At 43.1% G+C, this 72,089-nt stretch overlaps 2 protein-coding genes across 3 annotated transcripts in view; both read left to right on the top strand.

The window, feature by feature from the left end:
• The first annotated feature begins 28,283 nt into the window (after nt 1-28,283).
• On the top strand, nt 28,284-47,099 carry mier2 (mesoderm induction early response 1, family member 2). Its single transcript, XM_080016234.1, has 12 exons — nt 28,284-28,441; nt 29,077-29,202; nt 31,285-31,402; nt 33,085-33,161; nt 33,279-33,348; nt 34,065-34,216; nt 34,925-35,006; nt 38,388-38,482; nt 39,377-39,507; nt 40,971-41,098; nt 42,253-42,350; nt 44,968-47,099. The coding sequence occupies exons 1-11, from the start codon at nt 28,415-28,417 to the stop codon at nt 42,306-42,308; spliced, it is 1,062 nt and encodes a 353-aa protein (XP_079872360.1). The 5' UTR covers nt 28,284-28,414; the 3' UTR covers nt 42,309-42,350; nt 44,968-47,099.
• Nucleotides 47,100-67,846: 20,747 nt separating this feature from the next.
• The window catches only part of plpp2b (phospholipid phosphatase 2b), a 21,720-nt gene continuing 17,477 nt past the window's right edge, over nt 67,847-72,089 (top strand). Inside the window, exon 1 of one of the 2 annotated variants that reach the window (XM_080012809.1) lies at nt 67,847-68,233. In XM_080012809.1, coding sequence (XP_079868935.1) covers nt 68,173-68,233 — 61 coding nt within the window. In that variant the 5' untranslated portion in view covers nt 67,847-68,172. The remainder of the gene's footprint in view (nt 68,234-72,089) is intronic. The other variant, XM_080012810.1, reaches the window with a different exon arrangement.

Raw genomic sequence — 72,089 nt, 5'->3', positions numbered from 1 at the left:
GGTTGTGCTACAACGCTTGTTTTACAAATGAAGAACAAGAGTTCTTACTATGCCATATGCTGTCTCCAGATAGCTTAGTTCTTCATTTGAAAAACCAGGGTTGGAGCACAACCCATACATTTTACTTAAATTCGAACTTGAGAACTTGCCATGCCATATTGTACAGACAGAGATATTGTATATACCATCCTCACTGACCGCAAGGTCAGAAGCAATGTGTCCTACGCAAGCCCCCAAAGGCGCAGACATAGAACTCAGGGTTCAGGTAGTGTATTCCAGTGACCAACTGGCAGATGTAACCTCAAACCCCAATTCCAGTATATAAGAAACCGTTCAAACACCCCCCGCGACAGAGCTGTGGGGGGGGATTACGCATACAGCTGAGCTTGTATCACCCGACCGTAAACCTTCTCAACCACATAGCGTAACGCTGTATGCAGTATGTAGTATCTCACCTGACTGCTGTCAAAACAGCATGCGCCAGTGTTGACGCTGTCATGTTGAGACTGTAAAATCAAGGGTGTAACTTTGGTTTGAGAAGTGGGGGGGCCACAATAAAACACGCTCCGGCTCTAGCCATTTTGCCGCTTTAGGCAAACTGTCAACGCATGATTTTTATGAAATGAAAACACAATTTTGGTGGCCCAATCGCGGGCACCCCATTGCTGGCATGCGCATTGTCGGTATTGTTCGAGAGGGAGACAGGTGGACAAATTGCGCCCTGATCACTCCCTCCCCGCAGCCCCAAACTGTGCGCATCATCATATATTATGATTGTGGGGGACAACTCTCTGTTGTCCCCCCAGGAGGGGGGGTTAGGATCCACCCCGTGATTTCTGTCCTGTGTAGAATCTGATCAATTTGTATGGGGTAGCCCAGGACGCAGCACCACACACCTGGACCAAACTTCTTGTAACAGCGCCCACAAGGTAGCCACACCCCTAGTAGAATGCGCTTTAAGACCCTCTGGGGATTCCTGCCCCACCAAGGAGTAGGCCAATGAAATCACTTCCACTGTTTCAGAGTCAGCGACTGCACCCGTGGATTTAACCGGCGGGTGCGCTGCATGAACCTGGAGGCCAAAACGTGACTGCCCGGTGGCTTGCCATCCACTCCACATGGGATGGAAGATTTCCCCATAAACCAAGTCTGTGTCAGAACCCAATTCCACCCTGTCCTCCCTCACCTTGTCCAGCACCTGCTGCAACAGTGGAAGGGGAGGGAATGCATAGAAATGAGCTCTAGTCCAGCGTTGAGCCAGGGCATCGTGGACCAATCATTCGGAATGGAGTACCATAGAGGACGATGACTCCCTTGACCTTGCTATTATCAGAAGATCTTCCAGATATGACAGAACCTTTATTCCCTGGCTGGGCAGAGGGAAAATAGCTGCCTCCACACAAATATTTTGGGGCCAGAGAGAGACCAAACAGAAGAATGCAAATCTCGTACCCTCTGTCCTAAAAGGCGAACCTCAGATATTTCCTGTGCCTTTCCACAATTGGTATGAGAAAATAAGCATATTTCAAATCCACCGACGGGAATGTCTCCTTGTTGGATCGATTTGAACAGACGGTGTGACGGTGTGTTGACATTCGAAGAGGGAGCTTTCTCAATATTTTGTTTCAAATTCTTACATACAGAACTGTCTCAGAGAAGAGCCGTCTTTTTTTGGATTCAATATAATAAGGAATATAATGAGGAAATATCTGCTGAAAAAAAATGCAGTTTCTCTCTCTGTCCACTACCAGACAAATGGTGCCGTTCTCAAGCAAGGACTGAATTTCCCGTAGCAGAATGATGGATGTTGAGTCCAAGATTTCCATCTGAGTGACTCGAGGGAGCGCTGGTGGACGAAGGGCAAAGGGGAGGGAGGGGAAATAAAGACTATGTGTGTAATTTGTCTCCATTAACCACACAGCTTTCACTGGCTCAGGAATTGGTACAGTACAATGTCTCTGCGTGCTAAAACTAGGTCGAGCCGACGGTCCAGCAGCACGAATCCCCTCTCCGTAGGCTGCTGGGGATGGTGGAAAGGGTTCCTGTTCCAGCCCCTCATCCCGTCAGTGGGGGGAGGTTGGGACGTCTCCTGCGCTGAAGCCGGTCAGCTCTGGGCCCACGACGATCACGGAGGCTGTCTGGATCCAGACTGCTCCGTTGATGAGCCAGGGTTTTTCTGGGGCTTGTGGCATGGGGACCGGATCCGTTGGGCATGAAGCTCGCCAATGCCACCGAAGCTCCTGCTGCCATTCAAACTTGTGGGTCATGAAGTCCACAATGGGCCCGAATAAGACCCCTTCACGCTGTGTCACCACTAAAAACCCCATCACACACATTCCGTCTTGCGCCGCACCCTTGGCCATCATGAGCCAGAAGTCGTGGCCTTGCACTGTTCCACGTAGGTTTCAGGGGTGGCATTCCCCTCGGGCTCCTCCGCCTGGGCTGGTAGGCCTGCAGCAGGCAGATGTTACTGTATTAAGCAGAGCTGCAGCCTGCCCCACGGCCTTATAGGACTTCTCTGCCAAATTTGCCGTCAGCCTACACACCTTGTTTGGTAACTGAGGCTTTTCTGCGGTAAGGGAGGGGCACAGGTGGGCAGCTATCAATTCCTCAGGGGGGGCATAGCCAGGTATCCCAACTGTGGCTCGGTGCCCAGGGTCGACCACTGGCTGAACGCCTGGATGAGGGAGCTCGTCTTCTGAGGAGCACCCCAAGACAACCTCACCTCCTTCCTAAAATCCTCCAGCACAGGACGGGGATGCAGGTGGGGAGGCTGATCCCCGTCCTCCATAGAATATGCCCAGGACAGCATGAAGGGAGCAGTGGGCTTGGGGTCTGCTCAAGAGATCTCCAGCTTTGCCACCGCTCTCTCTAAGAGGCGCAGCAGCTCCTGGTCCCTGGAACGGGTTTGTGAGTTGCACCCTTGTACCTCCTCACCTGGCTCTTCTCCTTCCCCCTCCTCCTGCTCCTCGTGGTGTGTGCAACTCCTCATGATCCCCCTGGCACGGATGCTAAGGGAGATCCAAGATCCAGATCCCAAGTCACTCATAGGCCGTTCGGCAGTACGGGGCGACTAGGGAGGGAACCAAAGATCTTGGCCCGGTGGCTGACTTCCAGCAGCAGAATCAAGCACTCGACATCATAGAACGGGTCCGACAGCATCACATCCACGTGTGCATTTCCGAGACGGTGGACATACAGTGGGCGAGTATCCCTGCGGGTCGGGTGAGCGTTGCAGTCCGCACATGTCTTCAAGTCCGAAGCCGACATAATTCTTTCCTTTCTTTTCTATTTCTTTCCGTCCGTAAGAGGGGCCATGCTTCCAACAGCAGAGAGCTGAATAAGCAAAGAGGAAGTATGACAGGAGTTGACCCAGTAATACTGGGAAGCGGGCAGGGTGCCTGGGTGGCCAATCACAGCCTGTCAAGGCCAAGTTGAGACTTGGTTGGTTTAAAGGGGCTTTCAGCTTTATTCAGTGGTGCTGTCTGGAGACAGATTAAGGCAAAGTAAGAACTTGAGTTCCAAATTAAGTAAAACATACATTTGACTGACTGCTGTCTATGTGCATGTAACTTCTGCAACTGGAGAGTATTGACCCTGTTTAAATATGTGTTTGAAATTGGAAAGTGACATGTCTTTTTACATTTTGTTTGGATCAAATCCCCCACAAGTGATAATTTCAGTCTTTGATCCGCTGTTTAGGGCGCAGGATCAACCGGCTGGTACCATCCTCTGAGTTTTGGGGAGTCGTTTACTTGTAAGTGTCTTGTTGATCTTTGACCGCTTCAGCCACACAAGGGATGAAACCTTTGACCTTTTGGAGAACCACCTTCCCATCTTGTCACTCGAATGGCATGAGCAGAATTGGGAGCAAAATACTTTCTTTTCAGTTTTCCTGCTTTCTGGTCAGTATGGTTAGGTTTAAGATGTTGGAATATTTTTTTTCTGTTCATCCAACAAGCCACTGCGGGAGAACTGAAGGAGCTGAGTGCAAGTCGAGACGGTTGGTTGGAGAAAATATGGAAAAAAAAACTGTATGACAGTGATTGACAGAGTGAACATATGATGGAGAGATGCCATGTGGAAGGACAGGAAGATGGAGAGAGACAATAGAGAGGAGAAGAGTGAAGGGAAGTGATTTGGACGGGCCAAGGATTGAAGAGGCTGCAGGAGCTTGCTGGATGCTCTCTCTCTTTCCATTTCTCTCTCTCTATCCTCTGTCTATCACTCTCTCTCTCCCTCTCTTTGTATCCTCCTCACTGTGTATCCTCTGCCTCTCTTTATCCTCAATCGCTATATGGGTCTCCCTCTCATTCTTGATCCTCTACCTCTCCATCTGTCCCTCCCTATATCTGTATGCTCCATCTCACTTTGTCTTTATTTTCTATCTCCAACCTCTGCCCACCCAACTCTCCATCTTTCTCTCCCTTTCTCTTCCTCTCTCTATATATCCTTTGTCTCTTGTTCTCTCCTCTGCTGCCTCTTTCTCCTTCTTTCTATCTATCTCACTCTCTCTTTCTAGCCTCTGCCCTGCTCTCTCTCTCTCTCTCTACCCTTTTCTCACTCTATCTCTGTTCTCTATCTCTCTATCTTCTGTCTCTCCCTCTTTCTCCCACTCTCTCTCTATCCTCTCTCACTCTCTCTCTCTTTCCGCCTCTCTTTCTATAGGCGTTTTCACACCGAACGGTTCTGGAGACTCTAGGGCAGGGGTCGGGAACCTTTTTTGCTGGGAGAGCCATAAGCGCCAAATATTTCTAAATGTATTTCCTTGTGAGCCATATAATATTTAATAAAATTGAATGCAACTTAATGCATGCATTGTTTGAGTTAGGCATACATCTTTAATGTATAACACATCTCTGAGTACTTAAAAAAGCGATATATATAATAAATTTCTCTTTATTCTTCTTAATATTGTTGTTATACTGTAGCTCACCAATAATAAATGAAATACTTTTTACCATTAATGAGACTTCTGGTGCTGCATGGTTTTGCTAATGGCCTTGTAGTCTGGTTCATACCTAGTGAGGTTAAGCTTCATGCTGCGTTGAGGCTTCCATCAGTTAAACGTGAGCGTAGGTTGCTCTTAATGTTTCTCAGACGCGAGAAAGACTGCTCACATGCGTATGTAGAGACAAACATGGTCAATACAACATTACTCGCACGCTGGATTGTGTGGTATGTGACAGCAAGCTCGTTCCAAGTTTTAGGAATCAGCTGGTCTTCAGGTTCAAGTTCAAGAGATTATTTGTCACATACATATTGAAGTTTTTTCCATTTCTGTCCACTTGTGTTCAGCTGATTGGTCCGACTCGAGGCAGGGAGTTTTCTTAATGTTTGTCTGTCTTACAGAGGGGATCGGTGCATGGGCTCGTAAGCAGCCTAGCAGCGGAACACCATTCCTCCTGCATCCAAGAGGATCATTATTATCCACAATTATTATTATAATCCTCAGTGATATATACAATTGTGGCCTGCGTGCCGCGTATTGAAATGAACAATAAAACTCTCGCCATGTCGGCGCACCACGGCCAGAAAGACTCCATCTACCTCCCTAAACCCTTACCTGTGGGCAGAGACTCCCACAAGTGGCATCAGAGCAGAGACCCGGGAGGGGCAGGGCGCCGAGTAAAAAGCGCCCCGGAGTCTTTCTGTAGTCCGCAGCCGGTGCTTGACTACACCCCTTTGTCCCCACATTTGTATTCGTAATTTTATTTTCAAAATTGTAATTTCTCGTACCTGTTTTGCTTTAAAATGACACAGAATAATTATTTATTACTTGTTAATTGTGATGAAAAATTTTAGCTCAAAAGCCATATGCCATCATCGAAAGAGCCATAATTGGCTCACGAGCCATAGGTTCCCGACCCCTGCTCTAGGGTGAACTAGGAACTGAGGAGGTCCCCCAAGAACTAAAGTTGCTAGTTGTATTTGCACCAATAATAAAAACTCTGACATGACGTCAGCCAATGGGATTTCAGCGTGAGTTCCATGTTGTGTGTTGTATTTACTCCGTAACTTTCACTTATTTCAGATTATTAGTCCTCTAAAATCTGAAAAGAATTGAGAAACAAACAATCCAGTTACTTAACCTTCACTCATAATATAAGTGAAGGTTAAGTAACTGGATTGTTTATGAGTGAAGGTTAAGTCTTTGTCTGGTTAACTCAGACAAAAGTCGGAACAAACTTTTCATTTAGACGTAGATCTAAATTAAAAGTTTGTTCCGACTTTAGTATGCAAGGGCTCGCACCGGGACACCACATGGGGATATTTTGTTTGATTAATGTCGGATTAATTGGTTGGTTATTGATTATTGGTTATATTTTATTACCGCTGAGTGTATGTGGGCTGGTCCACACCTGTAGTTATGCGACTCAACTTGGCGGACTGTCCTCAGTGTGGCCGGGGCGAGGGACCGTGGACTTATGTCTGGAACAATCACTGTGCACTTACGTCTGGACTTATCACTGTGCACTTACGTCACTGAAGTTTCCTCTTGTGCAGGTTAGTCCCTGCCCTGGAGTAGGAGCTAAAAAAGTTCCTCAAGACAGTGTTCTAAGAACTTCGAAAGATCCTAGTTCCTGCAGTGCGGTCACAAAATAAGGGATGGCTCCTCCAAAAGTTCTTAGAACTATGAATAGGTTCCTTATGTACTCTCTCTGCCACCACCCCCCCCCCCCCCCAACACACACACACACACACACACACACACTCCTCTCTCAACTGTACATTTCTCTGTTGTTCTTTCTCCTCTATTTTCCCTGGTTTCCCTGGTTCATCGGCAGTACCATGGACTCGGTCCCCCCTAGATGTCAGACCGGTCCTTGCAGATTAATGAACGTCCCCCAGAGCTGTTGACTTTACCCTGAGCAACAGGAGATGTAGAGACACTCTGACAGCTCATTTATAACCGTATGAAAACCCTCCAAAGGCCTAAAGTCCATGTTTCATCAAGGACACTGGGTTCTTGAACATTTGTTTCAGAGGGAAATGGGAAATGTCAAAGTGAGAATCGAGCAAGAGCCTTGCAACAGAGCCTTGCAAAACTATGCAACTGATAGATGATTATTGTGTGTAATAAAGGCCTGTTGACATAGTTCCCAACGTTATGTTCGTTCAGTGGGAATATAAGTTCAGTGGGCATTAAGGAGGTATTGCTGTGGTGGGGAGCTCCTCTTAATTTTAAAACAAGTTCAAAAGAACATCATTTATTGTATCATGATATCAGCTTTAGCAGAATATTTCATCTCTGTGTGTCCAGAACCAAGACATTGATTGACTTCATGCTAACTGTGTTAACTCAATCCATGGCTGCAGAGGGGAACAACTAGCCCAGCCTCTGCAAAATTAGGGAAATAGACCTTCCAACGTCTCAAAAGCTGAGTCATTTAAGCAATACATGTTGTTGTGAGAGTACCCCTGCCACAAGCCATCCAAGGCGCTTTTCCCGGGCTCCCTGACACAGAGACACAGGACAGGATGTGAAATACAAACAGGTTTATTGGAAAGGATGCAATACGCCAGAAGCACACGTAATCGTGCCCTGACAAACATTCCCCTCCCATGTGTGTGTGGGGATGGGTGATTTAACCCGTACTCAGCGGTTGCTCTGATGAGAACAGGTGCACAGCCACCCCTGATCCTGGGCCCAATTAACTAGAACCAAACAGGTGTGGCTGCTTAAATCACACCACCCCCACACCACACTTGTGTTTATATGATGAGTCATGAATGGATAGTCAGTTGAATTTCCATAATTTCAATCTGCAGCCATGCATTGAGCTAACACAGTTAGCATGCAGCCCGCCAAAATCTAATTTCTGGACACACAATTGTTAAATTGGTGTCCTGACCTTGAAGTTGGTATCTTTGTCTCAATCTGGGTAAGATAGACAAAAAACATTTCCCCAAAAACTGGACTATCCCTTGACAAAGAGCTTTATGTCCAGACATAGGTAAATCTAAGTTCTTGATTGATATTACAATAACGGAAACCATTTCTCAGACTGTTTGTAGACTTCCTGCAATCTGCATCTCCATCGTATCTTCCCCCCATGTGTGGAGCCTGGTGGGCTGCTCTCCAGCAGGTTCTGAGGGCAACTCTGATTGCTGATAGTTTATCTGGGTCTCTGCTTCTTGGGGGTTATCAGAGGACTCAGAGGTCTGTAAGGGCTCCAGGTGGCGGCTTGTCAGAGGAACAGTCCTGCTGACCCCTTCAGATATCAACTTTATCTTGGCCCGAGCTCAAAATAGCAACATGGAAGGATGGCTAGTGTGGGGAATGAATGAATGAATTAATGGATCAGCAGATAGACTGCTGGAGTAAATGCGAAGGATAGTTGTATGAATAAATGGATGAAATTAGGTTGTATTTTCATCGTAAGCCAGTCATTTTGTTAGCTGTAATGTAAGACGAGAATCATTTTCTTTTATTCAAAGCAGGTATTGGATGATAAGCTAGATAAGCCCACCAGAAAAGACTTAGAGATTTAGACACAATTTCATCCTGCTTGCAACCAGGACATGTCAGCGAGGAGGAAGAGAAAGAATTTACACTCAGTAAGCACTTCAGTGTGTGTCCTTTGATCAAGATAAAAAGTTTGCTGAATGTATGCAGATGTTCTTTTATGTTCTCTTCAGTTGTTTTATTCAGTTATTTTTAATACATTTAATACTGCATAAAATGCATGCATTTTGAACAATATAAAAACGATATTGGTATAATACAAAATTGGTATTTGGAACTGACAGAGGTAAAAATAAATTATGTGGCCATTAGAAAAAAAGGAAAATGCTTTATGGGAGCTGTCTAAAAGGAGGGCAGCTTCAAAAACCAACCAATTTAAATATATCCAGTGAAAGATAAAAATCCCTATTAAATACTACATTCAAAACAACCACACCAACTACTTCATTAAAGGCTTGAAAACATGACGTATCATTCTATCATCATCGATCTTGCATTACTATCTAATTTAAAATCCAACAGAATTCCATTAGAACTCGACCATGATTTATTTGCATTTTTATCGGTGCCTTAAACAGCCCGGCCATGTTAAAAACAACTGGGACCTCAGTCAAGTAAACAATCATGGCAGTTAAATCTGTCCCATTCTCTCAGCACTGCTCCGCTGAGGTCCGGAAAAGACGTGTGTGTGTGTGTGTGTGTGTGTGTGTGCGTGTGTGTGTGTGTGTGTGTGCGTGTGCGTGTGCGTGTGCGTGGGCATGTGTGTGTGCGTGTGTGGGCGCGGGCGTGTGTGGGCGTGTGCGTGTGTGGGCGTGCATGCATGCATGCGTGCACGTCTCCTCTGACGCACCAGCCCCACGCTCCTCATACCTCATCTTGAAACATCTAGGGAGTTGAAAAATCCCAATCCTAATACAGCAACAAAGATAAAAATGCATCCTTTTCCATCCATTTATCGTGTCTGTAATCTGGTGCTCTCTAATAGGAGGTCAGAGGTCTCATCTCCCTCGAGAGGCGGAGGAATGCTCAAGTGTTTCAGCGTGTAGTTCCAGACATGTCCCCCTGACCCCAATCAACCGGCCCCCTTCCCCAAAAGTACCAGCTGAGAATTGAGGAGCGAGGAGAGAGAACCAGTCTCTCCAGCTAGACCACAGGGAAGGATCTGGAGCCTGAGCACATGGGGAGACCAGCTTTCACCAGGGTCCTGCCGCCAACATCATCTGTTAGGATTGGTTCTATTGCTATGCTCACTTAATATTGCAAAAACATTCAAATACATTGAATAAATCGAAATACATAATAATGTGATCCACAAATGCGTTGGTCATTGCATCATGATGAGGATATACAAACTTTCTGGGACTCCCATGTTGATAGAATATAAGAAAGTAGTCATAATATACATGTGCTATGTCCATCTAAAGTCATTCAACAAAGAATCACAGAAGCACCAGACCAGAAGCCATTTATTATTTCAGTATTACCACAGAGTGAGAGAGAGAGAGTGTGCGTGTGTGTGTGTGTGTGTGTGTGCGCGTGCGCGCTCGCGCGTGCATGTGTGCGTGCATGAGTGTGCTCACGTGCGTGAAATCCACCCAGTGGTATTTTCTGTGCGCGTGACCCTGCAAAGTGATTTGTGTCCATCTGTGAATGAATGGTGGTGTGAATGGGCTCCAGTCAGAGAGCCGGAGTGACGGGGTGGACGGATGCTCGGCATAAAGAAAGCCTCGATAGAGATCTGCAGAGGTAGCAGCGGCTGCCATGGCAACCGCTGACCCGGCAACAACAATAAGACAGGCCGGCCGCTGGACACGGTCCTCCTAAAGCTCCCCGGCTCCAGAGACGAGCCGGATGAACCAAAGGCTAAAAACACACTTCACATCCCATTAGACAAGGGCCGTCTGAGGGCTGAAAACAAGGCTCGTGCCTAAACAGGACTGTTGAACTTGTTCACTGGACGGGTTGTCGTGGGCGTAAGCTGCTGCTACGACAATCGTATCGTATCGTATTTATGAGGTTTTGCAAGGTGGTGAAGGTGGTGAAATCGAGATGTTAAGTTTGTAAAACCCACACGATGGAGTGTATAGAAATAAAGGATTGGAGTTGTTTATGTAAAATGGCTTAAAATTATTTTAAATTATTATTAAATTATTATTAAACAAATATTTTGTACAGCAAAAAAAAAGTGTCAGAAATAGATAACCCAATAATAACTAAATAAATACAAGTGCTTAGTTAATATAACTGTGATTTAAGTACAAACGTGTAACATAAGCCTTTAAGTTCTATAAGTAAATGGATAGTCTTTATATGAAAAGTTATTTTAAATGGATTGTATTTTTTTGTTTTACATTTGAGGAGTTAAAATGTAATAAAATGTCTTTAAATCTTTATATTTGTGAAAAAATACATCAGAACTATGGAGAAAAAGCAATATATTGGTTAAATTGATCAAATATAGGCATATGTACATAGATTATAGATACATCACACCTCTGTTGGTTGGGTCTATAATAATTTCAGATAACATGTTTTAGTAGTTTTGACAGTGCAGAGTTTGTTAGATTTGTCATTAAATTTGTCTTCTCTGAGGGAGCAGAGAAGTAAAAGTAACGTAGCAGGTACTATAGATGTATAATAACAACAAAACCGTTTCAAGAAGTGAATTTCACTGGATGCATCACCAGCTCCAACTCCGTACACTGGTATTTAAAAAGAATTAAATACAAATCCCCTCTGGCCCTCTCATCATTATCTCCTTATTAAACATCATTCCCCCTAGGATTTCTGGTTTTATTATCATCTTATATCCAGGGATATTGTAAGGGCCTATTGGACATCTAGATACATGTTATATGTTGGTGTTGCCTATTCTGCTGCTGCACTCAGTGTCAGTCCTTCTAGGTAAGACTCTCGAAATGTTAAAATGTCCAAATCAAACTGTCAGTCTATTGACAATGCTCTGCCATCTGAATGGAGAAGGCTTCAAACTCACCTGGAGTAAATACTGAGTAGTGACTAATGCTGAGGTGGCGGAACAGGTCGAGTATCTGCGGGACATGTCCCCGTAGCGTGTCTGGAAACACACAAAAACACACATACGTGTAAAAACACACACCATACCCCTGGTGCCAGCAGCGCTGACGACTGTTATCATCCATCCTCACACATCCACCCTAACAACCCTTGCTTCGTTTTGGGGGGGCAGACCACCTCCACAGGGGGGAAGACATCAGGACGCTGGCAATTGCCTGGAACCTCGTGCGCTCGGGGCCTCGTGAATTTGTGTGGATTTTAAAACTTTTCCATTGTCACTCTGCAGCGATCAACACTGTGCATCACTCACATCACATAAGTATCCCAATAATTAGAATTAGAAAAGAAGGCCCTTAGAGATCGTAGTGGAGAGTAGTGTTGGGACCTCAGGCCGGGTTTAAATTTCATTCTGACTAGAACAAAATAAAAGCGGTATACTGGTTTTGCTTTTTCTGTATTGAATGGTCTATTAAATTGAAGGTTGGGTGAGAATACGGATATAGGGTCCAATTTAACTGGATGTAAATGTCAGCGTTTGCACGCCTAGCTGAAAATTTGAATAAGCTGGTGTGGTAAATATTTCCATGGTAACAGTAAGCTCCACCAATCAGAGACGTCGCTGTTACACTTAGGATTGTGGGTAGTCTAATACTTCTCAATGACATCGCGAATAAAACAAGTTTTTCTTAAAACAAGGATGATATCATACAGCCTTGTGGTTTCTACAAGTGAAATGAATGAAATGAATTATTATATGCATTGCTTGACAAACGACATGCATGTGTTACTAAGGGTTAATTTGGGATATATATATATATATATATATATATATATATATATATATACCTGCGTCGTCAGAATTTACACGTCATTCGCAAAGCCCTGAATTATATCTTCGGCCATTAAAAGTGGTGCCCCCTATTGACACTATACCCCTCTCTTTTTTTTTTGAATATTCATGAAATATTGTTATTGATATTGTATAAATTTACCCATAATTGTTGTGATAAAATATATTCCTCCATATCTAGTCCTAAAACAGACATATCGAACACAATATCCAAAATGGGTTTTAGAGTCTTAAGTCTAAAAAAGTCACAGGTTCAAGTGCTGATTTTTTCATCGAGGTCCTGTTCCTTCAATGTAATGATAGGAGGAGATGGTCATAAGGCTCAGTGGTTGAAGTTGTTGGATGAGAACGTCAGTGTTGGAGGACTTGAGGGTTCGATGCCAAGTGATCTTTTGTAAGCCGGCAACACAAGTGTAATACTATTGTAATTGTGCACCCAGGACAGACCATGTCTGCGGACATCGGGTTGGTGACCGGTTTCCACTCCCTCTATGTCCCAGCAGCTGGATCGCAACATCAACAAATCCCACTGCGGTGGGTCTGTGAGGCACTTGGCGCCTCCGGGAAAGATGGTGCTAGGGGGTGTTCCAAGAGAAAGCCGTGCGTGGCCGAAGTTTTGAGACACCTGTTTGGACTGATTTTGTGACAATGTAACACGATGATTGAGACACTGCACTGTTGTTGTCAGCCATTTTTCTTAAAGCAAAGACATATCAACAGTAGAACCCTGCAGGATTTGTTGTCGTTGCGATCCGGCTGCCGGGGCGGAGAGGGAGTCAAACCGGTGACCCTCCAAAAATCCGCAGACCTGCGGATTGCTGCAACATCCAAATCATCGTGCCACCAGGTCGCCTTCTCATTCAGCTCTGGTCTCACTTTTGCGTATGTGCGCTTGAGTTGGCAGTGCCTCAACCTATCACACCACAGAGCCCTGCTTGGTTCCAGCTTCTCTGAGATAATGAAGTTTCTGCTCCTCCAAAAATGCTCTGTGCACACAAGAGTAATTTTATGCCAGGGCATGGACACTTAATTACTTAACTGAAAGGTCTACGTACTTCTTGCACCACTGATAGACGGACAGACAGACAACATATAATGTGGAATGAAAAAAAAAGTGTTCTAATGTTTTTAATAAAAATAAATCCATTTGTATTTACATGTGGGAGCACTAACAGGATCAATAAACTTGCTTATAGTCACGGTTCAGGTTATTGCCTCTGTTTGGTCTCAGTTCAGCCTGTGACTTGCTGCAGTTAGAGTTGGAGACTAAACAGGCAAATGACTCTTTTGCTGGAGTGACTCCAGACTCCTGGGTCATTTAATATAGTATTTAATACAGTATATTCATAATATTGGTCCCATCCCATCCCAACTGAACGAAGAACATTTGAAGCGTTCAGTTGGTATTTTCTTTTTCACCCAAGCTCGCATTTAGCCAGGTGGAGAAGGGCCTCACATTGGTCCTGGCCGGGGCCTCCAAATCACTAAGAGCGAAAGGATAGCTATGTGTGTCGGCCTCGCTGTGTTTATTAATGGAGGGAACAGAGCGTAAAAGAGAAAGGGAAGGATGGAGGATGAGGTGGAGGACAAGGATTACTTCAGAGGAATGTGGCGTGAAAATAAATGGACCGGGCTGCGGACAGTGGAGCTAACAATGAAGTGTCAGAGCCAGGTCTCCACGGAGGTTTCTGTGCACCTTGTGTAAACACAGAGGACTTAACATTCACTCTGAGATCATCCGTTCCACCGACTGGACCACCTGAGACCAGAAGCCCAGAACTCAACTCCTGACACACTGAACACATGCACACTCCCTAGACCCACACTATTTCTTTTTTTTACCCAGGCCTTATAAAATTGTTGGTTCCCATCATTAATAATTGCTCATAGCAACAACCTCGCTGAATGCTTTACTACTGAGAAACCACTCTGCTGCAGCTTGTCACTGTGCTTTAATGCAGTGCAATGGGGCAAACCGTCCATCGAACCTATAACATTGGTGATAGTAGATTGCCTGTAGGAAGCGCCACAACTTCCTGTTTCTAGTCTAGTGATGATGGGAACCAACATGTTAAGAAGGCCCTGGGTAGGAAAATGCTCTGATCCTTCAACCAAAACAATCCAACCTTTACGTCAGGGAAGTCAACATCCATTACCTTAGCAACCAAAACCCTGCTATTAGGGTTAGGACGAGAGAGAGAGAATGAGAGAGAGAGAGAGAGAGAGAGAGAGAGAGAGAGAGAGAGAGAGAGAGAGAGAGAGAGAACAAGGCAATGCTAGTTTCTAACACACACAGATACAGTCTGAGCCTTTATCAAAACATAACCATAGTTCTAAATAGGAGGCGGCTTGGAGAATTTTACAAAAAGGATGTCCTGACAAATCAGATGGGCATCTTATCTCTGGTGATAATGACCTTCTTTTTGGCTCCTCTGCTCATAACTCAAGCTGCCATAGCCTGACACTGGGTTCTTCTTCACACCAGTGTTACATAATCACATAGGGAGGAATAACAGTGAGATAGCCTTCAATGCAGGCTTTAATCATCAAGGAATGCTGGAGTGTTGGAGTGGATATCTGTCTTTCCGAAGGACTTGTTGTACTTAATGCTTTCTTTGCATGTGCTGACCCTGGTGGATTGTTTTAAATGGATGGAGACCAAAAGATTAAGACATGATCGCTCAGCGGTCTCATTTTCCAGCGGGCACCCTCCAATCGGGCCCTCGCTTACTGGGTTCCTGCAGCCATGGAAATTTTAAGTTTAAATATAGCTTCATTCCAGGAAAAGGGCTGCACTTTTAAAAGCCACAAAAGCACCTTCTATTGTGAGGCATTATTGTTATGGCGGGCACAGGGGAAAAAAAGGGTTTTCTTTGATGCTGAAATTATAATACTCGATTCATGAAATATAGCAAAATTAAAAAAAAAGGGTTTTAGATGATCTATTTACTATGACAAGTGTCCATTATATTACGCTTATTTCATTAAATGTATTTTCCCTCACCGTACACGAGTGAATGTTGAGGACACATGACCAGTCATGAGTCATGAAACAACTTGTAGTGAAGCGCACCAACAACATCTACGTTTCTGGTTTTAACGGTTCTTGTCATTTGATTTACCTCAGACATAAGCCTCTTTGAAAGCCTTGAGAGCTTTGAAAACCAGTAACCGGTATGCAGTGACGTGATATTTGAAATGGCGAATAAGTCTCCAGCAGGTCATGTGACTGTACGGGGGGAGAGAGAGAGAGAGAGAGAGAGAAAGATAGAGAGAGAGAGCCGAGAGAGCAGAACCGGCCGATCAGCCGCAGATTCAAACAGGAGAGGAATTGTGCGCCCTATGGCACATGTGGACACACAGCCGTCGGTCCTCAGTGTGAAAGGCCCATGTGTCTGGGCGTCACGGATTTAATGACACTACTTACCGCCCAAATTCACACTCAGGTTCTGCTGCACGTTTAAAAAAAAAACAACATGGCTGGAGAGGCCCAGCAACAGAGAATTGGTTGTGCCGGTCAGATTAGAGGCGGACGCATTTGGGGGTTTGTGTTTGACCGGCTTTGATCCACACACTGGACAAAAAATAGAATTATGTTTATGTTTTCACAAAACAGACACAATTTGGCATGTTTTCACATCGGAAACTTGAAAGTGACACCTTCAAAACATGAAATGATTCCGACACAGCCTGCTGCAAGCTACTTATGGAGAGGTCTGGGGCCAAAAAAATAACTGAAATTGACTAAAACTAGTGGTTTGACCAAAATAATCACATGGCAGAGGACCGGGAATGGAGGGGCGGAGAGAGAGAGAGAGAAAAACAGGACAGGGCAGAGCCGACACATCTTTCCACTTCTGGGTTTTTACTTGAACTTGTTCCGTCCCACAGGAAATACCTTTTGGCGTTTCCACAACAGGGTTCGTCTTCTTTGGTAAAAGTTTGAGCTTTCAAACACCAGAACCGGCTGATACTGCCATGACGCAACCGTTACCATAGCACCCACTGTTTCCATTGCTTTTCGCTGCTCAAACATATTTATTGAGACCCTTTCATTTACATCATTTTTGTAATCTGTGTCAAACAATGCATGCCAGTGCTTCTGTAGGTGCAGAGCCGTAGCTTGGACAACCCGAATGAGCCCTCATGTTTAAGTGGGTTCCTGAAAATGTGTCCCAACTGTCCCTCCATGTGACCAGAACGGTGCCCAAGTGATAGGAAATCACGCAATATGTGGTCGTAAAACATGTTTTTCTTATGACTCAGATCCTCTTGCCTGAAAACCACAGGCGATCACCAGGCCTGACCAGGCAATCTGCGGAATATCAATAAGTGAGAGAAAATTCCAGGAGTGTTGATCGCGCCATTCTTGTGTTTCTATTTTTTTATTTTTTTAATAATTGTAGGATTTAGGGGTCTGACTAATCGCCGTTTTGGATGTGATCTGATGTCATCTCCATCAACCTGAATGCAACTTGAATGTAACTGACTGTGTAAAGGGGCTACATGGTTGAAGATGGCCAAGGCCAAAACAGAGCAATAAAGCCATTCATTTTAGCGTCCCATTATACTGGGACCATGAGCTGCTAGTAAATATCAAACCCCTCACCATCTCCCGAAAGGAGGAACAATATTCACAGGCTCATCTGGTCGTTTTCTGGTTCAGATGACCACAGCCATCACTCCACTTGGTGCAAATCCCTCCGTTATCCTGCCTCCCAACAAGAGCAGGGTATGAAATAGACATAAAACGGTTGTATCTGAGGCAAGGGGATTCGGGAATGGGGACTCAATCGTCGCGGCAATCGCAGGCCCTGAGGGAAGCGCTGGGATGACCTGTGTTTTTCCTGTCCCGTGCTTTGTTGGTTCAGCACCGAGCGGAATGGACGTTTGTAAATCCCAGTTAATCTGCCGATGTTGTGGGAGAGCGGAGCGCTGCACTGCCGCTCTATCAGATCATCAGCCCCACACTGGTCTGTAGCACCACAAACATCCTGTTTATACTGGAGGGAGGGGGGTGGGAAAGAGAGAGGGGGGTCAGGGGTGAGAAGGATAGGGGGAGAGAAGAGGGAAGGAGAGAGAGAGAGAGAGAGAGAGAGAAGAAATGAGAGCAGGGGAGAGAGGGTGAGGAAGAGAAAGGGGCGGTAGAAGAGAGGGAGAGGAAGAGAGATGGGTGAGAGAGGGAAGGAGAGGAAGAGAGCGAGGGGGGGTGAGGGAGGGGGTGAGAGAAATGGAGAGAGGAAGGGGAGAGAGATGAGGTAGTTGGAGAGCGGGGAGGACAGAAAGAGACAGGGCCAGAGTGAGGGGGTGAGAGAGAGGGAGGTGGGGTGCAGAGTTAGAACATAAGGGCAGAAAAAAAGAAGAAAATAACAGGGAACGGGGGATACACAGACAGACAGACAGACAGACAGACAGACAGAGGCGAGAGAGTTTGCATTGTATTGTGGTAGAAATGGTCATTAGGAACAGGAACAAAATAAGCATTAACAATCAAATCTGGCAGGAAAAAACATCTCATGTAAAGTAGCATATGCATTGTGTTAGTCTGCATAGTTTATTATGTCCTTTGGAGGAAAACACAATTTAATGTTCAGTCTTCCAGACAGTGTGGGAATGCAGAGAGAAATGAGTGTATAATTATCAGTGCGGTAATCTCTCCCTCCATCTAGACCCGGCCCCACAATACACCATGTGCACACACAACAACTGGCTGTGGAACAGAAATACTTTATGCTACTGTTATATTTTTAATCTTGTCAAAACTTGAGCCCGGATACATTTTGTCGATGAGGAAAACGTGACAATGTCAAAATGTCTTTGAAAAGTGAATAACTCCATGACCCAATGACTGGGTCTGCATTGCCCCCTTGTGGGGGGCTGTGGGTCCTCACAGCATAATACAAAAAAAGTCCCTTTTTTGTATTACGCTAATCAACTCAGATTTCAGCAAAATGCACATTGTACATGCACAAAACTTTGATGAATTAAATTGGTCCATTAGATGCTATGAATGCTATGAATGAGCACAGTTGCGTCATAGACACTGAGAGAAAAAAAATACTGAATGTTGAAGATGATATATATACTGTTTAAATGACTTGATTGATTTGATTTCTCCTCATTACTTTTTTCTTTTGTGTGCAACACTACCAGTAAAACCAGTAAACCTGGTGTGTGTGAAGTTACACATACCATCACATGATCCATATGATAAAACTCAAAAAAGCACTTTGTCGCATGATAAAGTAATAATAATAATAATAATAATGATAATAATAATAATAATAATAATAATAATAATAATAATAATAATAATAATAATTAAAAAAATAAAACAATAAAAATAATAATTATATGTGTGTATATATATATATATATATATATATATATATATATATATATATATATATATATATATATATATACACACATACATACACACACACATACATACAATTAAATACATTTAAAAAGCACACCTTAAATCATCAATCATCAATCAATCATTCATAACTTTATTCCATTCTGGCTGCAAGCATGCTGCCATGGTTCGACTGTCAACTGGAATCCTACACCATGCACCATTAAAAAATCTCCCAGGAACTGATCACTTGAACTTCGTGGATCCCAATAGTGTCCCAAGTACAGCATTGTCAGCATGACTGTGCAGTTGTTGTGGTGAAGAAATGAAAGTAAAACTAAGGATGAAGAACACTTTTTTTTTAAATTAAATTAAATTAAATTAAATCAAATTAAATTAAATTAAATTAAATCAAATTAAATTAAATTAAATCATTCAAACATCTTGTTACCATTATGTTTCTCTTGATGGATCATGTATTTCTCTGTGTGGAAACCAGCGCCCCCTCCTTGGGAGAAGTTGTATTTGTTAGGGAGTCTGGGTTTTCATCTGTTTGTGGTCTTGTACTCTTGTATACTTCATCACAAAGGTGTGAAACACCCACTGCAGATCACCACATCACCCCCCAAACACCCAACTCCCACACTCAATTTATTGTACGCACACATACACTTGTTATATGTACACGTGTATTCATTTGATTCACCATTTCATTCATTGCCTCTATAAATTAAACTGCAATAAACTGCAATCTCAAACTCCTGTGCCACAGTTTGTACCAATTAGATTTATTGTCCCTTACTTACGCAAGCCTAATTTAAATCTTCCATTTTCTTCCATTTTCAATCATCTGCCGACTGATTCTAAGGGGTTTAATCGAAACCTCCTTTGTGGCGCCCGGGACCCCATTATAGGGCTGGGTATTGTTTAAAAAATGAAGATCCCAGAACCAATACCAAGAAGCTTTGATACTTCTTGGTATTGGGTTATTTTGGTCAATACCTTTTTTTATGTTACTTGTGCTGTCAGCATGCTTGGCATACAACACGGAGTATTTGTTTGCCATTACATCTAAGATAGAATTAATCTGCAAGTGCAGTTCAAGTTCTCAACCTGCAATGCCACTTTTTATTAATTCTTAATCATCAACAACTGCTGCAGTAACTCTGTCCTGTGGACGACCTGCGGGATGACAAGAGCATGGTTATTTTTTATACAAAACCGCCACCAAACCCCCTCAATGGAGAACGAGCTTACCATGATTTGGTATGTAAACAACTAATCATCATTACAAATCCAAGTGGGGGAGGATCACCACAGGTGAGACGAATAAACATAGAACAACAACACGTACATTGGAAAGCGTAAAAATCAGTGGTGTAGCTATCGACAGTGCAGCCGGTGCAGCTGCACTGCACCTCTAAGCAGCGGAAAAGGTCCCGCAGTACTCCGGAGTCCTGCAGCCGTATGGACACTCCACGACTGAAGGAAAGCCCTGAGCACCGTGCCCTGCAGCCACAGAAAACCCCTCAGCCCCCAGAAACCCAAGAGGCCGTGGAGCAACACCCACAGCACGCAGACAGCCAGATACGTTGGCCCTCCACCACCTCCGGCGCTCAGGGCGCCTGCCGCAGCGGGAGCAAGGCCGACACCCGTTTCCCGCACCCCAACCCACACCCACAACGGCGAGCAGCCTCCAAGGGGCCCTGGAAAGAACCAGGCACAAGCCTACAAGACTCTAACCCAGCCGGCAGGGGGCCCACCCATCATCGTCTGACCAGCGATGGACACTCATAACCAGGTCCCCGGGCGCGTCCACGTATGCTGCCCACTGCTCCTGGCTGTGCCCCCGGAGGAAGGACAAGCCAGGATGGGTCAAAAGCAGAGGAGCCATTTCACCGGCCACCATCAAAAGCATGTGTGTGTGTGTGTGCGCAAGCATGTGTTGTAGTGTGGTGTGTTGCGTGACAAATAAAGACTGTTTCTTTCTTCTTTCTTCACACCCATCCACAAACACCTGCCACCCTGAAAACCCCAGCGCTCAATGTGTGCTGTTGATAGTTGTAGTTAAAGGGGCGTGGGGGGTGGGGGTGCGAGTCTTCCAAGCACGTCGAACCTGAATCACTCGCACCCCTTCAGCCCCGCAAACCCTGGTCTGGCGGAGTGGAGTGTTGCTTGGAGTAAGAATTGTGTGGGAGTGTATGTGTTCGAAGCTAATATAAGTGGTATTAAAATTGAAGGGCAGACGTGAAGCACGGCAGTTTCAGTTGATACCTTAAAGGTATTGATAACCATTACCCATCCCTAACCATTAATGGAGTGAACTATGCAGGACAATAAAGTGTTTTAATAATTGCCCAGATAAGTCTTTTATTGACAGAGCGATGCTTTGTCTCGCTGTGATCCTCTTCAGCCTCATAAACGTATTCCCCAGGGTCGGTCAATACAAATGAACTTGTTGCTGCTGTCATTTATGCTCGTGGCCTCTCTTGCCCTGGGCAGGCCTTCAAAAAACAACAACAACTGCCCATTTCCCGCCAAAGCTTTTCTTATGTACACACAACACATACTGACTCACACACATACACACACACAGCCACACACACACACACACACACAGACACACACACACACACACACAGACAGACACACACGTACGTTTACACCCCACAGAAGAGAGGACCCTGCACTCTGGGGGAAATGAAGGGAGGTCAGGGGCCTTGGCAGTGTGGGTTGCCGCTCGTTATATAACACGTTTATCACTGTCCTCAAGTCGGCCTTGTGTTAATTCATTTATCTTCCAGCAGATCAGTCAAGCCACTCCCTGACCCTCCCTCAATCCTAGTGATGGGATCAGAAGGAATTAATCAGCTGGTTGTATAAATTCACTTCTATGGTAAAAGATGCAGAGGAATTCAGAATCCAGCTCCGCCCCCAAAGTTGATTTATTACTGCTGATTTGCATCTATATGGGTGCCACTGAGAGAGAGGGCTAGAGAGAGAGCGATAGAGAGAGAGAGAGAGAGAGAGAGAGAGAGAGAGAGAGAGAGAGAGAGACCTATTCTCTATTTTAAGGTACCTTCACTTATCTATTTTTATTTAAGGTGTACCTACATATCTGTAAATATATCGCTCATGCTCTTTTGCACGTACACAGTTCTTTGTGATCCATATATCCTTTTGTGACAGCTTGCTTGGGGGAGACTTTATAAGGGTTGTCATTTTTTGTCGTCATTGTCTTTTCGTCTTTGTCGTCGTCTTTTCGGGGGGCGAGACTTTATGAACTGACCCTACTGCAGTCGCGCCAATAAAGAAACCTACTTTGCTCCACATCCGTCTCCGTCTTATTGAGGGAGCTCCACACATCAACCAACCTAGGAGGGATCTGTTTTTCCTGATCCCAACAATACATACCTTATTCTTTACTTCTCTCCAAACATAACTCTATGTATATATACATATATCTAAGTGTTCAAAAAAATATATTACAAAAATAATAGCAATAAACAGAAAATAAAAATTCTCAATTCTCCTTTTTTACAGTTAAATATGTATCCACATTGTACAATAACCAATTTGGTGCATTACCTTCTGTTAAATTAGAGAATCTGAAAATTATATCAGTTTAGAAATGAATAGTAACACATCGTAGTGTTGAACTGGGGAATCGTGATTTACACCTTTCAGTATCATGCGTCATATCATCCTGAATATCATGTCATTGGCGATACACACTCAATCTAGTTTTAACAAATTATACTAAATTTATCCTGTTCCAGTCTTCCATTTTATATACAGTATATTCCAGATTAAAGATTCAAGAGGTTAATTTGTCACATACATATACATACGTTCATACATACAGATTATGCAGTGAAATGTCTTTGCAACGCACCTGGAGATTATGCACAATAGTTACTAAACCGAACATAATAGCTAACCCACTTCCTACCTAGTTAACTAATTGAAACAAACTGCTTCCTAAAACATAATGCTGAATACAATATCAAGCATTACCTTAATCCAATTGTCAACCCTAGGTGCCTCTATTTTCTATTTTCTATTTTCTAGTCTTGCAAATCCTACGTTTGTTTTTCCCAGGTATAATACCTCAAAAGTAAGTGGAAATTTTACCCCCAAGACTTTGTCGGTACATTTCTTTAGCTCTAACCAGTAAAGATTAACAGAAGGGCGGCCCAAAAATCATGGAAGTGATCAACTTCCATGGTCAACTTTCTTTTCCCCATCCTGAACCTGAATCCAGATATTTTTTCTGTGCTGGCGTTATAAAAGAACATATAATATTTTTCCATCCATGTTCTCTCCAGTATAGGGAGAATGTTGTTTTCCACTGTTGCTTATAAATCTCTTCCCGATGTTCCACTGACAACACAATATTTGCCTCTTTCTTCCATTTGTCTTTTATATACTGTATAATATATCATCCCCTTTTAAATTTTCCAATCAGGTATAATATTCTCGTTATTAATTTCTTACCCTTTTGTGGATTAATATGCTCAGATGAAAACTTTAATCTATTCAATTTCTGTCCCGTCTAGATTCTACTTCCTTATTGTTTGCGCTAAATAATCTCTCAATTGTAAATAAAATTAATACAATTGTAAATAAAATGTAAATAAAAATAAATAAAATTGTTAATAAAATGCATAAAATTCCTGTTTGGTTAAGCCATATTAATCATGACAGCTTTTCATTTCCCTCTTCTTTAAGAGCTCCCAGTATATTCTACGTCCCCTTTCCCATGATTTAAACATTTTATCTGTTCTCTTTGTTGATGTTCACCATTGGTTGGGCATTTTTTATAATCTTTTTTAAAGGCAGTTATGGATATCTTATACGTTGTTGAATTTGAACGGGAGTCCCTGATCTTGTAAATATTACTGTTCGCCTGCTGCTCTGTAAGCGAGCAATTTTGTTGATGTACTTCCAGCTTCATAGTATCTTTGTTTTATGAACAAACATTTTTTGGGGAATATCTTGAACTTGGACATTAATCTCTTTTTTCTTCTTTTTACATTCTTGAGTCCTATTCTTGACTAAATTTTCACACACACACACACACACACACACACACATATATATATATATATATATATATATATATATATATATATATCATATATATATGTTTGGATCTCCTATATTATCTCCTCCTTCATATTCCCTTTCAGTATATTTGAGTTCAGCCTCAGAGAGTTGCTTTCCCCTTATTTGTCAGACATAAAGATATATGGTATACAGTATACTGGACTATGGTCTGATACTTCTATTAGTCCACTATCACATTTCTCTAAGCTGAACCTGTCCTTATTATACATCAAAAAGTGACCTATCCCTGAATAAACTGAGTGTGGTGATGAAAAATAGGTGTAGTCTTTAGTTGTAGGGTATTAATCTTTCCATAAGTCGATAATACCCAGCTCAGACCCTAACCCTGTAACTTTCTTGCTAATTGTATTTGTTTGTACTAGTTGTCTAGTTGTGGATTTAGTCTTAAATTCAAATCTCTCACATTTACCTTGACCTCTGATATCTTCAGAACTAACATATTTCTGTAAAATGTCCAATTTGAGCCCGGGTGGCCATAGATTTTAAGAAGAGTAACCATTTCCCCTTCCAGTGTCCCCTTAACATATATATATATATATATATATATATATATATATATATATATATATATATATATATATACACACCCTCTTTGTCTTTGATATTAGATAACTTCTCAAATGAATTCCTCCCTGATATTAGTATAGCCACCACTCTCCTATTTCCTGTTTGATACGATGAGAAAAAAAATCTGGTTAAACCCATTTATTTTAAGCATTTCATGTTCCTTTTCTGTTTGGTGGGCCTCTTGTAGAAAGATACCTCGACCCTTTCCTTCTTTATCTTGTTTAATATCTTACATTGTTTTACTGGATTGAACACACCATTTACATTTTAAGAGGCTATCGTAATGAAATTATTTTGTGTCGCCATTTCTTTTCTTTACCTGTATATTGATACTACCTTTCTTTCTATAGATACCCCATATGCTAGAAAACAACAGTAATCAGTTGAAGGAGTATAAAACAATTAAGTGAACACTCCAAAAACTTAGTGAGGTCTAATTCTCAGCCTTATTACAGCTGCATTTTTTTCATTTGTATGGCTTTCTATCTCTGTATTTATTTGATTATTTTATTTTATTCTATTTTGTGAAGTGTGTTGAGACCCATGTGAGTGATAATACACTTTCGATTCAATTTGACTATGACTCTAATTTCTGAGAAATGCACTTTAGGTCTGGTAAAAACTAAAGCAGAAGTACTTCCTCATTTGTTTTTCAGTGCTCTTCAGTCCTCTGAGGGCAGGGACCAAAGTTCCTCTAAAATAAAACCCAGATGTGGATCACTACTGTCTATTAATGAGACCAATGTGAACCCTATTTCTGGCTTCGCCCATAGCCTATGTGTTGGGGTATGAAAAATATCAAATATTCCCTCTTATTTCTTGTGCCATTTATCATTCGCCATGTGTTCGATAAAACTGTTTCGGTTCAAATTAATTATTAAGAGAACACTCTTTTATTTTACTCAATATTTTGTTCTTATTCTATATTGCAAGTCAAATGGTGTCTAATTTTAAATCAAACAGTGAAATTAAAAAATTAAAAATAGAACTGTGAAGGGCCTCTGTGAAATACTCTAATATCTGTATGTCCGTCAGATCTCATCCGAATCAGAATACCCCTTGTTGCCAAGTAAGTTTACACAAACAAGGAATTTGTCTTGGTGTTCGGTGTATACATGAAACATACATGTAAAACAATAAGTAAAATATTAGTGAAATATATAGTGAAATATATCATGTAATATATCATGTAAAAAAACAAAACATGCAGCATGCCGTTGAACACGCAGTATTTTTTATATTAGCATTGGCAGTGAAGGATGCACAGGACCGTCTGCTCCACTGGCTGCAGACAAACCCTTGTGTCATTATCAGTTCTGAGCATTCTCTGCCCCCGCCCTCACGTCAGCCAACAGTAGTAGTGTTTCAAGCCTTTGTGTTTCTAACCTATAGACAGTATTTCATGCCGGGTGGTGGATTTTTCTGTATTTCTTATTTATTTATTGTCATCAATTAATTCCATGTTGCATTTAGATAGGAATTCCGACGGTTCCGTTTGAAGCGTTTATTTTCCCTTTTATCGTTATGTTTGAAAAAAAAACAAAGATTTCAGAAAGTTAGATAACAATCATCCACGGGGAATTTGAATGAGAATGCGGATATAATAACAACAAGAACAATAATAACAACAATTATTGTTATTATAATTATTATAACCTTTATTTGGGGGGGATTTTTCATACGCAACTCGCATCTTAAAGTGTTAATAGAAGTTAGTAAAATGTGGAGAAATAACAAAGCTAACAAGCAAACTATTGGTAGACAACATACTTCAGGGAAAAAAAGGAAGGTTTAATTTCTAAAATGTTACCCGATTGCAGTTGACAATCGGGATAAAATGACATTTGAGAATGATTCGGTTAAATAGTCTTTCTTCGAACTATTTCGTCCCGGTGCTCCTCATAGTTTACGGCAGTGAAGCGAGCGGAGCCGAAGACGCTTCAACATCCGGGCACCTCGGCGCTGCGCACAACAGGAATGGCGGAGGTAAGTGAGCGAAGCGGGTGCGGGACCGAGCGATCTGTCGGGCAAAGCGACCCGTTTAGAGACCCTTCGACACCCCACACGGCGCGCACGGGGTGTTACCGATCTGGCCGGCCGGTCGGCTCCGTGCAGGGTGGGGCGACGGGGTGGTGATTTCACCGCGGAAAGAAAAATGGAGAATGTGCGGTATCGCCGTATCGCCTCTCTCGCTCGGCGTCCCTCGCTTTAAAGAGCCATTCCGCTTTTTTGACAGTGACGCGGTCGAAAAAAAAACCCCAATGTGCGAAGTAGTTGAGGTGTGTCCCGGGGAGTTAGGAAGTGGGCTCCAGGGGGGACGTTTCGGGCGATGTCCCGTACTTTATTTACCGGCTGTGTTTTTCGGATGGGAAGTATTTCCTTCCCGGGCCACTTTGCAGTGAGTCAGAGAGGAAGCGGCGTTCAGCACCAAGCCGCAGGAAAGCGCCACTGGGCTGGCGGACCCCGCCGGGCCGGCGCTGGGTTTCCACTGGGTCTGGAACACTTTGTTTTATAGTCCAGAATAGTTTATGATCAGTCTGAAACGAGATCGCAACGGCGATTTGAAGCAACCTTCACAACGTTGGTGGCTTGCGGTGGTGTCAAAAGTAGTCAGGTCCTTCATTTTTGCAACCGTGCAAATACCTCGACGCAGAATTACCCCCAAAAAAGACGGTGTATTTGACATTTCCACGAGAGTAAAAGTGTTTAAGTACTTTCTCGTGAAGTTTAAAAAGTAAAAGTACCTGATGTAACAGCCCACAATACGACGTCAATTTCCTACTGTACTTTTTTTCTTCAGTCGGGTGCTCATGCATATCTTGGTGAAAGTGTACCAAAGTATATTTTCCAAGCATCTGTACTTACTTTGGTAAATTCAGTTTCTCGGTCGATTACTGCTTTGGAATATAGTAGGGTAAAAGTCGAAAATCTCCGAAACTGAACATACGATTTTATGTAACTTTTTAATTTGATACGTTTTTATTGATTGTGTGTGTGTGTGTGTGTGTGTGTGTGTGTGTGTGTGTGTGTGTGTGTGTGTGTGTGTGTGTGTGTGTGTGTGTGTGTGTGTGTGTGTGTGTGTGTGTGTGTGTGTGTGTGTGTGTGTGTGTGTGTGCGTGCGTGTGCGTGTGTGTGTGTGATGAAACTTTATGAATGTGAAACAGGGTGTTGCTGCATGCTCAACCAACCCTACCCTGTATAAATTATGGTAAAAAATAAGATTAAAAAAAAAAAAAAATCTCACTCAGATACTTGAAAATGTTCTTTACAAAGTACAGTGACAAAATCATTTCACTTGTACTAATTTACTTTCCACCACTGGTTACGAGGACCTGGGGGCGTTGGCTTATCCCCTCTTAAGTAGAACTGAACTCGATTAGCCCTAATTTATATATTATTTCAAACATTTTGCTCTTTATGACATTATATTACATATCTACCTGAGCTACCTTTTACCTGACTTCAAACTTTGCATATTGTCTAAAGTATTATTTTTTCATGGTGGAAAATTGACACAACAAACAGTAAAAGGGCTTGTGATGAACTTGTGCAGCCCATACATATGTTTTCTAATCTCTGATTGTGATCTGTTGAGGAAAGGTGGCATATAAGTCAAGAGTCAGCTGATCTGTAATGGGATGAGCAGGGATCAGCCACCCTTGAATTCACCCTCTCGTGATTTTACGTGGACCTTAAGTTATGTGCAGGGGGATGCGTGCTCATGCCAATTTATACATACTCCTGTTTGATTATTTACACTATGAATACGATAGTTTCTGCACAAAATCAGTTGTTTTGTGTGTAAGTATACAAAGGTTTTGACATGTACAGTATCTGTGTGTTAGCTAGATTAATGGGTTCCAGGCCTGAGTGTGGTCCTGGAGGCCTTGTGGATCTACTGAGGCACAGTGATGAGGGCCTTAAGCAGCGACAGCAGGAGTTAACAGCGGCCCTAGAGGAGTTGGACCAGAGCCAGGGGGCCCGGAGATCTGCTCGCCCAATGAAGATGGCCGCTCGACCTCACACAGTAGGGAATGGGAAAACTATTCAAGGGGTCTTAAATAAAAGCATTGGGCTTTACAATTGAATCCACCAGTGAATGGTTGCTGTCTGTATTGGCAGGTTGTATTACAATGAAGAGCGATAGGTATTGTACAGTATAGCAGAGAATATTGTTATGTCAACAGTTGGCACCTTGCAATCTCATAAATAGGTTCCAACATGGCTGCTAATTTTTTAAATGTACCTTAATTTACATTAATGTTGAACTTATATTTTTCAGGTGTTCCCCACTTAAAATTGAGAAATTGATGCATTTTTAGTTGGGAACACCTAGATAAAAATGGTTTTACAAAGTAAAGCATTTTTGTAAATGGATCCAATGACTCAATCCAATTGTTGTGTATTAGCAGCAATGAAAGCTTTTGTAGTAACCATGGAGGTAGACAGCAATCCTCTTTAGTTTTCCTTATATTTATTTTTTCCAAAATATACTCTACTTTGAAGATAAGTCAATGTTAATCATTGTTTAATAGCCCTTGTCCCTTAAGGATGAACTTCACCCTGTGGATCAACGTTGACGCACATACAACAAATCTTAATGGAGTTTTATGGGAAGTAACCAGAATATTTCTAAAATTTCATATCTATATCTTTTTGCAGGCCAGCGAGCTGCCCCTGGAGGAGCTGCTGGCTCTGTACGGCTACCAGGTTCCAGACCCGCTGCTGCAGCCGGAGAGGGACCGCTGTCAGCTGGCTGCCAGTCTGCCTGACATGACATTGGACAAGGTGAGGAACCCCTAACCCAGACCTGGAAGCCAGTCATACTAGTCACACACAGTCCTACCAAAAAAAGCCCTGGGGCTATATATGTTAAATATCCAATTTATACATTTATTTATCTTAGGACTATAGCAAATCCAAACAAACTTGTCCATCCCAAAATGCAATGTTTGATGAAAAATGTTTTTACAGTATACCCACATAAACCTTTGGAGAAAAGGGTGTCTCCTCTAATAGGTCTTGTGTTCAATAAATCGTCTTAAATCTGAATCCATTGGGTCTAAATTTGTCCGATTTTATTCCTCCATATATTTATTTTTGTCAATATGAATCAAGTTCTATCTGCATCAGAGTCAACATTTCTAATGTTTTTAAACACCCAGCCCACCGCTAAACCTAATACTTAGTTTCATACCCTCCTGCTATACGTTATCGAATAATATGAATTTGTCCAAAGGATCTTGAATTCCAGTCTTGAATTTCATAAAAAAATGTTTTAAAAATATGAAATTTAGCTCTCTCATAGCTTCTGACACCCTGGAGAAGATGGTATAGGTTACAAAGAAATTCAGTATCTGTATTTGGCATCTCAGGCTCACGTTCACACACGTTTATAACTATAACAGGATCCTGTATTTCCAGATATTTGCTAAAGAGCATATTACAGATGGATAGTAACAAAGATGGAAAAGTCAGTAAATGTGTTCACAGTTGTGCACAGGAAGCCAGGGGCAAATTTCCACTTCTGCAGACAATGCAGTTCTATTCTATTTGAATGTAAGTGGAATAGCCAACGGGTTTCCGACTCAAATGTCATGGGTTCAATCACTTGAGCGGACTTTCCATTTGAAGTGAATTTGATCAGTCTTCTTAAAGTCCTCCTGAAATCCATTCTTGAAGATGAGAAAATCATTTAAGTCCTGGAGATTAATAAAGTGTAGCTTATACTGTTTTCACACCAAAAGTAGTGGGTTTAACCCACTAAAGGTAGATGGACACCTTTGACATTGCCACAAGAAATGCGTTTATTTTCTGGTGCATCACGTTGGACGCCATGAACTTGCTGGAAAAGGGGTGCGTCATGCTTCCAGTGTGATTTGGAACAAAACAGTAGAGGAGACAGCAACTTGGACAAACAATGACATAAAACTGGTAAACCCTGAATAAAAGTATTTTGAGCCGTTCAAAAGAATCAGATTGTTCATGAACAAGCCAACACTACAGTAGAAGAAGCATCAAGCACCACATGGAGCATGGAGTATCCATACTGCCGGTCCTTCGTCAGTGGGGAGCAGCGACCGGTGGGGAGCAGCGACCGGCGGGGTGCGTGGGGGTTCTCCACTGTGGTCCCCATGGTGTGATCCCCACACTTACAACATTTCATGGTACCCCATGCGGAAAAATGTGAATAACTTCTGATTTTGGATTTTAATTCCTGTCTATCAACGCACCAACGTCCGGAGTTTCCACTGGTGTCGAATCGCGCGGATAAAGGGGCCAAAATGAGCGGGTCATCCCGGGTGTCCTCACATCAGAGCTGATCGGAGGTCCAGCCGATTAAAACCCGGGTCTATTGCCGGGTCATTTGGCCCGGGGCGGCCCCCATCCCCGCAGAAGGAGAGCGATCAAAGAATGAATCTGCAATTTTCAGTAACATCTGCTCTGACATGGTCAAAGAGCATCCAAGCTACAAACATCCCCGCATATAATCAATTTTCAGACTGTTCTCAGAAGACAATGATGATTATATTATGTATTTAAATGTATCATTATATATATATATATATATATATATATATATATATATATATATATATATATATATATATATATATATATATATATATATATATATATATATATATATGTATGTTTTGTTTTTTTGGGGGGTTTTTTGTTTACATATTTATTTTTTAGTTTGTTTTTGTTTAATGTAAAGCCAAGAGAATACACTTAAAACTGTAAATTGAGCATTATTATTAAATATTTATTGTGCTAATTATCAATCAAGATATAAAAAAACATATCGTGATAACATTTTTGGCCATATAGGCTGTTTCTCATTATTTTTATTATTCATCTTTGCAGAATCAGATAACCAAAGATCTGTTTCCCGGAGAAGAGGAGGAAGAGGAGGGCTCTTCTGCTGACGACCTCACTCCCTTCGTCACTTCCAACACTTCTGACCTGCTCAGACGACTGCAGGGTACAGTAACACAGACACACATTATTATCTACACCCATTTGAAATGTAACATTCAGCGCCGGGTCTGCAGTGCAGGGGGAGTAATTGGAGTGATTGGGGTTCGATATGCTAAGATGCCTCGCACCCCCACACCCCACAACTTTCACAACAAACAAATTAATTAACAAACGGCACACAGCAGGCACGACTGGGTAGGCCCCCTGGCAGCTGTGTTCGAGTCTTGGCAGCTTGCCCCTGGTGCTAGGGTGTTTTCGGGCTGCTGCGACTCGGCGGTGCTCCAGAGAGTGCCGTCGGGTGCTTTTCAGGGCCCCTTGGAGGCTGCTTGCCATCGAGAGTGTGGGTTGCTGTGTTGGAGGCGACGGTCGGCCTTGTTCCCGCTACCTGCTTCCCGGGTGCCGGCGGTGGTGGAGGGGCCGCATATCTGGCTTTTTGCGGGCAATGCGGCAGTGAGTGCTTGGGCTTGTAGCTGCTCGGAGAATCTCACCGGTTGCAGTATGGCGGGCCTCGCCTTTGTGCATGGTTGATGGACATGGCGGCCCCACCGGCTGGCCTGCGGGGCGGGTTGTCCTGGCAGGGTGTCGGTCTGTCAGCGTGGGGCCCAGGTCCAGGCCTGTGGTGCTTGCCTCGCGCCTGCGGCCTGGGTTCTGCGCTTGCGGATGTATGTTCTGCGCTTGCGGATGTATCTTATGCCTGCACACGGGAGTGGGTTGTGTGTATCCCCTTCAGGGGTGCAGGGTCACTTCATGCTCTCTGGGACTGGTTTGTGCACCTCAGGGTCATGTGTGAGTGTTGCTGAGAATTTGAACTCCACCTGCAGATTAACTCTATTTTGGATGCAATGGAGCAACGGGGACACTAGGCATTTTCACACCGCTGGAACTTTTTTATAGTCTAAGAACTTTTTGGAGGAACTGTCCCTTTTTTGTGTGTCCGCACTGCAGGCGCTAGGAATTTTCGTAGTTCTTAGAACGTCCTTTTCAGGGACTTTGTTAGCTCCTTCTCAAGAGGAACCATCAGTGATGTGAGTCCATGGCCCCTTGCCCCCAGTGCACTGAGGACAGTCCGCCTGGTCGAGTCGCATCTATCTGGGTGCAGACCAGCCGACGTACACTCAGCAGTCAAAAAAAAATATATATATAAATAACAAATAAAATGGCATTTTTATTGTAGATGTATTTATTTCATTTATTTTATTTTCAGACATTAATTATCCATGCGGTATCCCAATGTGAGCCTTTGCCTCACGAAAATCGCAACAAACTTTTAATTTACGACTTCAGTTACCAGATTGTTTATTTCTCGCTTCAAATTTGTTCAAAACCAGATTTTAGTGGACTGGTTAGGTGAAATAAGTGAAAGTTACGGAGTGAATACAACACAGTACACAAACTCAAACTGAAACCCTGAAACCGCTGAAAAAGAGCCCTTGAAGGTATTTAGTTCTCGGGGGACCTGCCGGGTTCGTAGTTCCCCTCAGCGAGTCCCCAGAACTGTTCGGTGTGAAAAGACTTACTCTCTCAGTCCCTCTCTAAGCCCCCCCCCCCACTGTAGACCCAGATGAACCTGAACCTGATGATGTTCTTCTTAGAGACACGTCTGATTTGAATACCTTTAATTAATAGAGTGGTGGAAGTGTTTACTTGGGTGTTGACTTCATGTGGGTGGTGTTGTTTCCATCTCAGGTGGAGACAAAGACACAACGGTCGTCTCTTCCGAAGAAGACTCAGACGGTTCAATTCCCTCCAATGAAGAACGCAAGGTGAAGCCATGCAACATCAAACTTGGGCTCAGCTGAGAATAAATTGTGATATACTGTATAAGTCAATGCTTCTTCCCAAATGGTTATCACACCTTGTTTCATTGACTCTGTTCTCAGGATATCATGGTGGGCTCCATGTACCAGGCCAAGATCCCCCCCCTCAGCCCGTACACCTACCAGGAAAGAGGTACACCCTTGCCCCAAAAAACCCTCTCAGTTCCAGCCCTTTGCATCTGTACTTGCAACTTATCTTAAGGAAAATAAAAGGAAAAATGTCTTTCTTGAATTAAAGGAAGTAGATTTATTTTAAGACAAGGCACTTTTCATACACAAGGGCAATTTAAAGTGCTTCACATAAAGCATCAACAACATTATATAAAAGCAGAGAAAAATATATATATAAAAACGGAGCTAAAGACTAAACATTAACTACACCCAACTAGACACTTAATTAGACTGTTCGCTACACACTTGAGAATAAAAATCTAAAAACAGAGATAAATCCAACGCTAAAAGTTTCAAATTCTTTTGAAAACATCCTGATTATTCACTTAAAAGTAGTTACAAATACAATGATTTTGAGCCTGGATTCACAAGATGTGAGCGTTGGGGCCAATCTGAGATCTTCTCCATGTTTTGTCTTCACTCACTGCACTACTTTTCATCCCTCGTGTTGTGTGTTTCCAACATAAGAATGGAATACATTAAATAAATGGCAAACATTGTCCGCAGTATGCGTCTGCCTTTAACGAGATCTTGCTGGCGTTTTGTATCCAATTAAAGACGGTGCTTTAAATCTAGTGGAATCCAAATGTGTTTACTTTTTAGTTTTTCTTTGTTTTAGACATTTCCCATTCTCACTTCTATCCATCTATCATATTTCTGCCCCCACCCCATCTCCAGTATATGATGGTGAAGACCAGTTGCTATGGAGACCGGGGGTGTTGTCGGTACAAGAGATGGAGGTGTTCCTGTTGAGCGCCCAGATGCCGGGGGTCCAGGACGGGGCTGCGCACCCACACATAGCAGGCGACACTGTCCGGGACAATGAGCAGGTACTTAGCAGGTGCTCAGAGGCTCAGTTCTGCTGCTAGGAAGTGTCTGTGTGTGTGTGTGTGTGTGTGTGTGTGTGTGTGTGTGTGTGTGTGTGTGTGTGTGTGTGTGCGTGTGTGCGTGCGTGCGTGCGTGCGTGCGTGCGTGCGTGCGTGCGTGCGTGCGTGCGTGCGTGCGTGCGTGCGTGCGCGCGCGTGGCTGCACGGAGCATCCTTGTAACCATAGCAGCTCACTCTCCCACTCCTGTCCCCGAGTCCGACAGCACAGGACAAGAGGAGACACTTTGCGAGCAGAAAAGCTGCTGCTGTACTGACTCTCTTTGCAGCATGCATGGAAATAAATGTCAGTATGATCCCAAAGTGGCACAAATTATAATTTTTACTGTAAAAACAAACTGTCCGGCACAAATGCAGCACGAATGGCAATAATTGAATTTTTTAATTTAATTCAGGTTTTTAAAATAATGATTTATTTTTATTGCACACCTCTACACAGTCAGTGTAGAGGTCTAGGAACTGGTGTTTTGTTTCCAGTGTTATAGGTCATTTCTGCCAGTCCCATAGTGTGTCGGCCTTTAAAATAAGTTGCTGTGCGAAAGGGCGTTGGTCTATATTGTGTGAAAAATTCTGTTGAATCAGTTTCAAGATCTCACTTCAGAAGATTCCTTCCTTTTCCTTATGACACCCCCTATCTGCTCTTTCTCCTTTCAGGCTCTCTATGAACTGGTGAAATGCAACTTCAATGTGGAAGAGGCACTTAGACGCTTACGTTTCAATGTGAAAGTGTTCAGTGGTAAGAATTCTTTTCAGAACTATTTTTATTTAAATATAACTATTATCAATTATTAATTAAAATAATGAGATTTTAGGCTGTCATTTAAGTTTTTATTAGATTTTAACATTGCTTTAATGATTGTAGTACCAGTAGTTTTCTCTGTTTGTAGAAAGTGAGATGAAAAGCCAAAAAATGACCTTAACATGTCAATTAATAAATCAAAGCAAATAATACTAACTTAATTTACTCTATTTTTAGTACTAACTTTTTAAACTAATAAACTTTTATTTTATTTGTATTTTTATTTTTACTATTATTTTTATATAAGGTAAAAAATTCTTCCAATTTCAACTCCGGGATATACTAGTGCAACACAGCCACAGCTGTGAAAATATTTAAAAAATGACTATTTTCAAACTAAATGTGGGAGTCTCTGCCCATAGGTAGGGGTTTAGGGAGGGAGACTGAGTCTGTCTAGTGGTGGATTGCCAACATGCCGAGAATCTTTATTAATAATTCTAACAGAAAGGCTTGCTGGCCAAAATGATAAATAATAAGGAAAAACGTTTTAATCTGGTGCTAGAGGAATCTCCGACTCTCACGCCGCTGGTTCTGCAACTGGGCCCCTGATCGGCTCTCCAACCTGTACTGCAAGACAGACTAACATTAAGAAAGCTCCCTGCACTGGCCTATGGACCGCCCGGACGTTAAAAGGGCTGGAGAGCCAGATACCAACGGGTGATCCGGGTGTTTGTGTCCTTCATGGGGTGGAGCCACTGCAGCGGGCCGTGGTCCTAACAGAGGATGAAAGCGCATCCCAGGAGGTATTTGCCAAGGGAACCGCCAGCCCACTCGATCGCCAGACACTCCTTCTCCACTGTGCTGTACTCGACTCCCGCTCACAGCACCGGCCGCTCTGTCCCCTCCACCTCCTGGGACAAGACCGCTCCCAGCCCTCGGTCCGACGCGCCGGTCTGCAGACAGAAAGTGAGAGAGAAGTTAGAGTTAAAAAGCACTGGCATCCCACAGAGAGCTGACTTGACCCTTGCAAACGCCTGCTGGCACTTCTCTGACCACTGGACCGGATCCGGAGCACCGTTTCTAGTTAAGTCGGACAAGGGGCTGGTTAGCTCTGAAAAGTCGGGTGCAAACCTCCTACAGTAGCCGGCCAGCCACAAGAACTGCTTCACCTCCTTCTTGGTCTTGGGTCTTGGCATGTTCGGAACCGCAGCGGTTTTATCAAGCTTTGCTGGACCAAGCCTTTACCCAAGTGGTACCCCAGATACCGTACCTCCCTCGGTCCCACACCACACTTCTTTGGGTTGACTGTAAGCCCCGCCTGCCTCAGAGACTCAAGCACTGCGCCCACATGCTGCATATGCCCCTCCCAGGTGTTGCTGTGAATGATTACGTCATCGAGGTAGGCTGGGGCCTATCCTACATGCGGAAGCAGGGCACGGTCCATGAGTTTCTGAAAGGTGGCTGGGGCACCGAACAACCTGAACGGAAGTGTGCGAAAGCGGCCGAGAGCACACCTTCATCCCCGGGGTCATCTCCACATGGTGGTGTATGAGGAACGTGAGCCCTGGCAGGGAGTAGAAAACATCAGAGAAGCGACGCTTAAGTGCGGCAATGTCCGCCCTCTGGAACGGAGGGAGATGGTCACTTAACAAGGCCGCGGTATGATCGGCTGCTTTTTGAACCTCCGGCCCCAAATCATCCCGCTCAATGACCGGCATGACCAGAGCCACGGACACCTCCTCCCTCCATTCTTTTAGGAGGTTCAAGTGATAAATCTGTCGCCCCCTGCCTGTCTGAACCAACCTCATAATTGACCTCGCCAACCTGCCATGTGACCACAAAAGGCCCTTGCCACTTCACGAACACCTTAGAGCTGGACGTAGGGAGCAACACTAGCACCTTGTCTCGCAGTGCGAATTGTCTGAGTCGAGCTCCCCTGTTGTATTGCCGCTGACGTTCCTGAGCCCGGAGCAAATTCTCCTGTGTTAATGGCCGAATCAGCGCATGTAACTTTGCTCTCTGGTCAATTACATATTGTGTCTCGTTCTTACTGGTGGACCTTCCCCCAGTTTTCTTTAATTAGGTCTAGCACCCCCTGGGGTCTCCTGCCAAAGAGGAGTTCAAAGAGAGAAAATCCCATGGAGGCCTGGGGAACCTCCCGCACCGCAAACAACAGGGGGTCCCACCACTTGTCCCAATTATGGCTGTCATGAACGAACTTCCGAATCAGACCATCAGTCTGGGGATGGTACACGTTGGTCCGAATTGAGCGGATGCCCAGTAACTCCTAAAGTTTCGGAAGTGTACGTGACATAAAAGTATTGCCCTGTTGGGTCAGGGTTTCCTTCGGAATCCCGACTCGGGAGATGACCTGAAACAGTGCCCACGCCACACTTTTAGCCGTCATACTACGCAATGGCACCGCCACGCGGTACCAGGTTGGATGCTCCGCTAGGACTAACACAAAACAATAACCGCGGGCACTGCGGGCCATTTACACACGTCTGCCCAAATGCCCAGCCAATAGGAGCGGGCCATTATCCGCTGTCTTATCGTGACCGAGGTGACCAGCCATCAGGTTATGGTGAGCCGCCTGGGAGAGCATTCGAGGGCGGCTCTTCGGCACCATCAACTATTTCCTCTCCTGTCTGATTGTCACGGTTCACTCGATAAAACTTGTCCATATACACCCTAAAATACGGGTTTAACTACCCCCTCAAAGGCCCCGCGTAGGATGTCGTTCCGCGACTGCTCCAGCAGAAAATCGCCAAGAGGGAAGGTCAAGGGGGCCGAGGAAGATCCCACTTTGGATTCCGTGGCCCCTGCACCCGTCGCGCCTAGCTTCGACCCCTCCACGTCACTGCGCGCCACGCAATACTCGCATCTCCCTACCGACCATGAATGTAATCCCCCAGCCTCTCTCCTCAACGCGTCAAACCCTGGCCAATCCGTGCCCAAAATCAGGCGACTTTACCCTTTGCTTTTTGCCCTTGTAACGAATTAAAGCCGTGAAATTCCTCTAGTTTTAACTAAAATGTTTTTTCACACCTAGTTTTAGTTAACTGTGCAGGGATGCAAACACATGTATATTGAAAAAAGGTCTGAAATATACTTATGGTGGTGGCCGACAGTTTATGGATTCCGTGAACGCGGCATAGCTCCCTGCTTTGGAGTGCTTTCAACCGTAGACTAGAGCCGTGTCCACATCTAGTTCTAAATTAAGAGTCAAGAGTTAATCGATCATGGATGGCGTCCTTCTCTCGGACAAATTAAAAAATATATAATAATAATGCTAAAATGGGTGGCCGCACCACCCCAAAATAAAGTTTAGGGGTGTTAAAGGAAAGCTGTCTTAATCTTGAACCTGACTCTCTGTAGAAGAGCTCTGTGGCTGGACTGAAGAGGAATGCAGGAACTTTGAAACTGGCTATCGAGCTTATGGGAAGAACTTCCACCTCATTCAGGTCAATAAGGTGAGCACCCTCGTATCCAGAAATATCTAAGGGTCCCCCTGAGACTACAATTTGTTATTTGGGTGGGGATTGGATTGTCCTTCTTTTTAAAGTTATGACAGAAACACTAAAACTTGTAATCTACGACTATCTATAAGTCTGCATCCTCCCTACACACTTTGTCCTGATTTCAACCCGTAGGTGGCGCTAAGTCACACTAACAATCTGTAATGCTGATTTGTTCACATTTTGTTTGTCCTTTAAACATTTCAAAATACATTATCTTTAGCAAGGCCCCCCAGCATGCTAGATCAGGTCAAATTGAGCTTGTGTGTGTGTAGTTTGAGGGACACTTAGGGGTGAGTCTGTTCTTTGAATCAAACTTGAGAGGGATAATCTGTGCTCACTGAGGTAGAATTGTGAAATTACTGCTGGGGATCTCACAATATTATACAATATACATTCAGTCCAATGTAGAGGATCAATATTGGCATTCTATACATAATGATACTTGCTACCAACCTTTCAGCATACCATCTGGTGTGCATTACAAAAATAATTAAAATAAATAATTGAAAATAAATTTAATGGAGAAAGGGGGCAAAACTTCTAAACAAAGTATCGATATTACTTTTTTTATTACTAATTTGAACAATATAATTGTATTTATTTTATGTGTGTGTGTGTGTGTGTGTGTGTGTGTGTGTGTGTGTGTGTGTGTGTGTGTGTGTGTGTGTGTGTGTGTGTGTGTGTGTGTGAGTGTGTGTGTGCGCTTGTGTTTGTTTGTTTGTTACATGCTCCTACTATAAATGTGAACGCATTTGAAAAATTAAGTCCATAAAGAGGTATATGTAAGGAAGTCAACAGTTTTGGGAAACCTTTAGTAGTTTCTGCATATTTCTGTTTCCTCTCCAGGTACGAACGCGCTCTGTGGGGGAGTGTGTGCAGTATTACTACATGTGGAAGAAATCAGAGCGGCATGAATACTTCACCCAGCAGGCGACCAAGCTGAGCCGCAAGAAGTACAACCTGCAGGCAGGGAACATGTGAGTCAAGTGGACACACATTTGACATCATTATCCCTGACACAGAAAACAGATGTTATAAATGAACATTAATCCTCTTGCCTTGTCCTGCATGTCCAGCAACTAAACAATGGCTAAACAGTTGCAACAAGCATTTATTTTCAATGGGGCGAGCTAATATCCATATCCGCTCAAAGTTTATGTAAATACTTGTAAAACAAACCATAGTGCAAGCATCTACTGCGAGGCTACCAAACCAGACCTGTACTTATTAGGGTTGGGCGATATGTCAAAATTTTCCCTCCGGCAACCGTCAGCCCAATAATCGGCGATTGTCGATATATTCGGTGTGGGGGGCACGGCCACAGGGAGCGGAGTGGACATCGCGGTGGTGCAGAGCGCACTCAGACACACCTGTTACTGGTGGGTGGAGGGCCAGTCCCGGGGGAGCCGCAGCCGCTGCCTCCTCCTCTGGGGCGCAGAGATCCAGGCCAGGACAGGCTTTCTCTGAGATAATTACACAATTTGATCCTTTCATTTTGTTCCTCCGCTGTGTATCTTTTATTGTGAGATCTTAGAAAGTGGCCCTAAAAAATTGAAAAGAAAAAAACCAAAACATTCCAAAATCATTGTTTGTTGTCTAGTAAGCGATTGTTTTAAGCGAACCTCGCAATTTGGCCGTTGAGACGGGGCGAACAGTACCGGGCGGGGTTAAAGCGGTGATCGGGAGACCAGTTCCTATTTCAGGCAAATTTTTGAATTTCGTTTTACGGGTCAGTAAATTACAAAATTAAAAGGATAAAAATCACCCAGAAAATCGCCTAAAAAAACCCTCATATTCATGCAATCGCCCATGCCTAGCGCTTATTTTCCTGTTTATGTATGATGTCCTTTTGTAAATACACAGTAGTTCCTGTACTGATAAAGTACGGGGAACATCAGCGTCCCATTTGGAAAATGTTGTAGATTTACTATATAATTTATTATCTCAGTAAACACAGCGGCTTTTAGATGTTAGAATCTATATTTCTGTCTGTTTGTCCATTCATACAGTCATCCATCTATTCATCTTTTCAAACAGTCATTCATTAGTTTGGTCATCTGTGACTTTGCTGGAATTATTTCACCAAATGAGGGTTTCCTAATTGGTTTTGGTTACTTTTTTTAAAGCAAATGTTTTATTTTGCTAATCTATTATTCTAATTAATAAAACAATGTGGTTAGAACAAAATGTATGCATATAATGTTTTACAGGCAAATTTCCCAACATGTAGGAATTCATATTACACATTTGTAAATTCTGTTTTCAATTGATTGAGATGTTTTAGCATAAACTGATTTTGGAACAAATGACACCCCCCCGTTTTCCTAAGTGAGTTTTAGGCATGTTGACATTTTTCACATGAATGTCCTAGAATTATACAAACAGATTTTTGTTTGTTTTGCGACAATCATTTTTTTTTTGCGTTGGTCTATTTTTGCAGGGAGGATGCAGATCAAGACGGGGAAGTTGGAGACTCTGAGAGTTGCAGTAACTCCAAAAGTTCCTCTCATGTCTCCCTGGAGACTCCCTCACCTCTGCCTCTGCCAGGCCTGGACCTGGACAAACCAGGTGGAGTCAAGTCTTCCTTTGTATACAGGGTGACTACGGGTCCTCAAAAACCTCACCAATTAAATTAATGTGTCTTATATTCAGCTTTACTAATGAAATATGTTTAATAGTTTAAACTTAAATTTGGGTTGAATATATACAGTATTAAGTATTTCTAAGTAGCATACACCCAAACTGTCCATTGCCATGACAGTGCTCATTTAAATTGTTTGAATGTCTGGCTCAGGCGTTATTTATGTGAAAAACCCCAAAATCATTTTGTGCTCAACTAGCTCACTTGGTCGCGCAGGCTTGGTATCAAACTTGCGTAGGTAGTTGAGGATGAGGTGAAGTGGTATGGGCGACAAAATTAAAGTTAATTTGTTTTCAGAATAATTCTCAATCTTGACACAAGGTTCATCAAATGACGCAACCACCATAGTTGGATACACTAGTCTCAGAATTCAATTCAAAATTGCAATGTTTTTTTCCCCAACATCTGGCTTTAAACCTGGTGACATTCAAATATGGGATTTTTTGACAAAACAATCTTGTAAAAGAAAACCAAAAAACTGGGCATTAAATTTAACTTTTAGATGTCTGCAGACACCCTGATATAGCAAGACAGGCTAAGAGCAATCAAATAAAACCTTTACATGAGAAGACTGAGCACTGGGTCATATCTGTCAGAGCATATGAGCAGTGATCTTAGCACTTAGCCCTGTTCCTTGAACATGATAATAGATTTCCGCAACAACCACAGCGGCACTAAGATATGCCTGGGAGGTCGAAGGTGCCTTCTGATAAAGCTCCGTGATGACGTTTCAGACAGAAAGCTTTCCATACTTCTGTCAGTTTCCCCAGTCCAGAGCTATTTTCATGCCATCCCACTCCTGTGTTAATTCCACACAACATGCTGTGTTTTGTGTGACTATTGTGTTTCTTGTCTCAATTTTATGGTTTGGATTTAATTTGATGTCAGTATTTTTTGTCATATTATTTATGATTTGAAGCATTTTGAAAGTTATCTCTTCACCTTTTGGTGTTTTCATTTTCCCATTATCATCTTTTCTTTTGGTGTATCTGTGTCGGTGTGTGTGTATGTGTGTGTGTGTGTGTGTGTGTGTGTGTGTGTGTGTGTGTGTGTGTGTTCACATATTTATTTGGCACTGTAGAGGAGGAGGCCCGTCCCAGACGCAGAAGAACACCTCGCTTTCTGTTAAAGCGATGACCTTGGTCCACCAAGGCTACCCAAAGCAGGCGGGGCCTGCAGGTAAAAGACATGACTAAGACTAATAGAATAAATATATACACACAAATATATCATTATTTAATCGTACTTCAGTAGAATTAAGAGCAAAGAGATTGTGAATCCGGAAATCCAAAGATACCAACCATGTGATGCTAGTTTACAAGGAAAGGGGCTAAATATATGTAAAATATTTGGACATAATTGAACGTGGGAATGGTTATTATAGACAAATTATAAATGCCTCTAAAAACAGAATTTTCATGATTTGAATAGGTAAGATAATCAAAAATAGCTGTTAACACGTTTATTAGATTTTGAAATAGGTCCCGATTTTAGACCCCAATTCGATCAATTAATTCCCCCTGTTCATAGGGAAGGTTTTTGTGGTTCAAAGAAAGAAAACAACATATTTCTATTGTCTAGAGTTTGCAATTATGTCTGCCTTTTAATATAAGGTAAACCCTTTACCTTACATATATTCCCTTTCTACATATGAAATGGTAAATACAACCTGTGCAAATAACCCCTATATTTTCATATTATTCCTGTTAATTCTCATAGATTCCTGTTTCTGGTCATTTCAGCCATACTAATTGTTATTGTACTGGGAACCGATATAGTACTTGATAAATGGACTGAAATTAGCAAATATAAGTGCATCTCCTTTAAAACCCCTGAAGTGCTCAACCCAACACATCTTACATATAATAACAGATAATGCTTCATTTGTTGTTGGCAAGAGATCTCAATGTTTATCTTGATGCATTCAGGTTTCTAATCATCAGACTTACTGTTTTGTGTGTGTGTGTGTGTGTGTGTGTGTGTGTGTGTGTGTGTGTGTGTGTGTGTGTGTGTGTGTGTGTGTGTGTGTGTGTGTGTGTGTGTGTGTGTGTGTGTGTGTGTGTGCGCACAAAAACACATACACTCGCTGAGCACTTCATTAGGAACACTCTACTAATACTGGGTAGGGCCTCCCTGCTCTCAAAACAGCCTCAATTTTTCTTGGCATGGATTCCACAAGATGTTGGAAGTATTCCTTTGAGGTTCTGGTCCATGTTGACTAAGGGTGTCACAATTCTCCAAATCCATGATTCGATTTGACTTTCGATTTTAAGGTCATGATTCGATTAGGTTTTCGATTCAAACGTATGTTCATTTTTTCAGCACTGACGGCTATGCTGTCATATTGTTAGACTATTAGAGAAAAGCACTTGTTTCTCAATAAGTTACTTTGAGTCCAGCCACATTAAATCAATATTGATAATGTTATTTTTTTTAGTGGAATAAATATAAACAAAATATTTCATACAATTTCATTGATATAATAAATGCTTGGGAGTTGTAAGAGCCGTGTCTTCAGTGAGCCGGATCATCCGTCTCACTGAAAAGAGACAAACTTCTCAAAGCGACTGCAATTGCGTCTCTTCCCCTCCGTGTCCGTGTCCGTGTCTGCTCTTCTCCAATCGGACTTTTTCCTAATTCTACTCATCATATCACAGCATCATGTTCCATTCAACATTATTATCTTATCTGTGATATCACAATCCAAATCATATCCATAACGTTAACCCCTCTTATGGAGCGTGTAGCAGCACTTCTCACAAGCTGCCGCTCTCTGTTCTGCTCTCTCAAGGGGACCCATCAAGTGGACATAATATATTGTAGAATATATATCGCAAAATATATCGTATTTAATTGAATTGGAGCGCACTTCTTTCTTTAAATTATTAGAACGCACAAGCTGCAGACTCCAGCACCTGCGGCTCGAGCTTCCCCACACCACCCAATGGTCTGGGGAATTGAAAGAATTCCCCAGACCATTACACCACCGCCACCAGCCTGGACTGTTGACACGGGGCAGGTTGGGTAGATGGATTCATGTTGTTGCCGCCAAATTCTGACCCTACAGTACGATCTTTGTGCCTCAGTAGACCTAGAGGCTACGTTTCTCCAGTCTTCAACTGTCCAGTTTTGGTGAGCCTGTGCCTACTGCAGCCTCAGCTTTCTGTCCTTGGCTGACAAGTGGAATCCGACATGGTCTCTGCTGTTGTAGCCCATCCGCCTCAAGGTTCCAGGTGTTGTGCCTTCTGAGATGTTTTTCACAACAGTTGTACAGAGTGGTTATCTGAGTTACAAGTCTAGCCATTCTCCGTTGACCGCTCTCATCTACAAGATGTTTCAGTCCGCAGAACTGCCGCTCACTGGATGTTTGTTGTTAACTCTAGAGACGGTTCGTGAAAATCAGCAGTTACAGAAACACTCAAACCAGCCCGTCTGGCACCAACAAACATGCCACAGTCGAAAAACACTGAGATCTCATTTTCTCCCCGTTCTGATGGTTGATGTGAACATTAACTGAAGTTGCTGACCCGTATCTAGATCATTTTATGCATTGCACTGCTGCCACATGATAATTGCATGAATAAGTAGGTGTACAGGTGTTCCTAATGAAGTGCTCAGTGAGGTATATGAGCAACATTAAACATTCTGAAGAGATGCTATGAACTATATCAAGATACAAATTTAAAAAGACCAAATCATTCTTTGAAGTCAACCTAAATGATAGGATATTTTCAGTTTGTTTTCTTTTTGCATTTTGAGTCGAGTATTGAGCTTGTGAATGTCTCATTGCATGCAGGCGGTGACTTGGGGATGGGGGTGGAGCTCTACATCGCCGGGCATCCCCAGCAGCTCTTTAGCCATCCCACGCTGGAGAAGATCTCCCAGGAGCAAGGCCCAGTACCCAACCCCGGCTCGGGCCCCTGCTGCCTCCCACTCCACCCGCACCCATCCTCCCAGAGCCGTCCCCGGCCCCCCCCAGAAGACCCAAATCGCTGCTCTGGCTTCTACCAGAACAGCCGCTCGGTGGGCTTCAGGTGGATGCTGGCCTGCTCCCTGCCCCCACGTCCTCTCTCTTCAGGTGCGGTTTCATGCGCTCGCCTCCCGTCCGGAACCCCGTCGCCCCAGTGAGGGAGATCCACAAAACCAGCCACTGAGGGACTACGTACTGGGTTTTTTATACAAGGATGAATGATTAAGAAGCAGGAGAAGGATCACCCTGGAATCACACTGAACATTGAAATCTCTGTTTATCCAAAAGTGACTCCTCAATCAGTTATTTTCACAATTTTGGTGATGGAGAATCAACGCTTTATTGAAATGTGGGTATTGTGGAAAAGGACTGCATCATGGTACGGGTAAAGAGAGAATATACACACCGCTGGAAACTTAATGAACAAGTTGATTGTACTCAATTAGTTTTCTAAACTTTCTCTTTTTTTGTGTGTTTTATTATTATTGTTTGAGTAATAACTTTTGGCCGACATCCCCACCAAAAACCAGCCTCAGTACCAGCCTCATCGCAGTTTCACGGGATATGTCTTATGACCTCTGAGCAGCCAGTTTGTTTGAATCTGCCAAACCGGAAAACACACGGAAACCCCGGTGCTGTCAGCGTACATGCAGAGTATAATTTGTTCATTATATTCAATGCCGTTTCATAAAAGGAGGCTGAAAAACAAACTGCATTTCCCCAGAAACTTTTTAAGGGGCCCTCGTCTTCTTCAAAAGTTAGGGTGAGAACTTTCTACGTCTGAAGCTCCATCTGCTTTTATACTCCCTCCTCATCTCAGTCTGTCTCTGGACCTTTTCACGAAAACCAAGTTTCCAACTTGTACATGTTAGATTGGGTTATGTTTTTAGGACGTATTTTTCTGTCAAATTTTGCTCGCTTTTTTATTAAGGGTTTGTAGCACAATAAGATAATGAACAAGGTCTAGTGCTTTGCCAAATATTCTGCCTAGTTTTGTTGTTCAGCTGGGATGCACAGATAGCGATCCCTGGATCTGGTCCGATACTGTGCTCCTGCACTCCATCCAAACCAAACCGCCCCGGCTTAATGTGACACTGTTTCTTTAGTTCTTGTGGTATCATGGTATATATATTCACAAACTCAGTAGTGGCTTCATGTTGTATTTAGAATTTGTGATCAAATAAAATTCAATTAAAGGTGAAAATAATGACCATGCAGGATCTGCAAAATCAAGTGATCTCGCTACAAGTTACGTCAGAACTCATACTCTTTGTATTGGTGCATCCCTATTTGTATCGTAAAGAAATGCATAAACACGCACTTCTAAAGGTAATTCTCCTGTCACAGTTCTTCAATGACTAGGGTCCTCATCAGGAGGAAGAAATCTTTCAGCGTATACAGTTTTAAAATGAATTTCCCCTCAGTTTTCTGACAGCTCACAAGCTTAAGAGAGCCAAACCTCTTAATGTTATACTAGATATTTACAAAGGAACCATCTGGACCGTTTCCTGCTCTGTCCCCCTTTGTCTTGATGCTAAATGTACCCCCATCGACCTTGGACGATTCCTTAATCGCTCTTTGTCAGATTTTTATGAACCTGCATAGCCAGCAAAACTTGCAGAAAAGAGTTTCCCATCACATCTAGCTTTGTGGACCAGGGTGTGTGGATTGAATATATCCGTTATCATGCTGTTGTTGTTGTTTTTTTTTTGTTTGTTTTTTAAGATTGTGCCCTCTGAAGAAATAACTGTTAAAAAATCCAGCCCCAGCTCACCCTCTCTATTTATTTCCTAATTCTGCGTCAAAAAAAGTGATCATGTTTGAAGCCGTCTTCCTTTGACCTTTCCTAAGAGCAAAGTCCAGTAAGAGATCAATGTTTGTTTTTGTGTTTTGTACCGTTTACATGGGGTGGGCCCTGGATGTGTCCACTGGACACAGGGAGTAGAAACACTGCAGAACACTGCCTTTTGTTTAGTAATCTTTTTAAGCAATTTATATATTGTACTTCCTACGTTATGTATGTTGGTTTATAATTATTATATTTTGTAAAGAAAATTAAAAAAAACAATTAAAATGAACAATTTTGGAAATATTTAAATTGATTTGTTTTTGCTTTGTCTCATCTTGTAGCGTCACACAGTGAGACCGGAACTTTGCAGGTGAGATGAGTGCTTTCCTATATTCTAACTCCAAAATCAATCCAGATAAAATGAGGTTCCAGCGGAAAAGACCTATACTTTTATATAAGGACACATACATTCCACCACATAAAATGAAATCCAGGTAGTACAGTATTTGGAGAGATTTGTTTTTCTGTGTTGTTACGGTGTGTGCGTCTGTAGATCTTCTAGGTCAAGTCAACTTTAACCACTTAACTTGAAGCTTAAGTGTTTAAAAGTTCACATTTTAAATTGTTTTAAGTTAACATTTGAATTGATTGGCAGACCAACTGAAATAACAAATAACTCTTGGAAGTAATTTTTACTGACCTATTCTTTTATCCAATTGTTTGAACAATTGACTTTACATTAGACAATTAGTTGGTATAGCTGTGTTTATATCTGATAACATTGCCTTGCGTATGCTGTATGGGGAATATAATTGTATAAAATACTTTTTAGTGGAGAGTTTGTCTTAAAATGACGGATGTGAGAACTGTACTATTAGGCCCTAAGTAAGTCATCCAGTATGATGCAAAAAGTACATCAAACTGCTCATTGAGGATTAATTAGGTCCAAGATTCAAGATTCAAGATTTTTATTTGTCACATACATATACATACTTTCATACATATATGCAGTGAAATGTAATGATATCCTATTTTCTTGTTTTGTAAAGTGTATTCAGTATCTGTATAAGCACTTATTTGCAGTAAAAGAAAATGTTACAGTAGCACTTTATGCCATATCATAGGCTCTGTTACATAACTACATTTAAGAGCGAATACTTTTGTATCAGGGTATTTGTATCTTTACTTCACTAGTACTAGTACTTTTTCTTCACCACTCTATGCAATGTTGGGAAATACATTGTGCTTACCTTTCTACAGTATGTGTCTATGTGAATGTGTTGTGTTAGGAAAAAAGTTTGGTTTTTAGTTCCCGTGTTGCAGAGAAATTTACCGGATAGAATCAGGAAACGGAAGAAAGTCAGGAGTATCCTCTCAGCCTTCCCTGAAAAATTAGAAGCCCCCCCCCTACCACCTACTATATTATTGAGAGGGGGAAAACTATCCAGCACACACACGGTGTGCACCACAACCATCCTGAGTTCTATTTCTATCAGAGCAGCAGTTTACGACTGATGTAGACTCGAGATGGTCCAGGAGAGATCATATTATGGTTTAGAATTAGAATTATGCGTAATAAGCCTACTTGCCTCAACAGATCACCCCCACCGCTTCAGCAGTGGGGGCCATTTCATTGAGTTAGAACACTGCCTCCACCCTCACCACTGCCCCCTCATGGTTGCTGCTGCTGCTGCTGCTGCTTTTGCAGGCGAATACGTTATTTATTTACGTTACAATTCCATTTCAAACCGGTAAGATTCTCCTGTAGATGCTGTTCTTTTTATTACCAAGGTGTTACTGCTGGGAATATCTGTAAAGGGAATGTGCAGAGGAAATGTGTAATTCCAATTCCTCTCACAGTCTGGAGAGTTTAACGAGACAGAGCTGAGTTTTGAATTGAGCCTAAAACGCTTACAGCAGGAATGGAGATGACTCTGAGGACTCTGAACACCGGGGAGCAGCTTTCACTGCCTGGACTGGGAATACTGTTCACCTCACGCCAACCCGTTTTAACATCATGTCCCAGTAAAACTTGTTTCTTTTCTCTCCTCTGTGTAGTTCCTCAGCCCCAGCGAGCCCACGTGCGTCTTGTTTCCCGGAAGATCCGTGGCGGGCCGCTGGACACCGGGGAGGGATTTTCCCGACGACACGGTCTACAACTTCGAGGCTTATGTGTAAGACCTCTCAACCACAATATCCGAAATGTAGTAGCTGATAGTAGCTGTTCACTGGTTCTGGTTCAATATCTAGTCGTGTTGAGATTGAGACGCGAGCTACAGACAATGAGAGTAGCCATGGAGTGACGGGGGGTGAAGTCAAGAAGGAGAGAAGGGGGAAACGGGAGTCCACGGAGCAGCAGTCAGAAACACACAACATACCTATTTAAGATTTAGTCTCTAGGTTTTGGACTATTTTCTTATTTAGATTGTGCTTTTATTGATTTTTTACAGTCATCAAGAATCTAATAAAGAATAAATAATCCTGTCCTGCGCATGGTATCGAGTCATGTCCGGTGTCCCTTCTTGAGTGTGTTTTGTGTGACAAAACGTCATTTGGAGACCCAACAGACTTGTCGGGGATTCCTCCCAGTGAAAGACCTTGTAATGTGTGACCCCCTGTCACCGATTAGTCAGGTAGTGTAAAACCACAAGACTGCAAGATTCCCGATCACAAGACAGAAAGTTGAGTTGTGTGAACAGTACAGCAGTCTGACCACTCTGAAAGTCGTTTAGTGTGCGCATGGCATTAGTGAGCGTCAGGGTCTTGGCTCCTGCACCACGGGATCTCCTTCACTGCAAGACAAACAACACTTGTGAAAACTCTCCCAGCTGGGTCGGGCCAATTGGCGTCAATGGGACTGAGCAGACTGACCAGGTACAGCTGCGCCGACGGAGGACGAAGCCAGCGCTGTCACCTGCGGCCCCGGCTTAACCACGTCCGCCACACTTCTTTATTCTGCTCCACGGGAACATTGAGTACTTCTTCAGAGTTTTAAGCGAAGGAAAATGCTACGTTTTCCAGTTTTCATTATGCCAACTCAGTTTGAACTTTTAATCTTTTCTATTCCGACCCCCTGTCTCTCCAGTGAAGCTGCACAAGCCAATCCTCTCAGACCTTGAGCTGGCCAAGGACAAACCCTGGTGCTGGAGATGTCCTTGAACAGACCCAGAGACTTTCTTATGACTAAAGCCATAATCTGCTCCGTGACCTTCCAGCTACGAAGCAGAACAGACGTTCAGGTACTGGGGGGCGACACTTCTAGCTCACACTGGGTCAGTCCATTTTAATAAACTAAGAGAGGGCAGTCCATTTTGAAACATAAAAAAATATGTTGTTGTTAGCGTCAGGAGGGCAGTTATGATTTGTGTAACTCCTCCTTAACTACATTAACTTGGGCAGAACTGGGAGCATGACAGGCGTTTCCATATTGTCACGAGTCTCTCATTTGCTCGATGGATGCAGTCACTCTTGTATATTTATTCATCTCTCCACAGCCCGAGGCCCAGATAACAGAGCTCAATCTGGCGAAGCATTTCCACAGGAACGAGAGTGTCGCAGGCCCGGTTCTAGACTGCTTGATGGGGGGGGCCGCAAGAGATATTGATTAGTGGCTTATTCACATGTTGCAGGGGGGGGGTGACTTGAGAAAGCCTTCCCTGTTACGCACGGTAATTTTTTTCTTTCATTCAATTAGGAGACGGAAAAAAATAAATACATCTACTTTTTATTTGGAAGAACCAGGATGCCGAGCGGAAATCGCTGCTGAACCTTTTATTGGGTGGGTAAGACACACGTTTGGGGTGGGCCAGTGGCGCTGCGTTTCACCACGTCCTCCTTCATCCAATTGACTCGATACGCCGTCAGCATGCTTCCACAGCACCTGGAGTGATTGGAGCGTCCACTTACACAGCTGCACAGAGATGGCAGGTCAACAGTGATGATAGATTGATTGATTGATTTATAGACCGGCTTGCTTAAGTCTTAACTCCCACAACAACTATGTGGCTATTTTGTTCAAAGGTCAAACAATGTCTACGACCTATGCTCAAATAGCTGCATTTTCATGGAAGTTCCCAATGTACTCAATGCATTAACAGTACCAGTGGAGTTAGCCATTGGGCAGGCCCATACGATATTGGTGGTGGTGGTGGTGGTAGGTAGGTCGGTAGTTAGGTAGGTAGGGATAGATTGTAGCCTCCAAGGAGGCCCGTACCAAACCAGAGCCATTGAACATGCAGTACATTAACGGGGCCATTGGGGTCAGTCACTGGGTAGGCCTAAGTACGGTATTGGTGGCGGTAATTAGGAAGCGAGGAGGCATGTCTGTGCAATGCAGTGGTCGTAAAGAATTATCATTGTGCATGTGTGGACAAAATAGTGGTCGGCTGAGGGTTCTGGACATGGGTATGGGGGGGGGGTGGTTTACTGTGAAACATTCTGGAAAAGTAGGGGACAAAAAAAGTCAATGAAACATTGGTGAAATGGGGTCCCACTTGATAACCTCAGTAAAATGCTCACCTTCAAGATCATAGTGGTTGTCCCAGCTTGATAGCCAACTAAGCTTTTTGGAGCTGGTTTATGGAGGTTCTCTCTTTAAACATAAGGACAAGTGTGTGAACGTGTTTGGTTAGACTGGTCTTCTGTGTGTAGCGGCCTAATTATTATTATAGCATGTATGACTACATCTGAGCTGTGGGAGCCAGGTATCTAGCAATCCAAATCCTCTGCTTTCCGAGTACTGAAACACACACCAGGGGAAGGAAATGGATCTAAAAATGTTGTTGTTTGTTTTGAGTCTTGAGTGAACTGTTTCAGTCTGTGCCAATATAGCACTATGAATTGCAAGACAAAGAGGAACACACATACACACAAACACACACACACAAACTGGGAGAATTCCAAGTTTATTTGCGTAGAGAGTATTGTGTTCCACTGACCTATGGGTCGGAGGATAATGACGGAACAGTAGAACCGCTTTTACTGTTGAGAAGCACTTAAGGCGCCTCTGTTTTGCAGTTAAAAAAATATCAGAATGTTTCAGCATTATAATACTGTATCAGTTAATATTGTGTCATTCTGTGCCATTGTTTCTACATTTACTCAATTGATGGGTTCAAGGAGCTGAAATTCTGAAGCCACGCCCTTGTTTCTCAGTTATATATTCCAATAGAAGAGACGGGTGCAGATGGTTCTTACCAGCGTTTATTGTAAAGAGGTTCATATTCTAACCATCACTGATTGTATGCACTTTACAGCAGGCTTGTATGTATACAGTACATTGTATTTATTATAACTGCATATTAGAACAGTATCATGAGTATGCTACTTGTTGAATAACCCTGTTAATGCCAGTGTTTTCTCCCAGCCCTAAACTAAGCCCCATGTCTCTGAAGAACCATAAGCCCCTTTCCCACATGGAATCCGTAATATTGCCAGATAAAAAATATCCGGCAAAGGCAGTAGGTAGTCATTCCCACTGGCCTCCTTTCCCGAAAAGTTCCGTATGGAGTCTGTCCCCACATAGATAACTGTTACGGCTATGGTACGTGTGTAATCACCAGGTGCGTTGCATTACATTTCACTGCATATATGTATGAAAGTATGTACATGTATGTGACGAATAAACCTCTTGAATCTTGAATCTAATGCTCGCACGAAAGGATTCTAATATCATGCGAGACTAGGCAACAGAATCGGACAAGACAAGCGTTTCACTCCCCGTCTCCCTGCGCCACGGACTTTTTCCGCTGACTGAGAGGCGACAGTGCTCTTGTCCCCGGACCCAATAACCTGAAACCAATGTTATTAAGTCACTGTGATCCTTTTCAACCTGTCCTACACTCTGTTTTTTTTCTTCCCGACGACAACAACAACAGCATGATAACGGATATATTCAATCCACACACCCTGGTCCACAAAGCTAGATGTGATGGGAAACTCTTTCTGCAAGTTTTGCTGGCTATGCAGGTTCATAAAAATCTGACAAAGAGCGATTAAGGAATCGTCCAAGGTCGATGGGGGTACATTTAGCATCAAGACAAAGGGGGACAGAGCAGGAAACGGTCCCGATGGTTCTTTTGTAAAACAATTATTTTTTTATATATTTGTAAAAAATAAATATTCGTAAAAGCCCACCATTTGTGCTTTATTTGGATTCGGCTCCACCCTGTCTTGGCGGCAATGTTACTGCTTAATTTCACACGCTCTTCTATTCACAGTTGTTCTGGCAATTTGCCCGAAAAGATACTAGGTCGAGAGTGGGGAGATTTACGGAACATCTTTCAAGCAACTTCGAGACTGCATCCCTTTTCCACATGACGCCAATACCTTACAGTGCCACTAGATTTGCGGCTTTCAGTGCAAGTGGGAAAGGGGCTTTAACCCCCTCAGACACTCCTGGCCAGAGAGAAGTCACACTGCTCTGGAAGGTTAGAACATAGTTAGTTGGTAGGTGGGTAGGTAGGTAGGTAGTTAGTTAGTTTGTTGTGTAGTTGGTGTGTTAGTTAGCTGGTTGGTTGGCTAACTGGTTAATTGGTTGGTTAATTGGTTAGTTGTGTATTTGGTTTTTTGTTGGTTAATTGGTTATCTAGTTAGTTAGTATGTCAGTTGGTAACCTGGTTGGTTGGTTGATTGGTTAGTTAGTTGGTGGTTTGATAGTTAGTTGGTGGTTGGTTAGTTGGTTGGTTGGTTAGATGGTTGGTTGGTGGTTTGTTAGTAGGTTGGATGGTAAGTTGGCGAGTGTGGCAGACCAAGGGGTGTGGTTAAGCCGCGACTGCAGACAGTAGCATCGCTTCTTTCCCGCGGCCGCACAGGTGCCTCGAATCGGTGGAATCAGCGCTCCTGCGGCACTGATCCAGGGAATATTTTACAGGGAGTTTTCATGGAGTTTTTTCCTTGTGGGAGTCTCTACCCCCAGGTATAGGTTGAGGGGGGGAGACGGAGAGGATTGCCGACATGGTGTGACGTTTATTAAATGAATTGAACAGAAAGGCTCACTAGGCAAAAAGATAAATGATACACTAATAACAATCAGTCTGGGCGCAGGAGAAATGGCGTTTGATCCCCGCGTGGGCAGTGATTCAGTGGATTTGGGGCAGCTTGGAGGCCGTGGGAAGGAAGCCATGTTGCCGTCTGCAGCTGCAGCTTAACCACGCCCCTTGGTCCGCCTCAGCTAGTAAGTTAGGTAGCTGTTGGGTAGTCAATTGGTTAGTTGGTGAGTTAGTGTGATAATGCAGTTTTGAATTTGACCATTATTTAGTCATTTTAAAGCCCAGAAAATGAATCATGTTACCAAATCTGGGAAAGTAGACAGTCAAGAGGCTACAAACTAAATTATTGAAGGTTATTTTTCTTTGCCTTAGAAGGAATCCATAATCCCCAGAAGGAGCATTATCATACTCAATCAAACTGGGATGTTACAAATATAGAGTTGGCGCATAATTTTAAGCCCAGCAGTAATAGGATGGTCATGTGCTCCATCATGATCCAGTCATTGTTTATGTTTGTTATTGAGAACAGCACAGCTCGTACTGCTGTATGACGTCTGTTGTTTCATGTTGTTTATATTACACGTTAACTGGTAGTTTCATCAACTTTATTTAGCTGAAATTTTTTCACCATGAAGTCATTTTCAGAGCAGCACTGTGAATTTTTTTTATCCTAACGTTGTTCATCTGGTTGTGTGTGCGTGCAGCCTCCTCCAGATAGCCAGACTGTGGCAAACTCGAGGGCATGGTCGAGCCTGCTCCGGTAGGCGAGGGGAAGTTAGCGTGGTAGCGTGGTAGACGCTCCCCGCCTCAGTGCCAGCTATGGCCAGTTGTCGGCAGCTGTGGGTGGACCAATGAAGAGACAGCCGCAGCTGCGCTTGCTTGCCGCTGCCCTTGCTCACGGGAGGCGCAGCAGGCGGTTGTGGGCTGCCGGGAAATGCTTTTCCAGGCGGCTCAAAAGCAACCCAATGTCCGGTCACCTTGGACATAAAAAAACGCTGAAGAGGATAATGGCACGCTTTTACTGGCCGGGTATCTGGGCCGATGTGCGCAAGTGGAGTGCCGTCTCCCCAGAGTGTCATCTGGTTAACCCACCGACCATGTCAAAAGCATCCTTAAGGCCCCTCCCCTAGGTGGAGGTCCCATTTCAAAGGCTGAGACTGAGGCCGAGGCTTTGAAAGGACCTCATCGGGCCAATAGACCCCAGTGCAAGTGGCTATTACTTTGTGTTGGTCCTGGTGGACTACGAAACCCGATACCCCAAAGCAGTGCCGTTGCGCAATATTTCCGCAAAAGGTGTTGCACAAACGCTGTTTCAGGTCATCTCCTGGGTCGGGATTCCGAAATAAATCCTGAACGACCAAGGCACATCCTTTATGTTATGCACACTTTGGGAACTTTATGAGCTGTTGGGCGTCCGCTCAATCTGGAGCAGCGTGTACCACCCCCAGACTGGCCTGGTGGAGCGATTCAATAAGACGCTGAAGAATATGGTTCGTAAGTTTGTGCACGATGATAGCCATAATTGGGATAAATGGTTGGACCCTCTGTTGTTTGCTGTATGGGGGGTGAATGAAATTCAGTATGTTCTTGACCTGCAAGCAAAACTCCACACGCTGGGCCACCTATCACTCAAGAATTTGCTCCAGGCCCATGAACGGAAGCGGCAGCTGTTTGACAGAGGGGTGCGACAGAGACAGTTTTCACCGGGAGACAGGGTTCTGGTTTCTCTCCCAACATCCAGCTCTAAATTATTAGGCACGGCTCAATTTCTTACGACACTGGATCCAACCAAGGGCTACTGGCAGATTCCCTTGTCTCCAGAGTCCAGGGAAAAATCGTCTTTCTCCACTCCGCAGGGGTTGTACCAATATGTTACGTTTCTGTTTGGGTTGCTCAGGGCCCCAGCAACCTTTCAGAGACTCATGGACCGGGTTCTGCCGCCGCCTTCTTAGACAATGTAATCATTCATAGTAACAGCTGGGGGCGGCACATGCAGCATATAGGGGCAGGACTCGAGTCCCTGAAACGGGCGGGGCGCACGGCCAACCCAAAGAAGTGTGCAGGTGGGCAGAGAGAGGTACGGTATCTGGGGTACCAATTGGGTGGGGGGCTGGTGTGGCCCCAAGTAGATAAGACCGTGGTGATTGGGGCCAGCACCAGACCCAAGTCAAAAAATTAGGTAAAGTGGTTCTTGGGGCTGGCAGGTTACTACCGGAGGTTCATCTCGGACTTCCCGGAGTTGACCACTCCTCTTACAGATTTAACAAGAAAGAGTGCGTCAGAGCCGGTCCAGTGGACAGAAAAGTGTCAGCAGGCGTTTGAGAGGATTAAGATAGCCCTCTGTGGGGCGCCAGGATTGCATACACTGACCTAACTCTCCCTTTTTGTCTCCAGACCAATGTGTCGGACAGAGGCTGGGGGCAGTGCTGTCCCAGCAGGAGGAGGGGGTCGACCTACATGAGCAGGAAACTTGCAGACCAGGAGATGAACTACAGCACCGTGGAGAAAGAGTGCCTAGCCATCAAGTGGGTGGTCAACACCCTCCGCTACCTCCTCGTGTGTCTTTGACCCTCTGTTCAGACAACGTCCCGCTGCTGTGGCGCCACTGCATGAAGGACACCAATGCACGGATCACCCGTTAGTACCTGGCTTTTCAGCCCTTTACATTCAAGGTCATCCATAGGCCGGGAGCGCAGATGGTGGTGGCCAACTTCCTTTCCCGCCAGGGAAGGTTGGTAGATTGACACCCCCCGCCTCAGTGCCAGCTGTGGCCAGTTGAGCTGATTCTCCAAATACAGCAGCTGGGAAGTGTTCTTATGTGTCTGTCTTGTCTTGCAGTGAGAGAGAGCCACGGCAGGGAATTTACGGGAGTGGGCTGGAGCAAAACGCACCATACCGAAGTGCCGCGATTGGAGAAACTGCGTCCGATCGCATCTTTAAGTTGTCCTTTGTATTGACTTTACTGCATTTGAGCGCCCTTTGTGTTGGAACTTTTAATAATAAAACACGCCATGCCGGCCCCTCCTCACTGCGACCTGTGTCTCTCCGAGTCTTTGTCCGAACCTGGGTAGCGAAACTGCTTGTCTGCACTGCGCCCCCCACCCGATACAAGGCATCAGCCTTGTGTCAAGTGTAGAACGCGGGGCAGACCTGGAGCTGGCGCAACATGACGGACACTTCCTGGCGGCTGACGCTGGCCGCCCAGCACTGCGGGCGGGCGCTGCTCTGTGACCAGGTCCAATACGACCGGTGCCACCACCTTTTTCCTCCCATCAGACGGACACAGGGCAGATAAATAATGGCTTTTCAGCCCAAGACAAATGCTGAGCTGACTTGAGACCTTTCTCACATGCACACTTGTATGTAATGCCTACTTAAAAAAAAACTGAGACTGTCTCCTCTTTCATTCACACCCACCCCCCGGACACCTGTTCTTGCACTGTGTAACTTCTGTGTATGAGTACGAAACCACTGGAAAAGTGTACGAGGCTTTACGGCACTACGTCACTTTCTTGAAGTTTGGCTCCGGTAATTACCGTTTTTTTGCCTGGTAAAATGAATAAATAAAATAATGCTAAATTATAAACTTGCCAGTTTAAATGTCCGGTAATAATGCGCATAAAACGTAGCCCCTCCACCTCCGGCACAGATGAGATGGGGCCAATGGTACGCACGGTACCACCTCAGCCCTTGCACCAGCCCTCACTTTCATTGCGCCAGGGGGTTTGTTTCACCCTCTGACTGGCGCGTGCGAGCCAATCAGCCAGGACATCTGGTACCTACACCGGTAGTAGGGGGCCCCGTCCGTCCTTGCACCCTCTCTCCACATGGTTCCAAGGAGTGAGGGTGGAGGTGGGAGTGTGGTGGTTGTCTGCCGTACATCACCTTCTGAGCGGCTACCAGGTGGAGTGGGAAGCGCCCGATCGGGTCAGTGGGAGCGAGTGGACCACTATGCTAGGAACATGGTCATTACCGATAAGATCCACAGCACATTTATTCTGCTTGGGAACCTAATGATTTACAAAAACACATTTCCCTAGGGGGTACAACTGAGAATTGGCATTGAAAAAACTTTTCCTTCTTCATAATGAAAACTGTAATAAAGGTAATGTTATTACACTATTAATGCATTACACTGTACTTCATTTAATCCCAAGTTGGGACAGATCATACTTAAGAGTATTGTGTGAAAGTACAGTTAGCATACTTTTTATCTATTCCCAATTACACCATGTACCAAATTATTATGCAAATTGAATTTAAGTGTCATAAATATTGAACTTTTTGTTTTTCAATTAAACTCATGGATGGTATTGTGTCTCAGGGCTCTTTGGATCACTGAAATCAATCTCAGACACCTGTGATAATTAGTTTGCCAGGTGAGCCCAATTAAAGGAAAACTACTTAAGAAGGACGTTCCACATTATTAAGCAGGCCACAGGTTTCAAGCAATATGGGAAAGAAAAAGGATCTCTCTGCTGCCGAAAAGCATCAAATAGTGCAATGCCTTGGACAAGGTATGAAAACATTAGATATTTCACGAAAACTTAAGCGTGATCATCGTACTGTGAAGAGATTTGTGGCTGATTCAGAGCACAGACGGGTTCGTGCAGATAAAGGCATAATGAGGAAGGTTTCTGCCAGACAAATTCATGGGATTAAGAGAGCAGCTGCTAAAATGCCATTACAAAGCAGCAAACAGGTACTTGAAGCTGCTGGTGCCTCTGGAGTCCCGCGAACCTCAAGGTGTTGGATCCTCGAGAGTCTTGCAGTTGTGCATAAACCTACTATTGGGCCCCCCCTAACCAATGCTCACAAGCAGAAACGGTTGCAGTGGGTCCAGAAATACATGAAGACTAATTTTCAAACAGACTTATTTACTGATGAGTGCCGTGCAACCCTGGATGGTCCAGATGGATGGAGTAGTGGATGGTTGGTGGATGGCCACCATGTCCCAACAAGGCTGCGACGTCAGCAAGAGGTGGCGGAGTCATGTTTTGGGCCGGAATCAAGGGGAGAGAGCTGGTAGGCCCCTTTAGGGTCCCTGAAGGTGTGAAAATGACTTTGGCAAAGTATATAGAGTTTCTGACTGACCACTTTCTTCTATGGTACAAAAAGAAGAACCATGCCTTCCATAGCAAAATCATCTTCATGCTGCAAAGAATACCTCTGTGTCATTGGCTGCTATGGGCATAAAAAGAGAGACACTCATGGTGTGGCCCCCATCCTCCCCTGACCTCAACCCTACTGAGAACCTTTGGAGCATCCTCAAGCAAAAGATCTATGAGGGTGGGAGGCAGTTGGCATCAAAACAGCAGCTCTGGGAGGCTATTCTGACATCCTGCAAAGAAATTCAAGCAGAAACTCTCCAAAAACGCTCAAGTTCAATGGATGCAAGAATTTTAAAGGTGATATCAAAGAAGGGGTCCTATGTTAACATGTAACACCGCCTGTTATGATGTTTTTGATTGAAATAGCTTTTGATTTCATTAAATATGACCTCCTCATGCTGCAAATTCAACAGATGACCATTTTCAGTTCTTTACAACCTATAAAATGTTTTGAAACTCTGTTGTGCATAATAATTTGGAACAGTGCATTTTGAGTTTTTTTATTTTTGGAAAAATCATTGAGAGGTTTGTTCAATAACATTCGAATTATACCCTAACAGTTGATGACTTGAAAATTATACTGGCTATCATTTGCATCGACTGTTTAGGAAAATGAGAGAAAAATATAATATGCATAATAATTTGGAACGTGGTGTATACACTAAAGTTGTTGTAGTGTGGGGAAGGTCTAGTTCAGCAGCCGCACCTGACCTGGATCTAGGTGATCGGGTCAGAGTGGCTGCATAGCTGGTGCTTGTTGGTTGGTCTAATGAGCAGCAGGTTAAAACCGCCATCCCCACACTCACTCAGGAGAGGAGCCATGTCATGACATGTTCAATCTGTTCCTGGCTAATTCCATCTAGCCTTCTCTCTACAATAAACTGGTGTCTACAACCCATCGTCTTCTACGTCTCTGTGCCGGAGGTCCCTGGAAACGCCACTTGGATGGCGTGTGGCAGGCGGAACAGCCGCAGTTGTATTAAATTAAAATGATTTAAGTTGTACTTTGTGTCTTAGAAGTTGTACTTAAGATGTGTTTAAATTTATGTTTTATATAATTTTGATTACTTTTGACAACCAAAATCATACCTTTTTTAACATATTCTAAAGTACTGCTTAAGTTTCAGTTAATGTTTTAATGTACCTTTTATAAGTGTACTTACACTTCACTTGGCATATCTGTCTGTCTGCCTGTCTAAATTGTAGTTTTATGTCGTTGTTTCAAGGATATTCCACTGTTCCACAAGACGATATTCATTTGGTCACCAAATCACACTGCAGAATATATTCCTTAGTCTTTTAAAATAATATTTATATCCAGAGAAAATGGGCGGAGATTAAGCCCAAAATTGGCGTGGATTCACTTTTTTTGTCACTCACCACTTTCACCAATGTCTTGTTCTCTCTCGCGCTCTTAATTCAATTTCAGTTGAAAGGGTTTTAAACCTGAAATTAAAACGAAATTACAATTGTTGTTGTTGCAATGTTGCAAAAACATATAGACGTGTGAAGATGACCTCAAATAAAAATATAAAATGTTAAACATTGTTATCAAATTTCTGTTTATTTATTTTTCTTTCTTTCTTTCTGTTTTTTTTTGTGTGCTTGTACAATTGGAATCTCAGTAAATACTACATGAGTTAAAAAAAAAAGGGTTTTTAAAACTCAAACTCTCTCTCTCTCTCGCTCTCTCCCTTAGACTCTCCAGTGACCTCTAGTGGCTCCAGGCTGCTGGTGCAGGAACAGACTCAGTGAGGTCCTTCTGGTTTGGGAGGAAGTCGCTGCCTGTGGAGCAGCAGCCTGGATCATCACCAAATGCTCCCTACTGGTACAGGACAACAGCGGACGTGGACACACACACACACACACACACACACACACACACACACACACACACACACACACACACACACACACACACACACACACACACATATTATTGCCATGGGAAACACAGATTGATTGTTGACATTGTAAATGGAGAACAAAAAGTGAAGAATATGACCTAAAACAAAATATGGGTAAACATTTCTGATAGATAGATAGATAGATAGACAAGCATAACCTTAAATGAAAATTGTCAATTTTGTGGCATGTCAATAAAAAAAGATGTAGACATATAAATAAAAAGAAAAAGCTAAAATAATGAAATTGACTAAAATACAGACAGAAATGTGTAAACATATAATTTAATGTGCTATGGGAAGAAGGCAAGGCGGCGGAGGCAGGGTGATGCTCTGGGCTAATGTTCTGCTGGGAAACCTTGGGTATTCATGGCATTAATGTGGATGTTACTTTGACATGTACCTCCTACCTAAATATTGTTGCAGACCAAGTACACACCTTCATGGCAACGGTATTCCCTGATGGCAGTGGCCTCTTCCAGCAGGATAATGTGCCCTGCCACACTGCAAAAAATGTACAGGATTGCTTTGAGGGACATGACAAAGAGTTCAAGGTGTTGACTTGGCCTCCAAATTCCCCACATCTCAACCCTATCGAGCATCTATGGGATGTGCTGGAACAACAAACCCGTTCCATGGGGGCCCCACCTCGCAACTTACAGGACTTAAAGGATCTGCTGCTAACGTCTTGGTGCCAGATACCACAGGACACATTCAGAGCTCTTGTGGAGTCTATGCCTCGACCTTTCAGAGCTGTTTTGGTGACATGAGGGGGAGCTACACAATATTAGGCAGGTGGTTTTAATGTTTTGTGCATATATGTATATATATATACTGTATTATACTGTGTATATATATATATCTGTCCGATCACACACCACTTCACGCTCTGATATACAGAACATTTTGTGTTTCAGGATCTGAGTGCATGGTGCCCAGAGCTGCGATGCGTCACCTTCTGAAGGTTCTGTCAGGGGTTTACATGATCTGCATGAGGGTTCACACTGCAGCCGGTCAGGGACCAGCGGCAGCACCCATCTCAATTACTGTCGGTAAGGACAAAGGATAATAATAATACAAAAAAGAATCAATTTGACTGAAATTAATATTAAAAATGTCTATGTGTATATATAGATATTGGTGATTAGTTTACATGAAGTTGTATTAATGCCATGATATGGGAGAGATATGTTTACACAACTCTTCACTTGCAGTATCTGGATGTGTGTGTGTGTATATGTTTATATGATACTCGAAGTACAACAGTGGTTGGCTTAGTCCAAGAGTGTGTGTGTGGGTGTGTGTGTGTGTGTGTGCGTGTGTGTGTGTGTGTGTGTGTGTGCGCACGCGGTCTATGTTATATTTACCCATTTATATTTTAAGTGCAATGATTACACATTTCTGTCTGTATTCTAGTATATATTCCAATTTGTATTTATATTATCGCCATATTTTTTAATTGCAATGTCGGCCTTTTTCCATTTATATTTAAGGTTATCTTTATGTATCTGTATATATATATATATATATATATATATATGTACTTTTTAACAACATATTATAGGCTATTTTTAGTCATTTGTGTCTGTGCATGTTTATATATATATATTATTTACTTTTTTATCTTGTTTAAATTTCTGTGTTCATTTTAGGTTTTGTTTTTCTTTTCCATTTGAATTGAAAACAGAACACAACCGGTCACACACATGTATTATTTAAGATAAATTTGAAAATACATACAATTTGCTATGGCAAGCAGTAATATGAGGCCTAAGGAAATTAGATGACTCACCCAGCATTTGGAGACAGGCATCGCCAGGAAAATAATTTTCTGTAGGTTTGACAGAATCCATCTGCTGCTCCTTTAGCATTTCAACTTTATTCCCTCTTTTGCCGGTTGGACTGAAAGTGAAAAACAGTGACTCCCTGCCAGTGCACAGCACATACACATAGTTTGTGGAAAACAAAAATGTAAAAAAAAAAAAATTCAAGAAACATGGTCAAATGCCTCAAACTGTTTTTAAGTTTCAGCCAGTCAACCAGTTATATTTTATATTAAAACTTCCTTTTAATCGTTATTTACACCATATTTACCAAGTTTAACAAGCTGACTTTTGTGTGTGTGTCGGGGATGGACCACACCGTCAGGATCATCCTTTTCAGCTCTGTCTCCGCTGCGTCCACGCTGCTGCTCCTCATCTTCATCGTAACGTGGAGACGGAGCTTAGAACACAGTGATCTGCTTCTCCTCAGGAGTGGATAAAATTAATCTTTTGAAAAACGTTTATTTTACTTACATCGCCAAAGGATCCATATCGAGGTATTTGTTAAAAAAAAAAAATTGTGATATTGGATTTTGTCAATGTCAACCCTGTCCTAATAGGAGCCCATGTGACAAAATGCTAAAAATAAGATAAAACGTAATTAATCCCCAGAGATTTGAGGCGTTACAGCAACAAAAAACAGTGCGGTCGAGACAGAGATTAAAATTAAAAAATTAAAAATAACACATTATATACACTAGTATCTCTCTATGTACACAGTTAATATGGGCAATGGAAAATATGGGTCGGTAGCAGTACGTCTATGGTAAGTACAAGTTATTGTATTGCAGCGTTACTAATACAAGTTACATACAGTAGTGAAAAGTGTTGTACAGTAATATGAGTAATAGCGAGAAAAGGTGGCATCCAGTATTAATCAGCAGTCCATAATAGATGCCTAAGATACTAGGATCAAGGGTCAATTGCAGATAATAATAATAACAACAGTATTATTAAGGGTGATAGTGATCCAAATATAACAGCAGTTGCTGTTAGAGTGTCAGTGCCGTATATTCCAGGTCATGATCCAAAGTGTAAAGTGATTGTTGGGGGGTCCCAGTTGATAGTTGATATGTTTATGTCGAACTTCAGTGTACACGTGTATACTGCCTCCCACCCAATGTGGAGGAAGCTTCTCCATCGGGTCGTCAGAGCCGGAAGCTCTGATCCCCAGACGAGGGACGAGAGGAAGAAAGGAAAAGGAAGAGGATGCAGACGAGAGTGTTACGAAACCGGAACGAAGAGTTTGTTCCTCAGCAGCCGTCACTATGATCTGACCACATCCCCGCCTGCTTCTCAAGCCCAGGCTGCTGCTCTGGAAGATCAGGACCAGACAGAGGAACCTTGAGCTGATAACAGCGGAGGGAAAGGGGACAAGCGCAGACTGCCCTGGTTCTTCTTCCTGTTGCTCAGGACACAGAGTTTATTTGCTCTTTCTTAATCGTTGTTATTCTACAATTTGTTGATGTTAGAGGGAGAGAAATGGTAAATAGTTCACTTCCTTTACGCCCTCGCTGGATTGAGTGATGTGTTGTACCAGCGGTCTAACATCTGGGAGTGAATGTCCCTTTTCACCGACTGATTCAATCTCGTGCTTTTAAGCCTCTTTCTTCCCATAAAACCAAACGAGCAGATTAGCCGTGCCTCGTCTGAGGCATTAAGGATGTTTTTTAAATGTTTGTTTGTATTTTTTGTCTCTTTGTTTTCCTTAAGCAAACATCTTTCTTTAACAATGTCAGGGAACAAGTGGTGCATGGGGAATTGGGCTCGACAAACATTGGTTTCAAGGAGGGAGAGTGACGATACCGACGAGGCCTTTTGTGGATTGCTCAAACAGCGAACGTGGGGTTTATCAAAGGATAAAGATAGGTGTAGGTATGATGTAAGTAAACAGCCCACAAAGATGGACACCAGAAGCTCTTCAGCATAAACATTTTGTGATGTGATTTGTGATGAGGGTGTGATAATCACATGTCAGGTTAAACACTGCTCAAAACAAAAAGCAATATCGAGGCATGACAACGTTCTGTCCGAAGAAGGCCTGGCTCAAGGTTCCAGACGCGGGGCGGAGCAGCCAGACCACCTGGATGTCCACACCCTGAAACACTGCCACAGAATACTGCCCTGCTGCAGAGTGGACGCACGTTCACCTGCACACTGGTCCACGGTCTGCACGAGGAGCAAAAATGCAAAAAGAAACAACGCTGTCTTTTATGTTATTGAAAGGAATTGTAGAGCGTGACCGTTTTAAAGAAGCTCTTTTAAGCATTTGACTTACGACAGGCGATTATATCTTCAGGACACATTTTGGGAGCGAAAGGCTACAAATGAAGTGACTGTTCAATGGATAGCATCTTCCCAGACTCCGTCGCTCTGTTGTATTCTTTTTAACCTGCCTTATGTGAGCGATTACCTTAAACACCCAATCCACCCATTTTCGAAGCACAAGAAATTGAGGTTTATTGGCCAGTACAAATTAAGCAAACAAATCCATTCCGCCTCTTAAATCCAAATCAAATTTGGTTCCTGAAATGTACATGTGGGAGAGGGACGTCCAAATGTATAATGGGATTAATAAAGGGTTTTTATCTCTCTATCTATTTGTTACTCATTTGGCACTGTTAGCAACTGGTTAAGGATATTAAGGCATTGACTGACCTTGTTGAATAAATGGTTTTCTTGCTGCCACATGACCAGTAGGGGGCAGAGAATTAACATTCGTTTTTTTTCTTCCTATTGAAACCACTTTTTAAAGAGTGAACCTTCTTCTTATTACCAGACATTTCTAACTTCTCAGATTGTCCTGATTTCATATTAGCCACATATTACTGGCGACAACTATACAGAACTGCCAGAGTTGTACTATTCTTTCAAGCTGCGGGCTGTTTTGGATGACTACAACTCTACAAACACAAAATTGTGGAAAAACAACACGAAAGTGTTTTGTGTTGGTCCAAGATAATGAATGACAGATTTAAAGGACTTTTGTTATTTATTGAGCTATATTTCTGTGTGTGTACACAGTTGAGTGCATCCAGTCAGTCTGAGGTCTGCTGCTGAATTCTGATGAGGAATCCTCCCTGCGTCCTCCCCGCATCCAGCAGTGAAACTCCCCTCGGCTCGGAGTCCTGCTGCTGTTGAGTCATGCAAATTGTACAACACAAGGCCCAGCAGGGCTCGGAATGTCTCGCTGCTTTTGTAAGGTTGCAGGTTCTGTTGACCTCTGCTGTGTTCTCAAGGTACCCACCCACCGAGTGGAGGGGGGGTCCACAGTGGGTGGCATTGGGTCCACCTTGGCGCTGTTCCCTAATGTGAAAGCCTGGGCTTTATTCTGCAAATGGTGCATTTAGAGTAGATCCAACACAGACACTCTCTCTCTCTCTCTCTCTCTCGCTCTCTGTCTATCCTCTGACCTGAAGCTGCAAGGTCGGAGAGTGGAGAGGTTTTGAAGATAGGTGAACAAGCCCATTGCACTTGGATAGTTAGTCCAACGTGGGGAAATGTGGAAACTATCCAGATGTAATGAATTCATGCGGGACCATTTATTTCATTGATACATAAGAGTGAGGCCTCCGACATGCAGAAGTGGACAACTCCAGGTTCTGAGAAGTTAAAAGTCCGGTTTCCATGTTTTTGTGCCAGCCCTGCAATGATTTCACTGGAAATAAACTACAACCTACATGGCAAATGCACTGCCTGGATTCTTTCTTACTGTTTATTATCAATCTTTCGGCTTCTGAAATAGGTAAAATGAGTTTCACACACTAATTGAAGACTGTAATTAAAGTGAAAAATCCGTCAATTGGGTGGATTACACTCAAAGTCCTAGAATTTCTCCAGGTTCTGTTTTAAGACGGTCACATATATTAAGCCTTTACTTTACTATATTTACAACAGTCACATTATGTTCATTGAAAAAAATATGTTGATTTCTATTTATAAACAGTAAAAGTAAGGGACTGAATCGATCAAACTGCTGATTTAGGATTGTTTGTCGAAAATAGTTTTACTTTTAGTCAAAAAGTAGGAGATATATATATATAATTAATTAATTATTTTTACAATGGGGGGGGGGGTCAAATCAAGGCTTATCCATTAAACTACTGAATTAGGATTGCTCATGACGATCCATGTCCTTGAAAATAACTGACACCACTTAAACTATTTATTTTTTGGAATATGTGCGCTCATATGGCTGTGTTATAACAGAGCACTGGATGTGACAAGCACTTTTACTTGTAATACTTTAAAGTGGAGTGAGGTCCCCAAAACATGTTTTTTAAAGTTGTTGTTTTTTTTCTTAAAATGGAAATCAGATTATGCATTCCAGCCATTCCAACATGAGTCCAATCCACCCCTTCTGCTGTTTCAGTGCGAGGAGCCACCCTCCGGAGGCCCCTGGTTCTGTGATCCAATCGGGTTTGAGCTTTACTCACCTTATCAGTCCACTAAAATATGCTTCTGAAGAAGTTTGAGGTGACAAATAAGCAATCCGGTTGCTGAATCGTCACTCAAATTAGATCTTCAAGGCCTCATTTAAAAGTCGGACGGAAGACGGAAACGTCAGAAAATATAATAAAATAAATTCACCCACAATTTGTTTGGAGAAACACGGGGCGGATCGCACGCCACAGCCTACAGTACAGTCGACCTTACACACATTAATACCACACAGCGGGTGTTAATTCCACTTTCTTTTAAATGATTTGTGCTGGTCTCTGCAGCCCACAGCAGAGCAGTGTGTGTGTGTGTGTTGGTAGATCCGTCAGAGACCCAAATGCATGTGCACGAGCACTGAAAAACGCACAACCGGTCTTTGACATTTAAGTACCTTTAACACAAAATACTATCATGTACTTTGAAGGCGGTGGGTCTACTTTGCGATTTACTGTCGTCATTCAGTGTCATGTTATTTCTGCTTTTACATGAGTAAAAACTCAACAGTCCTCCTACCACCGCTGCACCACCAGGGAGAAACTGAGGCCAAATGAGGAAGTATGGAGGAGGGACCACAGACCTAGAGAGAGAGAGGGAGAGGGAGAGGGAGAGGTGTGGGTCCGGAGCTCAGGGAGGGGAGGTGTGGATCCGGAGTTCAGAGAGAAAGAACCAGGGATCGGCGCAGAACAAACCCCGCGGAACTACAGGAACATCCAGAGACTATTTCTTTTTTTGGGTGGTGGTGGGAGTGATCAGGTGGTTTTTGTTTTTGTTTTGTTTTTTTCAAACACCCAAAACAAAAACAACCCTAAAAACTCTCCCACGCGGCCGCAGTGAGCGCAGCCGCAGGTAGGAAGAGGATCCCGGAAGAAGTCTCTCTGTTGGTTTCTTTGCTGTGCGGGGGAACGAGAAGACGGCGGCAGCAGCGGCTGTTATCCATGAAAACCCTCCGTCCGCCGGTCAGCGCACAACAACAACATGAAGGACCTGAGGAAGAGGACGCTGTACGTGGTGATGGACGTGCTGTGCGTGGTGGTGGGTGAGTGGACCCCCTGTCACGCAATGACAAAGTTACACCGCAACTTTAATTGAGATATATCGCGTCAATGTGCTATTTAAGTCATTGTTCTCGAAGCTCCTTTTTTTTTTTTTTTTTTTTTTTTTAACCAATAATGGCAATCTGCTTAAAAAATGTGATATTTGTTTCATGGCGGCGGTCAATATTGACCATCTAACATCACGATTTTTAAAATTGTTTTATTAACCGAATACCTCGATGTCGATTAATTGACTCTATTTGGGCACTTTGGTGAGACACAAGGCAAGAGTTCAGAACATAGACAGCGTTTAAGTATCGAGATATTATCTTAATCAAAACCCCCAGACAGTATATAGGAAATTACCACACATCCAATTAAATTGTATACTGTATGTTTTTTCAAGTCACCGCATTACAATTCAATGTCAGTGCTTGAGTTACATGACAATATAGTCTTTTATTGAAAATAAATAAAGAAATAAAAGTGTGTGCTTGTTTACCAGCACAGATGACATTCAAACATGTATATATACTATGCACTATTCAGGGCATTTAAATTCTCGTTTCTGTCACTGGGCTTCCCTGCCTACATCACTGCAGGGGTTTGCAGACTTTCAGGAAGCTAAATGTTTGTTTATGGAAATTCTATACGCCTGTGTGCCCTGCTGCTATTACACACTTCCCTCAATAACTTGTAAGTTACCGGGGAATTCTTATTTTCCTACATTTGATCCGTTTATCTAAGATGTTGCATCCACTTAACAGGTCATTATTGGAGGCTATTGTTTACTGTATACTTTATTGGGGCTATTATTTATGTTTAGTTAGGATTTGTTTTGGGAGGATTTTGGTTTTGGCACAGTACGTAGTCAAACAACACTATGGTTAAGTTTAGTAAAGTAGCCTCTTTACCCAGAACCTTTCAGAGATTCAGACCTTCCAGCATCCACACATACAGTAAGATCGTCGATATTAGTCCTCCCTCCATTGTCTGCTGGTTTAAATTTCATTAACAGATCGGAGGAAAATAATACATCTTCTGTCACATGAACCCACAACCACCTTTTTTTGTTGTTCTTCAATCACTCAGAACTCTCCCAAAATGTCTCCCTGGTGGACAGCCACGTGTGTCTTTCTGCTTTTGAGATGTGTACAAAATGACTCAAATGCCCTCCGGCTTTTCTTTAAATATGACAACGTGCCTGATTCAAGACAGACTGCAAGTGGAAAATGTACAAAGAATAAAGAAAATGGTCGTTTTGGACATACTGTGTATGCGAGCAGCAATGTGGTTGTGGTTGTAATGTGGCTTAGTTTGGTTTGCTGCAAGAATGCCACCGGCCATTGACAGTGTTGTCGTCTGGGTCTTGACAGTGTGGTGCTGCTGGCGGCGTCATGAGCCAGAGTCACGGTTCGGGTCGTGGTTTATGTCCGTATGTCCGCCAGGCTCTCTCTTGTTTTGTGGCTACGGCGTATCCTGGCTTTCATTGAGTTGATTCTAGCGTGGGATTTCTCCATTGATGAGAGCCTTTCAGAGAGTGCCACTAATTCTCCATGCTCACTGAACTTCATAAGCATTTCTCTGTCACAAGCCTGGGATTTACCGCCGGTGGTCCGATCGATCGGTCGGTCGGTTGGTTGGTTGGGATTTGACGGCTGGATCCCACCCAGAGCCTCTCCCCTCTTTCCTCTCTCTCTTTCGCCATCACTTAATCTGCTCAAATAATAGTCAAGTCAGCCACTTAATTTGTGTGACGTCGCAATTTGCCATCTCCTGTAGTCACACTGACCACTGGCCTGGGAAAGTGTAGGTTCTAGTTAAAACCTGGTCTATGACATTACCTGCTGCTACAGGGAAGGTTTGGCATCCTTAAACCAGTTGGTTTTGTTGTTGTTAAAGGGATTTCTGCATGTATTGGTTGCTTTTACAGCTATATTGTATATGTTTCATCTGTTTAGCACTCTTCAATGATAGATTATTAGTAGTAATGCACAGATTGTGAAATTCTGGACCGATACCGATGTTGAAAAATAACGTGTTTTTTTTTCAATAGCTGATGCCGATACATATATTTTCGGCTTCCCGTGAACGTAACATCACCTCCGATTTAAATTACAGTTTTCCGAGTTCCCGTGAACGTAGCATCGCTTCCGACATGAATTACAGTTTTCCGAGTTCCCATGAACGCATCATCACCAACCAGAGTGCCTTGTCCACGTCTTCTAACGTAATACAGTGGTACTTTGACTTACGAGTTTAATTCCTTCTGGACAGAACTCGTAATTCAATCTGCTCGTATAGCAAATCAAAAAAACACCCCAATTTCTTTTGTTAGGTGTTTTTTAAATGAGAAAAATGTATTTATAAATAACAAATATTTTATAAAAACATAATAAAACATAATGAAAGAGAATGTGTAGATCATTTTTGCCTTCTCGCATTTTTGCCTTTTCCCTCCATCACGCTATCTCCTGCGAGCTGCTTCTCCGTCAACCACACCAACAGCAGATTCTCCATCTTTTCATGGACAGCGGTCCGCAGCTTAGATATTATTTCAATGCCCTTGGCTGGCGTAATACCCTTTATCGCCTCCTTCAGCTTCAGTATGGTTCATATCGTAGAAGTACTACGCTTGTACTGCCTTGGCAATTCCATCACATGCACACCTCGCTCATGTTTTTCTTTGATTTCATGCTTTAATTCAATCGACATCATCCGCTTCTTCTTCTCAGCACTTACTTTCTTAGGACCCATGGTTCAATTTAAATTTTTTTATTTTTTTTGGCAAAATAACTGCACAAAAAGCACAACGTGAGCACAAAACACAAAAGAGATGCTTCCACGCTCAGGTAACCACGTGAAGTGAAGGAGTGGACGCTGGCCGGATTCGCTCGCCACGCCAACTAGCAGCGGCGTACCTGAAGCTCGCTCCTCGTAACTCACATTTTCGCTCGCAAATCAATACAAAAAATTGAAAGAACGACGACTCATAACTCGGAAAACTCGTATGTTAGTGCACTCGTAAATCAAGGCACCACTGTACCAGAGAACGAATCCACTAGTTCATTGATCGCGATAAGCTATCGAGGCTTGGACGATATAGAAAATTTCATATTGTGACGCAGTCCTGCCCAAATATCGCGATATTATCGTGTGCACGGTTGTGCACAGTGCCTTTTTGGTTTCATTCAATTACAATAACTACAGCTACAATAAAACAACTGTTTGTTTTTTTTGGAGAAACTGCTAAAAGCTACTTTAAAAGATATCCCAAAATAAGTTAAAAAAAAGCTATTTTACTAATTTTGGGATTCTCAGCGTAAGAAATAAGAGGTGTGGCATGTGAACTGGTTCATATGTGTGAGTCTCACAGTCCAAGTCTGAGACTTGGCAGCTCTGTTTTTTTTACAATATAATTTTAGTAATAACCTGGAGCCGCAACTTAATCACCGGACCATCAGCTCCGCATGTGCCACCACGTCCAAATCCTCTCTATCCTACCATTAGTAGATTATAAATTTGGACACAAAATGAAGGAGATCTAAACAACACACGGTCGGCCGATTAATCGGTGCATTCGACCTACCTTTTTATTATTTTTTTTTAAATCCTGTAGATCTGATTTTGGGGGAAGGTTCCCAGGTCAAACTTTGATCTTTGTGTTCTCAATAAGGCCGTGGCTGTAGGATCCACAATGGGAGAAACTCAATCCCGTCTTCAGATCCTCAAGTGTCTTTCAGAAACTGGATTTTTCCTTCTCATTGTAAGCTTCAATCCTCTCCACCTCCACCTCCGTCTAACATTTTTTTGTCCTTCTGTATGTGTCTCGATTCCTTTTTGTCTATGTAAGTCTGC

This window comes from Zeus faber (assembly GCF_960531495.2).
Source record: "Zeus faber genome assembly, chromosome: 1".
In the NCBI taxonomy this organism is placed as follows: Eukaryota; Metazoa; Chordata; class Actinopteri; order Zeiformes; family Zeidae; genus Zeus; species Zeus faber.
This window is presented reverse-complemented; position numbering and strand designations above follow the sequence as displayed.

Bases quoted from the DNA above. Each gene is read 5' to 3' on its own strand.
- mier2 (XM_080016234.1), top strand. From the start codon at position 28,415: ATGAAGATGGCCGCTCGACCTCACACA. The intron at 28,442-29,076 runs GTAGGGAATGGG...ATCTTTTTGCAG, and splicing joins TGGCCGCTCGACCTCACACA to GCCAGCGAGCTGCCCCTGGA. The intron at 33,162-33,278 runs GTGAAGCCATGC...CTCTGTTCTCAG, and splicing joins CCTCCAATGAAGAACGCAAG to GATATCATGGTGGGCTCCAT.